This window comes from Oryzias latipes, chromosome 4 (genome assembly GCF_053564925.1).
Source record: "Oryzias latipes strain Hd-rR chromosome 4, Olatipes_Hd-rR_3.1".
NCBI classification, from domain to species: domain Eukaryota; kingdom Metazoa; phylum Chordata; class Actinopteri; order Beloniformes; family Adrianichthyidae; genus Oryzias; species Oryzias latipes.
Window position 1 is genome coordinate 35,639,907 of NC_136240.1, and position 56,450 is coordinate 35,696,356.

Genomic DNA, 56,450 nt, shown 5'->3' on the forward strand with positions numbered 1-56,450 from the left:
CTTCTAGGGATTCCAGGATCAGAGCCTTCTCACTACTTTGACACTGGCCACCAACTCAAACATTTCTATAGACCACACATGCTGTGAAATGAAACAAACCCATGGAGCAGTCTCTTTCCTTCTTTCAACAAATGTGGCCTACTGAGGCGGTTTAATCAAACAACACTGCTGTTTGTGTGGCCAAAAGAATCTGACAAAGCTTCATCGGGTATCAGTGTTAAGTGAAAACCACACGGGCTGCTGTGACCCTGTTCCTCACCTTCAGGTCTTTGGTGTGTCTGTCAATCAGCATCTGAACATTGAGACTCCTCTTTCTGCGCAGCACTAGCTATCACTTGCTGCTCAGCAGCCAACGTCATCTCTGCCCGCAGCTCCAGCAGAGCCTTGCTGAGAGCCTGGGAAAAAAAACACGGATGGAAGAGATGCTGCCAGTGAAAGATATGATTCATTTAATGGTCGCACCTCATTTTGCAGTCAATACATCATCTGGGAGTTCCACAGGGACTGCTTCCTGGCTCCCACACATTTGTGATTAACATTATGTTTGCACAAAACTGGAAAATGTCCAAAAAACTCTAACATGCACTTAAAATGTGCTAGAGCAGGTTTTGAAGGGAATGTTAGTGTAAGCAGGGTCAACCTGCCAGCTGATCAGACGTGACATGCATACTTTCAGCTATTTGTTCTGGGAGGAAAAAAAACATTGAAATTAGACTTGAACAATCAGAAGACAGAAAATAAAAACCTTGAGCTGTTTCTCCTTCTGGGTAAGTTGTGCCTTCAGGTTTTTCATGGTGTTGCTGGGGGAACGGGCGTTGGCCTCCTTTTGTGCTTCCAGCTCTGTACGGATGTTGTTCATCACCTTCTCCATCTGAGCCATCTGGCTCTGATGATCCTGAGTCTGATCAGTCAAAGCTTTCATCTGGGCAGTATAATGTTCCTCCAGTCTGCAACAAATCCGCTTTTGTTAGCTTCATTGCAGCCTGGTAATATTAAGCAACGATTACTTTAGCTGTCTGCTACAAACTGCACATCATTTTTTATTTAAGGTCAAGCCTCAGACCAGATTTACAAGGATCTGTTTACCAAGTATAAATGAGCTTCCTATTGGTTAAGTAAATAAAGGTAAAGATTTGGAACTCAATTCAGCTTGAAATGTACTTTAAGACAGTTCATCGTTTTATTTCTTTAGCTAGATTGTGAAGGTAAAAGGCATTTCTTCACTTTGAGACATATAAAGGAGATTATTTAGGTGTTGCATGTGTCCTTATTGCATTTGGGTGCATTTAAAAACATATGCCACCATATGCTTGTTAATATAATAGACTTTGCCACCATTAAAAAGCAGGAAATGACTATATTATCGCTGGATGCTGAAAAAGCTTTTGACAGAGTAAACTGGAAGTTCCTTATTGCTGCCCTCCATAAGTTTGGTTTTGGAGAATCATTCATCAATTGGATCAAAATATTATATCACAACCCCAATGCATCAGTTAGAACTAATAAACAGACCTCCAACAGTTTTTTTCTTGGAAGAGGAACCAGACAGGGTTGCCCACTCTCTCCTTCTCTTTTTGCTATATTTATTGAGCCTCTAGCTGCAGCAATAAGACAGAATGAGAGCATTAAAGGAATAAAAACCAAACACAGCCATCATAAAATTAGTCTCTATGCAGATGACATATTACTGTTTTTAAGTAATTTATATTCTGTAAATGAAACGGCAACAATCATTAATGAATTCTCCTCTATATCAGACTATTCCATTAGTTGGAATAAGTCTGTTTTATTACCACTGAACAGTAATGCGGAGCAAAGACTCACAATACCAGTTAAATCAGGAAATATCAAATATCTAGGTATCAATTTTCCCCCCAAACTATCAGAACTGGTGCAGCTAAACTACACCCCATTACGGAAAAGCATACAGGACGATCTAACACGCTGGACCAACCTTGCTCTGTCCCTTATGGGCAAGGTAGCCACGGTTAAAATGAAAATCTTACCCAAAGTTAATTATCTCTTCTCAACCAATGATTCCCACACAACCGCCATTAAAATGGTTCAAAACATTAGACTCATCCATATCAAGCTTTTTATGGAACAATAAACCTGTCTAAAAACTTTAAAATCTGCAAAAAGCTGTGGAGGATTAGAATTACCTAACTTCCACAATTACTTTCTTGCAAATAGATTACAATACATCTTAAAATGGTTAAAAAATAATCCAGAAACCAACTCATGGTTAGACTTGGAACAGGCGTTATGTGGAAAGATCAACCTGTCAGATCTACCATTTATTAGCCAAACAGTCAATAAACAGGATTGTTTCAAAAGCATTAATGTAAATGCCACTTTAACAGCCTGGTAGGAATTTCTCAAAATATCAAAATCAACTCAACTATCAACTATCAATTCAACCATGCAAAATGACACCCATCTGGAACAACCCAGACATTCTTATAAACAAAAAAATGATATACTTCCCAACTTGGCAAGCAGGGGGCATAAAACAACTAGAACACATAATTATTGATAGAAGATTCATAACTCCCCAGGAACTTCAAGACAAACATGGAATAAATAACTTCTTGGAATATCAGCAACTTAAATCAATTACAGTAAACCCTTGTTTATCGCGGGGGTTACGTTCCAAAAAGACCCCGTGATAGGCAAAATCCGTGAAGTAGAAACCTCTATTTTTTTAACAATTATTATACGATTAAATACTCTATTATACATTGAAAAGAAAGAACAAACCATTTTACAGGCTCAAGCATTTGTTTCACAAATAAAAGTACTGTAGAAACGTTTTTTCAACAAATAAGTTCTGTACTGTACTGTCAAATAATAATTTTAATCATTGATGTGAACAGAAGGCTTCAAATCGGAGATTAGCCCCGCCCACCGCGACCCGAGTAATTGGATTAAACGGGAGGATATTTTAAATGATTATGAAAAAAATACTAAGTACAGTTGGACAAATAGTGAGTCAGGTGTATCTCACTTCTCTACAGTCTGAGCCGCTGCATCCTGACTCCTCTGCAGTGTTTTCTTCTGAAGCCCGTGGTGCAGCTGTGTTTGTTCGGGAGAAGAAGGCAGTTGTTGTCGCTCTTTTTTCTTCTTTGAAAAAACATCCTTATACACCGACATGCCACCATCAAGAGAATTTGCACGTACACAATATAAATTTGACAAGCTTTTTTACGTACGTGTACATTTAATTATTAAACTGCAACGTTATTGACGCACAGGTAGAGAAGAAGCAGAGTGACTTTTTTAGCCAATCAGAATGCAGAACACAATGCACGATGCAAATCCGTGAAGTAGCGAAACCGTGAAAAGTAAACCGTGTTATAGCGAGGGATCACTGTATTACTAAAAAGTTTAAATACAGAGACAATGATTTAAACCACCAGATGTGGTTACCACTCTGATTAATTTCTCAATGAATAAAACTTTCTCCAAAATATACAAACTTTTATGTAATTTAGATAACAATATTTCACTTCCAACAACAAAATGGGATGCGGATTTGAGCATCAGCACAGATGGAAGCTTCTGGTCAGAACTTTGTCTAAACACCTTTAAACTGACAAAAAGTCCAAATCTGCAGCTAATCCACTTCAAAACTCTTCACAGAATTTACTACACTGGACAGAGGATGTTCAAGATGGGTCTCAGCAACTCAGACATTTGTCAGCACTGTGACAGTAATCTACCCGACAATTACATGCATGCACTGTGGTTCTGCACGCCTGTCCAGGCTCTCTGGCAGCAGGTATGTGCCGATCACCGTCACTTCACCGTCACTTTGTGTGCTTGGTGACATGAGTGCCATCGATGTAGAAGGAGGATCATTTTCATAACTCTTTGTATTGCTAAAAAAACTATTTTAATGAATTGGAAAAACAAGAAGAATATAAATATAAGTCAACACGGAAATCTGCTGCTTGATCATATCAGCTTGGAAAAAATGTCAGCCCAAAGTTTAAGTAACTTTGAAAGAAATCAGAAAGCCTTTATTGTCATTGTAACACAAGAAACGTGTGACAACGAAATTTCTGGTGCTCTCCAGCTGCTTAAACAATAAAATAGATAATCTTCTAAAGAACAATAAAATTGAGTTTAACTGAAAATATACATATGTACAAAGCTACATAACTATTCTAAATTGCATTATATTGCACTGGGAATTGTTAATATTGCACATTGGCTTCAGATATTGCACGAGTTACAGTTTTTGTGGGATTCACATTTATTTAGGAGGTTGACTGCTCTGGGAAAAAAACTGTTCTTTAGTCTATTTGTGCGAGCCTTGTGGGATCTGTACCGTCGGCCTGACGGTAGCAGTTGGAACAGGTGGTGGTTGGGATGGTGGGAGTCCTTGATGATTTGCCTGGCTCTGCTCGTGTAGCGAGAGCTAGCAATGTCCTCTAGGCTGGGCAGGGGGGAGCCGGTGATTTTCTGGGCCGTGTTGATCACCCTCTGCAGCGCCTTCCTGTCTGCGGCCGAGCATCCTGCATACCATGCTGTGATGCAGTACGTGAGGATGCTCTCGATGGTGGCTCTGTAGAAGGTCACCAGCAGCTTCTTGTCCAGGTTGTTCCTCCTGAGTATTCTCAGAAAGTGGAGACGCTGCTGGGCCTTCCCTACTGCCGCAGTGGTGTTTGCAGTCCAGGAGAGGTCCTCTGTGATCAGCACACCTAGGTAGCGGATGGAATGAACCCTGTCCACGCTGACCCCAAGAATTCGGTCTCTCTGGTCTCCCATAGCTAACTCCATGACTTAGGGGGTGGGGGGCCTGGTCGTCGCTGCTCCTTGCCCTTCTGCCGTGGTTCGGGGTGGGGGTCGGGGCCTCCGGTGCCTGGCGGGGGGTGGTGGGGGCTCCGTTAGTCAGGGGGTCGGGTCCGGTGCCTGGGTGGGGCGGGCTGGGGCGCTGCGTGTTCCTCTGGGCTTGGGTGTGGGGGTACGTGGTGGGGGGGTGGGGGGTGGTCTGGCTTGGCTCGGGGGGGTGGTCCCTTTGCCTGTGCTGGGGGGGGTTGGCGGGGGGCCCTGCTCGGAGGGGGGGGCCCAGCGGCGCTGGATGGGCTGCCCATCTGCACCTGGGGCTGGGATCAGCCCTTCCCTGGCTCTGGGACGGGACGGGACAACCCTCTCGGGGCCCCCGGTCGCTCTGGGTGTCATCCGCTTCGGCTGTGGGGTCTGGGGTGGGGTGGGGGGCTTGTCGGCCCTGTCCTGTGGGGGGGGCATTCTGGGGGGGAGGGGGGGCCCACTATTGGTACGGGACGGGGGGGCTGACGGGTCGGGGTCTCCGCTGAGGCAATCGGTGGTTGCCCCGGCCGGTTGGCTGCCTCGGTCCCGTCAAGGCCTGACCAGAGCTCTTCTAGGGCCGGCATTTGGGGGTGGGGGCCTGGGCTTGCTCCGGGGGGGGGGGGGGGGGGGACGCTTTCTGGCTCCTCTCTCTCTGTGTGGGGTGGGTGGTGCCGGGCCTGGGGTGTCGGCGCCTCTGGGGGTGGGGCCCCTGGGCTGGGTGGGCCTGGCCCCTTTGCTGGCGGGGGGGCTGGGGGGCGGCTGTTTGACCACCGGGGGACGGTCTACCAGCTGTCCCCAACTTACCCCCTTCCTCATATTACCTTATATTAGGGTGAGGGGGTGGGGGGTCTAGCCTGCGATGTGCCTTGGGGGGGGGGGGGGCTACTTGGCAGTGGCCCCCCTCCTATGGTTGCCGTATGGAGTGGGCCCCCCCCTCTTTCGGTTTTATTTGCACCTTAGACATGTAGGGTCCTTGGTAGGGGGGGTGCTTGGACATCACTGCCAGCAAGCAGCAGATGTCCTCCTAGCACCCTACCCGCCAATTTTAACCGCACCTTAGACATTTAGGGCCCCTTGGTGGGGAGGGTGAGGGGACATCACTGTGAGTAATCAGGAGATGTCCCCTTAGTGCCCTACTCGCCAATTTTAACTGCACCCCCCTTAGTACACACACCCCTCCCCCTTCAATATATACATTCCAACATAAACACACACACATGCACACACACACACCCTCTCAAACACACATACACGCACACACATTTTGCAAGGAAGGTGGGACCTGGGTCCATCTGTCCCCTACCCCTCCCCTGGTGGGGGGTGCGGGCCCCTTGGCAGCGGCGGCCGTGTCCCCCTGTGCCTGCTTCCTGGGCCCGGCGGTGCTCTCTCCGCGCGGTGGGGGTTCACATTACATCTGAGCCGGGGGTGTTCGTGTCCCTGGGGGGTGGGTCCTGGTCCTTGCCCCTGAGCGCTGGGCCCCGCCAAACTTTCAACAGTGGCCGAGCCTGGTCGGGCCATATTTACAACACCCCTTGTTGGCCCCCTTTTTTTCCCCGGGGTCCCCCCCCCTCCTGGGCGGGGACGGCGGGCCCCTGCCTTGCACCTCCCTGGAGCAACCGTGGGCCGGGTGGGTGGCTGCCTGGAGTGCGGAGCGGGTCTCCCTTGGGGGGTCCTGGCTCGTACCTGGGGTTGGGGCAGGGGGATGCCCGGAACTCCTGGGTGGTGATGGGGTGCTCGTCTGGGGCTGTGGGTGTCCTTCTCCGGTGGGGCCCTGCGTTGGGCTCTCCCGGCGCGGCGGGGGGGCTGCTCTCCTGGTTGGGCTGGAGCGGCGCTCTCTTTCCCTCCGCGCCTCCCTGCTCTCTGGCTCTGGGGCCTCGCGGCGGTCCTGCTGGCCCCGGCCTGGGTGGCGGTCTTGGTCGCCCGGGGGGCGTTTTTCCCTGCCTGTTCTCGTGTGGCGTTTGGGGGGGGATTCCGGCTGCTGCTGCTGCTGCTGCGGGGGTCTTGGGGTGGGGATGGCTGGGCACTCTCCCTCCTTCTTTTCACGTTCCACCATCCATTTTAGAAGAACACAAACACTCACCTGAGCACAGGTGTTAGCTCACCTTTGCACTAATAGTTTGCATGATTGAATGAATGAAAGATTTCACACTAGTTGGTTTTAAGGCCTAAGTATGCGTGTGTGAACACTATCTGTTTTGTGTACATGTCGACATGTGGACATTTTTGCAGCTAACAGGTGTGTTGATAACATTTGAGTGTGTGTGGACAGGCCCCGCCCTTTTTGTACTACATTTGAACCTTACCGTAATGATAAACAACCAGTAAACCTGTCTGCTCTATGCTGCTTCATGGTCTTATCCCCCCTACCCTCCCACTATCACTCTCCTACCCCCCTCTCTCTCTAACATCCCTCCCTCTTCTTCCCTTCTTTCCTTTTCCGTCCGGTCCAACACCCGAAATTTTCAAACATGGTTGAAATTAATAAAGTTTGGCCTCAATTACAAAAGGGGTTTATTCAGACATACCTCTGGAAGATTAATAACCCCTCTTGTTAAAGTAAAATATGTCCAACACAAGAGGCCCTCAGCTCTCATCTGTCTGCCCAGCTGTTGGACAGGACAAGTTAGAAGAAAAAAAACAAAACAAAACATATGCCACCGAAGCATTTAGATGCACGTTCTTAAAAAAAAAAGTCATATTTATGCAGCATTATTGAGTCCTGCTACATGGCATTTGCAATGTTTACGACTCTGTTCCTTTCTGCCTCAAGTGTTTGTGTCCTACATCCCACCGTACTACTGAAGTTCAGCAAACCATCTTTAATCGGATTTCCTTTTATCCCTTTTGGAAACTAATTTACTATTCCGTAAGCAAGCTGCCAAGAAGCGCCTTGCACTTGGCTTCTGCACCATAGCTGTGACGTTTGCAGCACGTTGGAAATGCAAACCCAATCTGCGACACGATGCTGTCTGCTTGAGCCTGCTAAGAAGGGGGGGAAAAGCTAAATATTCAAGCATTGAATCATAGCACACATGTTAAGAGGGCAGCTTGGCTGAATCAACTTGAGGGTCAGCAATCACAAAATGCAAAGCGATGTTCTGGCCCTAACATCTGCACTGCTTCGGTTAGCATCCAGTTTTCATAGTTAGATGTCCTTAAAATCTGCTGACTCATACAAATTTTAAATCTATATGGATTCTTCTTGTTTAAGTTATTTTTCAAAAACACAAAGAAGCAGTTAGAGAAATTGCATTTGCGCCCTTTTTTTCCCCATTATTACACCACAAAGCCCAGCTGCATTTTAAATCAAAGAGTTGTATCGCATTCATCTTAAAGAAGAAAGTTATTAAATACGTTTATTAAGATTTATAGTTATTTTAAATCCATAGCTGTCCAACATTCTGCAACTGTTTTAAAATTACTTTCAGCAAATGTCAGAAAAAAAGGATTTTGGTCCATCTTTCTTGCCCTGCATAGTTTAAACGCTGAGCGGCGTAGAGGCATCAAGCAAACCACGTTCTTCTTAAAAGACTGAAAAAGATGAATCCAAAACCTTTATCATCAGTGACCATGAGTTAGAAAACTGTAAAACATGTTTATGCTTTGGACCGTTGCATGTTCTCAGCTCTGCACAAACCTGTTCATTTTGTCAGAATTATTTTTGAATAATAAACAGAGGTTTTTAATGACTTCTGGGTTTTAACAAGAACAAAATGTGTAGAGGTAGCAGGCCTCATCCTATTGCCCCCCTATAAACTCACAAATGTGCTATTTTGCATTATTTCAGCCCCCTTAATGAGGAGCCAAAACTCTGACAATATGGTAACAATCCATTCTATCCTTTTTTGTTAAATACTATTTTGAATATTTTGCTGTGCTCAACACTGGTTGTGAGATGTTACACTCTCTTAAACTTTATCTGCGTGGGGATTTCTGCTGGGAGAGGTCAGGTTAGCTCAGATGTGTGGCATTTAATGGGAAAATATTGAAAACTCCTCCTTGTTTTTGCAGTTGGTGCACATCAGATATGAAAGGCAGTCAACATGTCAAACATGACTTCATGTGGGACTTTTGAACCCAGAAAGGTAAAGCAGCTGAACCATCTCACAGCGGTTCCTGCTGCAGTGCAAACTCTCTTTACAAGAGTTACATCCATTTGAAAGAATTTTAGGACAGGCAACAATTTCAATGTCATTCTTTAAATCTCTACGTTCAGAAACCAAATTAAACATTTCTGCTTTAATATAGACATTTGCAGTAAAGCATGATAAAAAGAACAAATAAACAGTAGAAGGAATCTACTGACTTTGCTGTGTCATCCTTGTGTTTCCTAGCTTGTGTCTCCATGGTGATTCCTTGTTTCTCCAGCTCAGCAGACGCCTTTTTCAGCTTCTCTGTGATGGAGCCCAGAGAAATTTCCTGTTCCGTCACAGTCTGCTCCAACTCAGCCAGCCGCTCCAGGTGCTGAGAGGTCGGCAGCCTGATGGTCGGCTTCTTCATCAACTCCTGAACAAAGACAAAGAGAAGCAGTCCCCTGACTTTTCTGATTTCAGACTTGTATTTGGAAAATGGGATGTCAGTCACCATGGCTGTCTGTTTGAAACGATCCAGGGAGGCGTCTGTATTTAGGTCCAACTTCTGATGCAACATCCTCAACTCGTCCTGATGTCTTTTTATCATTTCGTCCTGATCCTAATTTCCACATGAGTAAGGAACAGAGAGACAATGAGAAGTGAATTCAAAAATAAAATGGAAACCGCTCCGCTGAGGAAATTAAGAAAATTCCAGAATTATGTCTGAGTAACATTAACCCTCCTGTTATGTTTATTTGTGAGGAACAGAGATGATGTTCCTGGGTCAATTTGACCCGGTGCATGTATTATTAATTAAAAATGCCTGAAGCCCAAAAAATCCTAACAAGCAGTGCATATTTCATTACTAACTCCATTACCAATTATTCTTTCAAAAACTTAGTGAAATGGTGTTCCGTACCTTTCACAGGAAGTGGTTCAATTATTAGCTAATTCACTCGTTTTGCTTAAAAATATACATGCTCTAACTTTTTTTTTATTTTTCACTACTGTATTACTTTTGAAAGACTAACCTATAAAATACAATAGTTTTACATAACATTGAAACATTATCTTGACATTTTGTTTTACATACATGTATTGTAAACCAGAAAAAAACAAAATCACGAACAACAGACAAGCTGTCACGGTTCCCCCGGCTGCTACCCCTCCCCTCCCTGCTCCTTCATTGGAACCAGCTGACCTGCATCATCTCATCACCTGGCAGACCTTCTTAAGGAGATCCATCCCAGCATACTACGCCAGTCCGTTGTTACTCACTCCGGTGATCACGCCTGGCCTCTAGCTAAGTAACTCTCGCTCTAGTTATCCAGGCTTGTACTTACCCTTGTCTCGTTGCCTTCAGGTCATCTCTCCATCGGTCACGCTGGTTCCTCGCTCCACGCTGATTACGCCGTCCTCGGCGTCCACGCCTCGCCTCAAGCTGGTTACGCTGTCCTCAGCGTCCACGCCTCGCCTCAAGCTGGTTACGCTGTCCTCAGCGTCCACGCCTCGCCTCAAGCTGGTTACGCTGTCCTCAGCGTCCACGCCTCGCCTCAAGCCGGTCACGCCGTCCTCGGCGCTCCACCACGTCACAGACTGTGAACGCCGTCCTCGGCGCTCCACCTCGCCACCGGCTGTCCCGCATCGTCCTTGGTGCTCTCCCCCGCTCCCAGCAGTTTCCAGCGTCCACGACGTCCACTTACTTTCCCTTATTAAACATCCTGATTATACATCGCCTCCTGAGTTTCTTCCGGGTTCCAGCATCTGGGTCTCCCTAGTAGTCCGACCATGACAGAACGGACTGGCCATTACCCAGACCCAGCTGACCCGGAAGGACTCCGCTTGGCCGTCACCCACCAAGGCATCGCTCTGGGACGGCAAGCTGAATCCCTCAACCAGATGGCCGCCGCCCAGCAGGACCTTTTCCGTCGCTTGGACGGTATTTCTCAGGCTCTGATGGATTTAACCTCCCGAGGACCTACTAACGCCACAGCCAGCAACACGGGTTCCGCCACCGGAAGCCCGGGCCCCGCTACAGACAATACAGCTCTCGAAAACATCCGGCTCCTTCCTGAGCCTTTCCTGGGTGACGTAGGAGCCTGCGGGGGTTTCCTCCTGCAATGTCGTTTGATCTTCCAGCAGGCACCTCGGCACTATCATGCAGACCACAGCAAAATCACCCTTATAGTGAACTCTCTCCGGGGTAAAGCGCTCCAAAGGGCACAGGCTTACCTGACTGCTAATCCCATCTCTCAAATCCCTTTTGACCGCTTTTTAGGAGAGTTCCGGCTGGTTTTCGATCAACCCCGCAAGGAGGAGGAGGCCACCCGCCGACTGCTAGCCCTCAAACAACGCCACAAATCCGTGAGTGACCATCTAATAGACTTTCGGATTCTAGCCGTGGAGGCGGGTTGGTCGGATATAGCCCTTAAAGGGGTGTTCTACCAATCCCTTAATGATTCGATCAAAGATCATTTATGTTCGCAACCCGAGGCTAGATCTTTTGAAGAGCTCGTCACCGCGGCCTTGCGGTCTGACGTGCGTCTCCGTGAACGTCATGCCGCGCGCCCCCGCCAAGACAAGAGACCCTTCGCCAGTGTTTCTCCTCCACCCCCTGCTGCTAACTATGTTCATGTTATGTCTCACGATTCTGTCGGACGATCCGCAGAGGAACCGATGCAGATTGGACATTCTAAGCTCACTCCGGAGGAGCGGCAGAGACGAAGGGATGAGGGGGCGTGTTTCTATTGCGGCCAAACCGGTCACCTCGTTCATCAGTGTAAGCTTCGTTTAAACACCCGAACCCCCCATTAGATGACAGGCCGCGGGCGGGTCCATCTTCTCTCGCCACTGAGAGTTCTTTTTTATATATTCCTGTCAAGCTAAGTTTTTTGTCAAATACCTTCGAGGGTAAAGCTCTCATTGACTCTGGTTCAGAACAAAGTTTTATTGATGACCTCCTGGTTTCTGATCTCAACCTTCCCACAGAACTTTTGGATCTCCCTGTCAAGGCGGCTGGTTTAGGAGGTCAGGTCCTCACTCACATAACCCACCGTACTAAGGCCGTTCGTCTCATCACGTCTGGTAATCATCACGAACTCATTCAGTTTTACATTACCAAGACCCCCCAGTCTCCCATAATTCTAGGGTTTCCCTGGCTTCGCGCTCATAACCCCCAGTTCGATTGGGTTAATCTCCACGTTACCAACTGGAGCACTACCTGCATGGCTAATTGTCTTCGTTCCGCCATTCCCTCGGTTTCTCCTTGTTGTGATCCAGATCTTGAGGAGATCGATCTTTCTAAAATTCCTCCGTGCTATCACGATCTTAGGACTGTTTTCAGTAAGACCAGGGCTGGTTCTCTTCCTCCCCACAGGCCGTACGACTGTTCCATTGAACTAGTTAAAGGCGCTACGCTGCCTAAGAGGAGGCTATTTAATTTATCAGGCCCTGAGAAATTGTCCATGGAAAAATATATCCAGGAAGCCCTCTCGGCTGGTCATATTCGCCCCTCATCTTCTCCGGTCGGTGCCGGGTTCTTCTTCGTCCAGAAGAAGGACAAAACTTTGCGCCCTTGCATTGATTACCGCGACCTCAATCAAATTACTGTTAAGAATAAATATTCCCTTCCGCTCATTGATTCTGCTCTACATTCTGTTCAGGAGGCTCGAGTTTTTTCCAAGTTAGACCTCCGTAACGCTTATTATTTGGTTCGCATGAGAGAGGGGGACGAGTGGAAAACCGCCTTTAACACCCCACTCGGTCATTTCGAGTATTTGGTGATGCCTTTTGGGCTCACCAACGCCCCTGCTACCTTCCAGAATCTCGTTAATGACGTTCTTCGTGATTTTTTGAACCGCTTCGTCTTTGTGTACCTTGACGACATCCTTATTTATTCACGCGATCTGGATGAACACACCCACCATGTCCGTCAGGTTCTCTCACGGCTTTTAGAGAACCGACTGTATGTTAAAGCGGAAAAGTGCGAGTTTCACGTACCCACCATTTCATTTCTAGGTTTCATCATAGACTCCGGTAACATTCGCCCCGATCCGGCCAAGATCGCGGCCGTCACCAGCTGGGAACCTCCCACTTCCGGTAAACAACTTCAGAGGTTCCTCGGCTTCGCAAATTTCTACCGTCGCTTCATAAGGAACTATAGCAGCATTGCCGCTCCCTTGACTCAACTCACCTCCGTTACTAAACCTTTTATCTGGACCCCCGAAGCTCAATCCGCATTCACTACACTCAAGCACCTCTTTACTTCCGCTCCCATTCTGTCACAACCTGATCCTCTCCGGCAGTTCGTTGTCGAGGTCGACGCATCCGATTCTGGTGTGGGAGCGATTCTTTCCCAACGGGAGGTTAACTCAGGGAAACTGAAACCATGTGCGTTCTTCTCTAGGAAGCTCTCTACGGCGGAGAGAAACTATGACGTCGGAAACCGCGAACTCCTCGCCATTAAACTCGCCCTAGAGGAGTGGCGTCACTGGCTCGAGGGGGCTGAACATCCGTTCATCGTTTGGACGGATCATAAAAATCTCGCCTACCTGCGTACAGCTAAACGCCTTAATTCACGTCAGGCCCGTTGGTGCCTCTTTTTTGATAAATTTGATTTTACTAACACCTACAGGCCGGGTAGCAGGAATGTTAAACCTGACGCCCTCTCACATTTGTTTGGTTCAGGGGATGACCAGGACAGCTCTCCCATTATTCCCCCCACATGTATTGTGGGTAACTTGACATGGGACATTGAAAGCAGGGTCATCCAAGCTCAGGGAGAGGAACCTGACCATCCTCCAGCCCCCCCTGGAACTCTTTACGTCCCCTCCTCCCTCCGCTCGGATGTCCTGGTTTGGGGGCACACGTCTCGTATTGCTTGTCATGGCGGCATTCATAGAACCCTTAAGCTCGTGCAACGTCGATTTTTCTGGCCCTCCATTGCTCGGGACGTTAGGGAATTCGTTGCGGCCTGCGACGTCTGCGCCCGCTCTAAGTCTTCCAACTGCCTGCTGGTCTCCTCCATTCGCTACCCGTTCCGCAGCGGCCCTGGTCCCATCTCGCCATGGACTTCATCACTGGGTTGCCGGCCTCTCAAGATAACACCGTCATTCTTACAGTAGTCGACCGTTTTTCCAAGGCTGCCCATTTCATTCCCCTTCCCAAGCTGCCCACGGCCACCGAGATGGCTGACGTCTTGGTTCGAGAGGTATTCAGGCATCACGGCATCCCCAGTGATATTGTCTCCGACCGCGGGCCCCAGTTCATATCACAGGTCTGGCAGGCTTTCTGTTCTGCTCTGGGTGCCACGGTTAGCCTCACATCCGGTCATCATCCCCAATCCAATGGGCAGGCGGAGCGTGCAAACCAGGAGCTCGAGGCCGCTCTCCGTTGTTTGGCCGCTCAGAACCCCTCCAACTGGTCTTCATTCCTCGCATGGATCGAGTATGCCCACAACAGCCATCCGTCTTCTGCTACCGGTATGTCCCCTTGTTCCCCTCCCAGGAGCTGGACTTGGCGGTCCCGTCGGTCCAGCATCACCTGCGACGCGCCCAGCGTATTTGGACTCAGGCCAGGGCCGCCCTCTTGCGCACTAGAGAGAGGAACTGCATGATCGCTAATCGCCACAGGGTGGAGAGTCCCTCCTACCAACCGGGACAGAGGGTTTGGCTGTCTTCACGGGACATACCGCTCCAGGCCACCTCCCGCAAACTGGCTCCACGCTACATTGGACCGTACCCCATCGAGAGGGTCATAAACCCCTCCTGTGTACGACTGCGGCTCCCGGCGGCACTTAAGGTACACCCGACGTTTCATGTTTCACAGCTTAAGCCCGTCTGGGAGAGTCCTTTGTGCCCGCCATCCGCTTCCCCTCCGCCCGCCCGGGTCATCGACGGCGCCCCTGCCTACACCGCCAGCAGGGTGTTGGACGTCCGCCGCCAGGGGCGCGGTTTCCAGTTTCTGGTGGACTGGGAGGGTTACGGTCCGGAGGAGCGCTCGTGGATCTCCCGCTCCCTCATTCTGGACCGTTCCCTCATAGACGATTTCTTTCGGGACCACCCTGATCGTCGTCCGGGACCGCCTGGAGGCGGTCGTTGAGGGGGGGGTACTGTCACGGTTCCCCCGGCTGCTACCCCTCCCCTCCCTGCTCCTTCATTGGAACCAGCTGACCTGCATCATCTCATCACCTGGCAGACCTTCTTAAGGAGATCCATCCCAGCATACTACGCCAGTCCGTTGTTACTCACTCCGGTGATCACGCCTGGCCTCTAGCTAAGTAACTCTCGCTCTAGTTATCCAAGCTTGTACTTACCCTTGTCTCGTTGCCTTCAGGTCATCTCTCCATCGGTCACGCTGGTTCCTCGCTCCACGCTGATTACGCCGTCCTCGGCGTCCACGCCTCGCCTCAAGCTGGTTACGCTGTCCTCAGCGTCCACGCCTCGCCTCAAGCTGGTTACGCTGTCCTCAGCGTCCACGCCTCGCCTCAAGCCGGTCACGCCGTCCTCGGCGCTCCACCACGTCACAGACTGTGAACGCCGTCCTCGGCGCTCCACCTCGCCACCGGCTGTCCCGCATCGTCCTTGGTGCTCTCCCCCGCCGCTCCCAGCAGTTTCCAGCGTCCATGACGTCCACTTACTTTCCCTTATTAAACATCCTGATTATACATCGCCTCCTGAGTTTCTTCCGGGTTCCAGCATCTGGGTCTCCCTAGTAGTCCGACCATGACACAAGCAATCGCAATATGAAATTGTGTGTGTGTGTACATATACACAGCACAAGAGTGACCAGTCATTACACTGTGCTTTGTGCAAATTCATTTTGCACATTTCGCACAGGTCATGCTTGTCTAGACCTGGATCCTGTCTCCGGCTCGACTCGTGCCCCCGGCCGTCCCCCCAACTCCATCTGGATGAAGCTGTAGTTGTAGCGTTTGATAAACTAATTCCTCTTTATGAGTTCTGGTAATTGCCTGTCCGTCCTGGGGGAGGATCCCTCCTTCATGTGGGCACCCCTGAAGTTTCTTAGTTTTTTCCGGAATCCGTTTTTTTTTAGGAGTTTTTCCTTACCGCGAAGGGGGGGTCTAAGGGCAGGGATGTTAGTTTAGTTTAGTCTGTTTAGTTAGTTCAATTTATTTTTTCCTATTACCTATTCTATGTATTCATGATCCTTTTTATTTTATGTTTTACTTTTTCAATTACTGATACGAAGCCCATTGAGACAACAGTTGCTGTGAATCTGGGCTTTACAAATAAACTGGAATTGAATTGAGTTGCATTGAATTAGATTGAATGAATGAATTGACATGGCCACTGCCATCCTAGTGGGCCCTGGCACTGTCTTTATTATGTTTTCTGCAGACAGGTTTGTCTGACGCATATTTGGGGATGAAGACCAATGTACTTCACCATTCTTTGATATGAATGTCTTGCTTGGAGGAACAGGAATAGCAAATTTTCTCATCTGGTTCAAAATGAGAATCATTAGAATCAAAATTTAGCTCAAGATAGTCTTCTTCTGATCATGATCATTGATTACTTCCAGAGCCTCCTGGACTGTCATCGTTCTGCTTCTGCTGCTCATTTTCTAAAGGTCTGCCTGACAGAGTGTAATGTTGGAAGGACTCCCATGCAGAGAATCTTTTATATGTTTTGCCCTTCCCTTGTTGAGTGTCCACTGAATGTGGGTTGAGTTTTCCCGCGAGAAAATAAATGGTTCCTGTCAAAAGTCATAACAACTATGCACCTGTGTGTGTGTGTCTATGTGTGTGGGTGTGTGTGTGTGTGATTGGGTTGAAATATGTCTCACAGCTGCAAATAAAGGAAAACTAAAAATTATAAGACATCTTTGTACCTCCAGTTTGACTGCCGGGTCAAATTGACCCGAACATAATCTATGTGATATAAACATGCAGGGGGGGTTGCATATATGTGAGATGAACCATTTTCATAATATATGTTGATTACGCTAATTAAGGTAAGCAGAAGAAGTTTCATGCTGAAAAAATACTTTTAACTATTTTTCCTAGATGTTCAAAACTTTAAAACGGGTCAATTTGACCCGGAACATAACAGCAGGGTTAAAGTCTCACTCTGCTCCAGTGGTTTTTAAATTAGGATTAGGCCGTTTTTACCCCCCAAAAAACGTTTTTGAAACATAGTTTCTGCAGAGTGACAATAGTTTATCAGAAAAGCGTCTGAGTTCTGGGCATGACTGTTAGAGCAGAGTAACCCCGTCCCCAGTTCCTGAGATGCTTATGCAATCTTCTGCTAGCAATGCAAGTTTGAGGTTAATCTTCGTAACCCTTGTTCTATCCTAGGCACTTTAACATTGGGAGTTGGGTCATCTAGACCCACTAGACAGTGCTCTGAACGTTTTTTCTTCAATGATTTGTGAACCTCACTGGTGTCCATGGATTACATGAAATCTCTCCACCTTTATCCACCCTTGTCATGGTAGGTACATTAATGTAAGGGTGGGGTCATCTAAGACAGCACAAGGGTTAAGAATTTTCCTTCATCATCACAAAAGTGCCACGAGAACACGTCAAAAACACCTATACCCCGATTTTTATGGGACTTGGTCTTTAAATTCAATGAACTGATAAACTACAAATGATTTTAACACACAGGCCTGAAGGGCTGTATTTCAGACCAGAAACAAGATCTAAAATGAGAGTGAAAAGGAGAATTAAAAGGGAAAAAAATGTAAAGCTTTTTGTTTTTTTTATAGATACTCTTAAATAGGTTTTATGAAAACAGATTGAAAAGGAACAGACTTCTTTTAAAAATAATGTAATCACCTTATAATCTCTGTTGTCCCGTAGCTTTAATGCTGATTCTGAAAGGTGAGTGTAACCATGACTGCAAAAACTGTTAAAGAAAAGTTAATCTTTTGAGAAAAGTGGGATTAAGGAAAATGTGTAAAAATGCTTTTTAATGAAAGATTTGAGCAGATTTAAGGGTTTTCTCTCACAAAGAAAATGTTCTAAGAATCATTCAAGACATCTGGAGGGAAAATTAAAGGCAAAGCATCACCTTTTGTTTTAGTGGAAACTCTGTATTCCAGACAAAGGATTAAAAATATTGACCATGTATGCCCTTAACACTCAAACAGTCAGAGAGTGGGATGATGTAGGGTTCTACATCATTATAATTTACACTTGTGAAATGGCAGAACTGATGCATAACAGTGGGCTAGACTTTTCTGGAAATGCTTTGATTCCAAACACACCTGGGTGAAGGGAGAGCCGGCTCCTGCCAGACAGGCCTTCATGTAGGTTTGCTCATGTCTCAATCAAGGATGTATGGCCATGTTTCAGTAAAAATATTCATCCAGTACTGGTGCAGACAGTTCACATGTTTTGGAATTCCTTGTAACTTTTTATAGGCGTTATAAAGAAAACATTACAAAGCAGTAATGCAAATGCAGCATAGAATGAATATTAAATGCATTGAATTTAGTAAAATAAAAACATTAACTAACTTGAGTTTTCTCCATCTGCTGTCACATAAACCCAAAGGAGGTAAAAATAAAACCCCTCAATATTCCCTTAAAGTCCCAAACCGATCAAAATCATGTTTTTTGAGTTTCTGACATGTATGTGTGGCATTTTTCTTATAAAAGAGAAGAAATGTAATATTAAATCCTTTCATTTTTGCATTTCTGAGTATTTCTCCTTTTAAATTGCTGTCAATCAAACTATCGCAGAGATGCTTGATTTGAATAAATGAGCTTTTTTGATGTCACAACGGCCCAGGAGGGCTTGCAAATTGCACAAGCTCCCCGATCTGCCCTGTCCAGCGTGCACAAGCTCAGGTGTGGCTGTACAAAAGATTGGCACATCGCTGCGTTCCCCGCATGCCTTTTAAATGCATCCAAGGCTGGATTTTCTTGTTGACTGCACGTAATTAAAATTAAACTTAAAGTTAAAGTCCCAACAGTTGTCACGCTCCTGGGTGTGTGAAAAGTGTTTTGATCCATCCCCTGGAGGAGCGGTCAGCTGCAGAAACAGCTGCGCTCAAGAACCATTTGGTTTTTTAACCTTAATCGTAACCCTTAATCCTAAACTCAACCCTTCCTTTGGGTCCGCATGTATCTGGAAAACTACATGTAAATAGTCCCTTTCTTTCTTGTGTTTCATTTTATTTGCTGTGTAAGGTAATTCAACAATCTGCTTGAGCTAGCATCAAATCAGTTCTGAGCCACAGCCAGTGCTGCTTGTTGCTGCAATGTAGCCTAAATTATAATGTAATTCAAAGCATATTCATGATCTTATCAAACTTCTTCTTGGTGTGGTTCACACATTCATTTTGTCATCCCACATATTGCTCATAACAACGTGTTAATTTGAAATCAAAAAGATGTCACTTTTTACCATTTCTTTATTGCTAAAGAAAAAGTTTTGCGCCCCCCCCCCCCCCCCCCCCCCCCCCCGTGTCAAGTTCTTCACTCATGCAAGACACAGCTTGAAGAAAGGGGGGGATCAAGGGCGGGGCTACTCAGCTCAGCACCAATGGCCACGCCCATTTAGAGGAGATTTTAGAAACAGGCTTTAGAAAAACACAAAATATGGCTTTTTAAGACATTTAGGTTGTATGATTTTGGTTAAAAACTACATAACCATAATCATGAATAATTCCTTTTTTTCATTGTCATAGAGGGACTTTAAGGTTATTTCAGATCTCGTTTCATCTTGTGTCGTTGTACCTGTCTGGCTTTAGCCAGCTGGTTCTGGTACTTCCTGAGCAAGTCTTCCTTCTTTTCCAGTCGTCCCTGCAGGTCTGTGATGGTCTGTTGGGCCACCATGAAGGCATGCTGGGTATCTGACTGACCCTCTTCCTTTCTGGTAAGGTCTGCCGGCAGGCGGCCTCTGTCAGCAGTGGCTAGGAGACCAAGACGCAGCTCATTGATGACTTTGTCCCTGGATAAGATGTTCTGCTCTGCAGTCCGCAGAGCTGCTTCCTTTTCCTTCAACTTCTAAACATCAAAAAGTAGTTGAGTTTAAAAACCTGAATTGCAGAAAAAAATGACATGTTTCAGAAAGAATAGTAAATACTGTGCCTCATTTAATCTTTTGCAAGTGGCTTGAGTGTCCGAGATGACTTGCTTATCATTTTTTTGTCAGGAAAGTCTAGCTAATTGTTCTAAGAAACATTTATCATTATCAGTCTAAACATATCCAATCCAGTTTCACACTGAGATTTTAGGGATATGAATGATCATAAAATACTTTTTTCTCTGGTTTATTTGATTCTTATTCAAGACACTTTAATAGGAATGACTGTGTATTGACAATACAGACTACAGTGTTCCCCTGTTTATTAGGGCTGGGTTGATAAAATCGAATAATAAATCTAAATCGATCCAAGCTTAATAAATCAAGAATCGATCCATAAAAGTGACCTAACACATAACAGCAGTAAAGCCAAAAGCCACACACGATGCTATTGTATAATGGAATTTCCCATTGGACGGCTAATGCTAACGCTCGTTCAACCTAAACATACATTGCTGACTAAACAAACAGCTTTATATGCTCACAGGCATGAATTTTCCAAACTCCTTTATGGAAACATATTCTTTAAAGTAACCACTTGTGGTGGAAAGCACAGTTTTTTGCTCAAGCTTCACCAAGAGGCCAAACTGAAATGCCCTCCAGGAGAGGCAGAACATTGATTTTTGAGATTCAAGGTCGTTTAGAACCTTTACAATGTTAATGATCTGCGCATTTTTGTTGGAGCTTCTCCTTTTGAGAACCCATGTAATACTGTATCCAAATGGATTGAAAGAATCAAAACAATCTGATCGATCCAGGTGAATCCAATCAATTTTGGAAATGATTGGTGATACGCAGCCCTACTGTTTATTGCAGGGGATACGTTCCATAAATGTCTCTCGATGGGTGAAATCTGCAAAGTTGGATTATAGGCGTTTTGAGGCTGTCAAACTCTTCACTACACACTTTATACACTTTTCTCAGACAGACGTGAACATTTTCACACTTTTCTCTCTTGTTCTAACTCTCAGAGTTCAAACCTTTTCAGAAAAAAGTCTAGTAATATAGAAGGTAAATGAAGATTTGATTGTGATGAAGATTTATTCAACTCTGGCGACCTGAACCCATTCTGTACAAGGGACAGCTGCGAAACCACACAAAATGAAGCGTGATACAGCCAGGGAGCACTTCTGTATTGCAGCACTATATTTATTTATTTTGTAACAATATTGCTCTCTGGCGTCCCTTGTGATTTTTAATCAAGTGAAATTAACGTGAACTCCAAAAAGGTGAAAAACCACTGATTTAAGCAGCTGTAAGCGATGCTTTACCTCAACACTGCCGACGATCTCACTCTGGTGCTTCTCGTAGTCCTCCAGTTGGCGCTCCAACTCCACTTCCCGTTGGTCTCTTGCAAGCTGTTGCTCTTCGTTAAGCTTAATGTCGAAAAGTAAATCACTGTTAAAAAGCCTGCTTCTAAAACTCTTAACAGAATTTAACTCCACATATGCGCAATAATTCTTCTTCTGAAAAGGTTGGGACGCTGCAATATTCCTATTTATTTTTATTTCATACTTAGTACTTTTTTAAATCTAATTTTGTTCTCTTCTTAAATTTTGTCTTGCTCTATATTCACCCTGACCTGAGAGATGCCAAAGAAAAATTCCAATGTACTGTGTGTGCAAACGGCAATTAACCTTGAACCTTGAACTAAAGAGGTTCTTGGTAATGAAATAAAGCCAAAGTATTCTATATCTTAACAAAGTAGGTTTTAGCCAGTTTAAAATGTCTGGAGATTTTTATTTTCTCACTGTTTGCAGCTGAACAATTTCCTCTTCCAGTGAGCGGATGGTTTGGTCCTGCTCTCCCACAAGGTTCTTCAGGTACCTGATCTCCTCTTTCTGGAATACCAGCTCCCTTCCTTTTCTCAGTTCCTGCAGTCGAGCCTCCTCCATCCTTTTGTGCCACTCAGTTACCTGTGTAAATAGCATACTTGTTTAAAGAGTGAGCATAAGATAGGTCAATAGGCTCATATGTTTTTTCTACAAACCTTCTGTGCTCCTTTTGCATCCTTCAGAGTTGACATGAGCCCTTGCAGGCCTTGAAGTCTCAGTTCCAGTTCCTCGGCTCTTCCCTGGACCCTCCGCTTCTCCTCCTCAGCTTTCTTCGTCTCCTCCTGGGCCTTCACTCTATCCTCGTGGAGTCGCAGCATGGCTACAGAAAACTTCTCCTGCTTAGGAAGTGGCAGCGCTCCAGCAAACTGCCTTCGTAGTGACTGGATGGTCTGCCTCAGATGCCTCGAGCGATTCTTGGCCTCTTGGCGGGCGAGAAAAAGGAAGCGCTCGGCGGCGTCCAGACAGTGCTCAGCTCTTAGGATGTGGGCCTCCAGCTGCTGGATGCGGGTTGTGGAGGAATCCAGTTTTTCCAGAGCTGCCGACTCAATGAGCTGCAGAGCAACAATGTGCTGGTGGAGCTTTGCGATCAGAGCCTTCTCATCTGACTGTGACTGAGAAGATATTGTAGTTTAATAACTGCAATTCAAACAGTATTCTTTTGTCTGCTCCTGATTCTCAACGATTTTAAATAAGGAAATACCAAGAAATGCAATTTTAAGCTTAATTTTCTTGATATATGTCCTCAATCAACAGAAAAAATGCCAAAACAACATGTTAAAAACACCATTTTCATCTGAGAGGGTCTTTAACAGATGTGGTTTCTATTGGTCATTTGGTGTAGTAGAGCCCCAAGCAAAAAAACAACTTCACGTACCTGATAATCTAGTATTTGTGTCTTCAAAGTTTCTACTTCTTTATCTTTAGACTTGTGTTTGGCCTGTAAAGCAGCAACCTGAGTCAAAGCAACTTCTGACACCTCCTGAAGCCTGTCAAAAAGAATAAGACATGTTGAGTGCAACTTAAGCAATAACAGAAAACAATAGGTGTCTCTGATCGAATGATTTACAGACACAGGGGATTGTGTTGATCCAAAAGCACAGAAAAGCTTATTTTACTTTGAGAACATGGATCTATAATCAGTACTTCTGCACTAAGATCAGATTTTTACTTTTTACAAACAGGGAAAGAAATATGCTGAGAGGCTTTTATGTTCACGATTCCAAAACAAAGGTTGATTATAGCCCAAGAAAAACTCTCCAGCTTCTCCCATCAAAACCACAGCCAGGAGAACTTATCTAAAAAACCAGACTCAACAAACAACTCTAACTTTTAAAATGTATCACCAGATTAATGACTGGAACGCTTGCGTAGTTTTCAACACAGCTTGCTTTTCGTGATAAGAGCATATTGATCGATTTAATACCGAGATACTCGGACATACTTTGAAACTTCAGTCCGGAGCTCCACCTCAGCCTTTTCCAGCTCTGCGATCCTGGCCCTGTCAGCATCGCTCACAGCTTTGCCGATGCTTTGCGGCAACTCATCTCTTAGCTCTCGCTCAGTCTTTTGGGCCTCAGCATTCATCTTGGTCAACTAAACAAAACAAAGCAAAGAAAGGATTTGATAAAAGCCATTGTAGAATCAAGCTTTATCTAAGAAAACATCAAGAGCAAACACAGAAACAACAGTCCAGTTTCTAAGCTTTGTTAAGCTGTGTACCAAAACGCCCTTGGATGTGCAGTCAAGCAGTCACTTCCGATGAAAAGTCTGTGTAAAGTCAAACTGTGTTTAAAACCCTCGTGTATATTGTGTAGGCATAGCTACACGTTTCTACGACTGTGTTTGGGCTCCATGTGCTAAACGTGTGGCCATTGAACACGCGTTGAACTTTGACAAATCAGGGACTCAGACTTGGTAGTGACGTATGGAAGATGTCTCCTTGAATTTGTGGAAGTGCCAACCGTTTGGAAATTGATCATGGAGAAAATGGTAAGTGGCGTATACTAGAGTAGCGCTTTACTACCTTCTTAGACAGCCCAAAGCACTGCACAGCCTCAGTTCCATTCACTCACACACACACACCGGCAGCGGCTTCACTACACTGGCACCAGCTATTAACCCCCAGAAGCAATGTGGGGTTCAGTGTCTTGCCCAAGGACACTTTGACAAATGGGTGGGCACGGCAGGAACTGAAACTGTAATCTTCCGGTCATAGCTTGGCAGCTCTGGCTCTGCACCGCGGCCTACAAATGAATGATTGCATTTATGCCGGGCTGGAATTACATGACACCAAGTCTTTCATGAATTGGAATAGAGCTGTGAATAAAAAAGCCTGGAGAAAGATATGTGAAATTTACACTGTTTGGATAATTCACATTGAGCTTCTTCCAACTGTACATGGCAGACATGTCCTGGTAAACAGAAAAAACAAGAAATAAAGGAAGAAGCCCCTCCCTGAGCACGTTTCAGAACTCTCATTTAGTGCATTCTTGAACATGCATCATGTGCCCTGTGTGTCTGTGGCATTAGTCACAAACCAACGTGTTGACATAGAAATCTGATCCCATAGGTTCTGGATGATGCATAACAACAATACTGAAATTATTTTACAAACAAAGATAGATATTTTAGGCTACAATGCAAGAATTTAGCTCCCTAAACATTTTTACGTCTCCTTTTTAAGTTTCCTACCTCTGCAAATTTGGACTCCAGCTCCAAGTTGCGCTCCTCCACGTGCTTCAGGGAGTTCCTCACATGCTCGTACATTTTGTGGGCATGCTCAGCTCTCTGCCTCTCATTCAGCTCCTTCATCTCTAAAGTGGTGATCCTTCTCGCAGCAGAGACCATTTCATTGTTGATTGTTGCCTTGCCTTCTTTATCTAGGCCTGTTTCTGCACCTGGAGACAGTGAAATTACAACAAAAACCATGTGCAGGCCAGAATCCATAAATCTCCATTTGTTCGATTTTGTGTTGTAAAATGTCAAAGCCATTAAACTTTCTTGGTAATTTAATCTGATTCAGATGTGACTGTTGTACCCTGCAGAAGTCATTGCTTTTCTTAAAGTATAATTTGATATAATCCTCTTCAAATATGATGACTTCTTACGGTTTGCCCTTAACTCAGAGACAGGACTGTCATATCAATACTCACCACAACACAAATCTCAAAATGGGTCACTAGAAAGCCAAATTGACTTGAGCTATCTGGATTATCATTTACTGTGACAGAGGAGTGGATGCATGCTGGATGATGGAGTAAATCAAACCTGACAAAAAAACGCAAACTGCAGGACTTTCCGGGAAGCCTGTGCTCCGAGTTACATCCCAGCAGATCCTTTGTTGATAAAAGTGAAGCCTTGAGAAGACCGAACTTCTGCCTGAGAGCTCCAGTCTCTTCACCAGTTTGTTTATGGCAGAGATTAAAATGAGAAAAACACATGAGGTTCACTCTTGTTTACCAACTGTGTTGACTTTCTCCCATGCTTGCTCCAGGGTATTGAGTTTCTCCTTTGTGATCTCCAGTTCTTTAATCATGGCACTGATTTGTTCTTGCAGGGAATCATTTTCACTCTGAACACACACAACAGACATAACCTTACTCGCTTGCATATAATGGGGGTTCAGAAAATAACAAACACTCCACAGACATATACAAGTAGAAGGGGAGGTCAAATACTTACCTGCAAATGCTGGAGGTTGGTAGATCTCTGTATGAGGCAGCTGTCCCTCTGCAGTACGTCTCTGTATTTGATGGTTAGCTCTGTATACTGTCTGTTCGCCCTCTCCAGTTCTGACAGGGGCACGCTATCGTCCAAGGCCTTCTGCAGAGCTGCTATCTGATATGCAGCCGTTTCCTTCAGATGAAAACGAGAGACACACAATCCCAAAGCACAGTGATCATTTACCATTTGTGGAGACTCCCACTCATCCAGGTCATTGTAAACACAGGCATCTCCGCGACAGAGGCTGGTCCACCTCAAGGCCAAAGCACCCAGACACAAACAGAGCAACATCGCATATGCAGTTCAGTACAGTAAGGAATGTTCGCACTCATTTTGTGGAGAAACCAAACAACCACTCTACCAACACTTGGCTCTACATCAGAAGCCCTGCTCATTGGGACAGGATTCAGGAGCCCATTTGCATTTAAAAAGACAAAGGTCACTCCTTTGAGGATGGTAAGTGATGTGCACATTTTGGACAAAGAGGATCATTGGTTTGAGACACAGCTCTCAATCAACAGAAAGGAAGGATTATGCAATCATCTTTTTTCTACTTACAATGCAGCTCTTTCAATAATCCCAAGTCGACTTCCCACTCATCTACACATGTAATCATAGGACTCAGAAAACAAAGAAGGGCTTCTGGGTGATTACAATGACTCTGAAGGTGAATCCTTGGGACTGCACCAGTCCACATCTAGTGGACTGGTGCAGTCCCAAGGATGCATGTCAGTCTGGTTTTAGGACAAATCACAGTACTGAGACGGCCCTTTTAAAAATTTTAAATGATCTCAGACATAATTATGACTCGCAGAAACTTTCTGTTCTGGTGCTGCTGGATCTGAGTGCCGCCTTTGATACAGTGGATCACCAGATTTTAATTGACAGACTTAGGAGTCGGGTCGGCCTCTCAGGAACTGCTCTTAACCGGTTTCGCTCCTATCTCACAGATAGACACTTTTTTGTAAGTATGGATACTCGTTCCTCAGGAGTCCATGAAATAGGTTGTGGGGTTCCCCAGGGTTCAATCTTGGGTCCAATACTTTTTAACTTGTATATGTTGCCTCTTGGGGATGTCATCAGGAGACACGGCGTTGACTTTCACAGCTATGCTGATGATACACAGCTTTACATCGCCGTGTCTCCTGATGACCTTGAACCTGTCAACACTCTTTTAAACTGCATTTTAGAAATAAAGCTGTGGATGGCAGAAAACTTCTTGCAGCTCAACCAGGACAAAACTGAAGTTTTAATCATTGGTCCTGAAGACAAGAGAGAGATGATTTTACCCGAACTTAGGACTTTTAAATCTTCTCAATGTGTGAGAAACCTGGGCGTTCTTTTTGACTCTGAGCTGAATTTTACTCCTCACATCAGAAACATTGTGAAAATAGGATTTTATCATCTCAAAAACATTGCCAGAGTCCGCCCGTTCCTCTCTCTTGCCAGCACAGAGATGCTAATGCATGCTTTTATTTTTAGTCGTTTAGATTATTGTAATGCCCTGCTCTCTGGTTTTATTGAAAAAGTCGATCTCAAATCTACAACTTCTACAGAACTCAGCGGCACGAGTTCTGACGAGAACCAATTCAATTCAATTGAGTTTTATTTGTATAGCCCAAAATCACAACAACAGTCGTCTCGATGGGCTTCGAAGTAAAACATGAAATCGAAAGGATCACGAATACAAAGAGTTCAATAGAAAAATACTAAAATGAACTAACAAACTGACTAAGCTATACTGGCATCCCTGCCCTTAGACCCCCCTTCGCGGTAAGGAAAAACTCCCAAAAAAAACGGATTCCGGAAAAAACGAAGAAACCTCAGGGGTGCCCACATGAAGGAGGGATCCTCCCCCAGGACGGACAGGCGATTTACCAGAACTCTTAGAGAAGAATTAACTTATCTAAATCTACAACTACATATATAAAAGTCCAGCAGACGAGCTTCATCCAGCCGTGGTTGTGGGGACAGTCAAAGGCGCGAGTCGAACCGGAGACAGGAACCACAGCCAGGTGTAGGAGCAGGAGCAGAGACGAGGTACTCGGTCAGGTACAGAGCAGAGACGAGCCAGAGATGAGCCAGAGGCAGGATCCACAGCCAGGTGTAGGAGCAGGAGCAAAGGCGAGGTAAACGGTCAGGAACTGGAGCACGGATGAGCCAACTGGAGTCTGGAAGCACTCCCACTCCCCAAGGAGGGGAGAGGGAAAGACGGACAATACATGAATCACTGTACCAAACAGAAGCATGGAGAACTAAATGATAAATTACGATCAAGAATAGAGGAGAGGAAGGATAGAAGTAAAAACAGGAAAGAGGACAGAACCCCAGTGCACCATAGTTACCCCAGCTTCAACTTCTAGCAGCCTTTTAAAAGAAATAGTTATTAAGTTTAATTTAAACAAATTAACATTAAGTTAAATAATCTCTGAATACTAATTAGTCTGACAATAAGCCTGTCCAAAGAGGAATGTTTTCAGTCTAACTTTGAATGTAGAAACTGAGTCGGCCTCTCTTCCATGAACTGGGAGTTTATTCCATAAGACAGGGGCTTGGTGACTAAACGCTCTACCTCCAACCGTACTTTTACTAATTCTAGGAACCACAAGCAGTCCTGCATTTAGTGAGTGAAGTGTTCTCATTGGTTGGTAAGGGACTATGAGGTCCTTAATATAGGACGGGGCCATTCCATGTAAGGCCTTATAGGTTAACAGGAGGATCTTGAACTTGATTCTGGAATCAACTGGGAGCCAATGGAGTGAAACCAACACAGGAGTGATGTGATCTCTTCTGCTAGTTCCAGCTAACAATCTTGCTGCTGCGTTCTGAACAAGCTGGACACTTCTTAAGGAACTCTTAGGACACGCTGCTAACAAGGAGTTACAGTAATCCAGCCTCGACGTAACAAATGCATGGATGAGTTTTTCAGCATCACTCTTAGAAAGTATATTTCTGATCTTAGCAATATTCCGCAGGTGAAAAAAGGCAGTTCTGCACGCCTGAGATATGTGAGCCTTTAATGATAAATCCTGGTCAAATAAAACCCCAAGGTTTCTAACTGTGGAATTGGGGGCTATACTTATGCCATCCAGGGAGACTATCTGAGCAGACAGAGCATCTCTGAGGTTTTTAGGACCAAGTATAATGACCTCAGTTTTTTCTGGGTTCAAGAGGAGGTAATTAATTGTCATCCAGGTCTTGATGTCACTGATGCAGGCATTCAGTTTCTCTATATGGTCATTCTGGTCAGGCTTCATGGATAAATACAACTGCGTATCGTCGGCATAACAATGAAAATTAATGCTGTGTTTCCTGATTATGTTTCCTAGGGGTAACATATAAAGCGTAAACAGGATCGGTCCCAAGACTGAGCCCTGTGGGACTCCATGGTTGACTCGAGTGCACTGAGAGGAATGGCCATTTACATTAACGAACTGATACCTATCAGACAGATAGGATTTAAACCACTGGAGAGCAGATCCTCTGATCCCTATGTCCTGCTCTAATCTATGGAGTAAAATACTGTGGTCGATAGTGTCAAAGGCTGCACTGAGATCTAACAGGACCAGAATAGAAAGTAGTCCCTTTTCTGAGGCCAATAACAAGTCATTAGAGACTCTAACTAGTGCAGTTTCCGTACTGTGGTGAGGTCTAAACCCCGACTGAAAGTCTTCAAAGTGGCTGTTGTCCTGTAGGTGGCAGTAAAGCTGCTTAACTACAACTCTTTCTAGGATTTTAGAAATAAAGGGCAGGTTTGATATCGGTCTATAGTTGGCCAAGATGCTAGGATCCAAACTGGGCTTTTTCAGAAGAGGTTTAACAACTGCATATTTAAAAGACTGTGGCACGTAACCCGTTTCCAGAGAGGCATTTATCATTGTTAATATGGGATCATTAATTAGGGGAAAAGTTTCTTTAAAAAGTCTAGTGGGAATTGGGTCTAACAGACACGTTGAGGATTTGGAGGACGTAATAATTGATGTTATTTCCGCTTGATCCACAGCAGTGAAGCAGTCTAATGTTACAGAGGTTTCTATGGATGCCTCCATTTCTACCGCTTCAGCCTGTTCTGGGCTGATAGTAGGAATAACTTGATTTAACTTATGTCTAATATTTGAGATTTTACCATCAAAAAATGTAAGAAAATCATCAGAGCTGAGAGAAACAGGAACATGTGGTTCTACTGAGCTCTGACTGCGAGTTAATTTAGCTATAGTGCTAAAAAGAAATCTTGGATTGTTTCCATTCTCTGATATTAAGGTTGAATAGTACTGGCTTCTAGCTCTACGCAGAGCTTTTTTATAATTTAATAGGCTATGTTTCCAGATATTCAGAGACTGCTCTGAACCGGAGCGGCGCCATTCTCTTTCCAACTTACGGGTTTCTTGTTTAAGAGAACGAGTTTCAGCGTTAAACCACGGTGCTACTCGGTTTTGTCTGACGAACTTAGGTTTTAGGGGGGCAACAACATCGAGTGTACTCCTGAGGGCTTGTAAGGCATCATTAACAAAGTGGTCATTTATACTAGGACTGATACTATACCAGAGGGCGGGAACACATTACACCGGTTTTAAAATCGCTGCATTGGCTCTCTGTGCGTTTCAGGATTGATTTTAAAGTTCTTTTAATGGTTTATAAATGTTTTTATGGTCTTGGGCCCTCTTATTTAAATGATATTATTTTAAAATACGAACCCTCGCGGACCCTGAGGTCCTCTGGCACTGGCCTCTTAGTTGTCCCTAAGGTGAGGACCAAGACACATGGTGAGGCTTCGTTCTGCCATTATGGTCCTCGCCTGTGAAACAGCCTGCCGGAGAACCTCAGGGCCACAGAGACTGTAGAGGTTTTTAAGAAGAGGCTCAAGAACCACCTTTTTAATTTAGCTTTTATATGACTTTGATCATTTCCTATGTCTTTTTTATTTTTTATCTATGTATTTATTAATTTATTTATTTATTTACATATTTATTTATTTATTTATTTATCTATTTATTTATTTATTTTCTTGTAAGGACTATTATTATCTTTGTTTCTAATATGCAATTATTTTTATTGTTATTTTACCAATGATACTTAGGTTATGTTTTAATCACTGACGTTTTTTATTTTTTAATTACTAACATTCTTATATCTTATTTTATTTTTTATCTTTTTCTATTTTTATTGTTGTTATTTTATGATCATTTTTATTTTTTATTCTGATGTTTTTTACTCCAGTGTTTCTTCTGGGGGATCCATCGTTCTTGGGCACCACCAGCTTGACCTGTAGGGCGTGCCGTTGCTGTGGTGCCCGTTCTGGTTGGGCGGGCTGGGGTCCCACTCTGTGGTCTAATAGCCATGGATGGGGCCCTGGGCTGCCCTGTGTTGGGCGGGCGCTGCGGTAATGGCCCCTGTGGTCCGACTGGGCCATGGAATGAATGGATCCCCATGATATCGTTTCCTCACAGCAGTACCAAGCCAGACCTTCTTCAACTGCAGTTATTTGTTTCTGTTCACTGTTCTACTGGGGTAACTGGGTGGGTGGGGATGGGGGCGGGGGGTGGTGAGGGAGGGGTACCTTCTTTGTGGGATTGTCCTTTGTTTTCTGTTTTGAACAACTTTCATTTTTTATGACTGTTTTATCTGTTTTTATGTTAAGCGCTTTGTGTTTTTAACCAAAATGAAAGGCGCTATATAAATAAATAAAGTCTGAGTTTGAGTTTAGATGAAGCTTCTTGGACAAGAAATGTAAAGTCTTCAAGAAAAAAGAGAAGTCCAGTTGGCTTTTTGAGAAGAAAACCCGCCTCAGGGTCAAATAACCAAACCAAAGGGCATTGGGAACTGATGACCTGAGCCTACCTGATGCAAACGCCACCACTTATATGGACCTTAAAGAAATTGCGAGAGGTCATAAGATCCTGTTACATGTTGCTGCATGATGAAGGAGTGAGTCATCCTGGAAGAGTCCAACCATCTGTTACCTGTGCTTGGTACTGTTGTTCGCCGCCTGTTTGCTTTGGCAGACAGCATTTGTCAAAACATTCAACTCTGAAGGCAGGAGGGGTTATGAAGGGTGAAATGTTGTGGCTCGTCTGAATCATGAGGGGAGAAACAAACAGCATAATGGGTATAATTGTGTATATAGAGCAAGAGCTTGTGTGTTTACAACAACACAAGGATATAACCCCTTCTAGTGTAACTTTACAAAAGAACACAAGATCTCCAACTATACTTTTTTTTTTTCAACATAAAAGTACAACTTAATCTAAAAAATAGACAGAGATGTAAAATATAAATTCTAATATAACTTGAGCCCCTTTAAAAATAAACCATGTTTCCAAGTTTTGCTGCTTACAGTGCTGCAGCTCGGTCATTTCGTTATATTATTTGAGAAAGAGAAAGAATAACTGGCATAACATAATTACAAAAGCAGCTCAAAAGAGCAGATCTTGCGCTGCTTTCTTTAGCGTGTCTGCAACGCATGTCCACTTGCTAAAGGAAGTGATAAATTTGATTGTCAGATTTCACTAAGATGGAATAGGATCCAAACGCATGAGTGACCAACGGGAACGCAGCAGAAGCGCAGCTGCATCATCAATCTGGGAATAAAAAACGAGCCCCAGTAAGTCACAGCAGCAGCGGCTGTCCTCTTAAATTAACACCAGGCAAAGTTCACCACGTTCACAACTAGATCTGAAAAACAGACGTGCTGTACAACAGACCAAGCCGGGGAAATGACTGCAGCGGTGTGATGGCAGAATACCCTGCCACACCCACAAACAACATGGCGGTAACCTCCCTTCAGCATTGCACACTTTCTTTTTAATTTCATTATTACAGAATCTTTATTCTTAAATAAATGCACACATTTCTTTGAGTTAAAATATACATTTATTTATTTTCAATCATTTCTAGCACATGTACACTTGTTTAGTTTACTTATTTTGGTTTGTTTAATTGATGTCACCTGTTCTGAGTTGCCAGTGCTGAGGGGGCTACTGGTCGCTACGGGTGTGGCTGAGGTTCTGCTCCTGGAGCTGTGCTGTGAGGACTGGCAAAGGAGGAGCTCAAGTCTTCACAGCCTTTAAATACTCCAGCCAGGCAATTGGGCAGGCGCCATCTACAGAAGCCTCCAGGGGAGAAACTAATGGACTTATTTAATGTTTATTTGCTTTGCTTCTGTTGGTCATTATTCATTTTGTTCAGCTTTTGATGTTTTTCTCTTTCACTAGGAGACTAAGTGTTGTGTTTAGTCTTGTCTTTATATTCTTTGTTAAATGTCTTTTGTAGTCATGTTAGTTCCCCCCCCCCATGTTTCTCAAGTGGTCTGATCAGCCACTATATATGTTCCCCTGTTGTGTCTTTGGTTAGGTCAGTTTGTTTCTGTTACGTGGTCTGTTCAGTTGGTTAAGTTAAAGTTATTGCCTGAGTTAATTATGTTTCTGTTGACCTCTTTTAAGGGCCCAGTTTGTTCATCTTTTTACATTTTTTGAGAAAAATTAAAACTTTCATTTTTGATAAACTTCTGTTGTCCTCATTGGCCGCTCGATCCCTCACAAGCGGCAACAGCTCATGGACAGTAAACAGCACCGGAGTAATCCAATAAAAAAAAACATGCCTGTTGTTCACAATAAAGCTCAGAGACTACATTTTGTTAGAGAACGTGAAAAGAAAACTGATCAATATTGGGAGCACATGCTGGGATTAGATCACCGTTCAGCCTCAGATGGGGGGCAGCACATGTAAGGCTTTTTTTAAAGACCACCACAGTGTAGCAGCAAGCTCAGAGTCGGATAATGGGTGGACGAACAGGAAAGGCACTGGTGGGGGGGGGTTGTTTGAGATGGCACCGTAGATACCTGTGAATCTCTCTGTGCCGCAACCTGACAGGAGCCCGTACCGTCTCCAGACGTTTAGAAGAAAAAGAGAATTCCAAGCCTGCTGCCAAAATAGTTTCTGATGAAAAAAAAAACCTCTCTTCGCTTCAATCCAAGAAATACTACTTACATCTTGGATCTAAATGGTGGGGAAAGTCAAACAACACCCCGCTATTACTGATCAGCTTCACACAGAGGGGAAGAGATGAAAGCAGATGATCAAAGAGCTCACCGATGACAGGTTTAGTTTACTTTGGTATGGTTTCACAATATATAAAGGTTTAAATTACCCACGAACAAGATATCAAAGTTAAAAAGATACAGAACTGTGGATAGCAACGGAATAATTCCAACCTTTTTAGGAAACCCCACTCTGTTTGGACGAGGGATAATCTAATGATGGCTACCTTGTATCGCTGCAGGTGGCCGATCCTCTGAATGACGGACACCCGCATGTGGCTGCTCTCCTCCTTCAGTTTGCTGTTCTCCTTGCGGAGGTGCTGTTGTTGTTCCAGCAGGGTGGTGTAGCGGCGAGTCAGCTTCATCTCATTCACCGTCAGCACTGTCACCTTACGAAAAGCTTCGCTCAGCTGCCTCCGGATGTCCTCTGGTTCTTTCTCAAGAGTGTTTAGCAGATCCTGATGAGTGGAATGAGCGAGTGCTGACAAAATAGCTTTCTCTGGGATACAGAAACCATCTGGGTGTGTGTGCGTCTCTGCTCATTTCTGTGTATCTCAGCTGATCTCCCTGTTAACCAAACTCTTGGATTTTAGATGTTTGTAAAGAGTTGTACTCACTTTAAATTGCTGGATTTTAATGCTGTCCACCTGCTTTTGTTCCTCCAGCTTGGTCTTCATTTCTGTGAGTGTTTCTTTCTCTTTTTGCCACTCTGCCTTCTCACTATAAATTCAAAACACAGTGTGTTTCTTTCACGGCTGAATTTGAAAACCCATTCTAGTTAACCGACCTTAGATGCTCCTTATAGAGAAGTCCCTGCTGATGGCTCACTACAGCAAACTTTTCTTTGTACTCCTCCAACGTTACAGTGAGTTTCTTGTTTAATTCCTCCTTGTTCCCGAGCTCCTAAACATTCCAGTGACAACATCAAGTCATTCCATGCTAGGGATACAACAATCGACTTGCCCCGTAATCAGGTACAAATCTAGACTTTTTTGGTCACGCTTTTAGTTTGGTTCGATATTTTTGTGCATGACAAAACAACAAGAAATAGGAAAAATTCTTTTTGAATTTGCTAATAAGTAGGGGTGTGTATTGGCAAGACTCTAGATATACGATATGTATCGCAATACATCAAAATATTACCCCTGAAAAAATTTTTAATATTTTTTTAAAGAGTTTGACCTAGAAAAAAACTTGACCTGAATATTAATACACCTTTCATTGTAATAAAATGGTAAAATTCCTTTTATTTAATGATCCCAACCTTAAGCACTGCAAATGTATCTTACACACAAATTGCTTTGACCCAAACAAATTCATAGTGCTTATCTTTTGGTATGGTTTATCTTTCTTAAAGGGAACAGTCAACATTGTTTGATTTACACAACAAAATAATTTTCACTATAAATATAACAAACAACTGCAAGGCTGACTGAATATTTAACACAAGCTGGTTCTCGCGAGATCTTGTGGTTGTTTGGTGTGGAGCTGCTCAGAGAGGCTCAGTGTGCGGTGCTGCCAACTATCGGTCAGAGGTTTAAGTGAAAAACACTGAAGGACGCTCATAAACAATTAAAGAGATATCGCCCTGAAAGAATTCTAGATTGATACATGTATCGCCAAATGAAATATCGCGATATATTGCGATCCAGTAAGCAAACCTTTCAGTTTGCTCATACTAATCCAAGTGTAATGTAATAAAACAATAAATAATAAATCCTTCTTAAGTTTACCACAACCTGTTTTTGACCCTTTTAATATTAGTAAGCAGTAGGAGTACAACGATTCACTTTCCCCATGATTCTGTTCAACGATGTAGCGTGTTTGGGTTTTAAACCGACAGTGTGGCATCCTAGTGTGTGCCTCTGTAAGTCTGAAGCTTCCTGGGAGAGCGGCGCTGACCTGAAGCAATCGAACGGCGTATACATTTAGGGAGCTGATGACCTCAGTGCTGCTGGGACTCAGGCCCTCAGGAAGGGTCAGAGGTCGAGGGACAACTCCACTGCTGCCGGACTTCCTGTGCTGCTCCAGTTCACGTTTCAGCTGGCTCACCTGACACAAATACACAGATGATGACAACACCAAACAAGCTCTTTCAACCAGCTTTAATGCCAACACCCTAAGTTTCACTGAAAGGGTGACTTTTTTAAAAAAAAATAATCAGAATTCCAATGAGCCAAACAACAGGGGCCTCAAAAGTAGCCGGCACCCGACGAAAATTCATGTTAACTTTGAGAAATATTGCATTCTCGTTTACGTCATGGATTTTGGTGGTCACTGAAAAGGTCTTCCTACACCGCTCTGTGATTGGTTGATCCTTAAGCAAGGCTGCAAGCGTCCGTGACATGAGCCATCAGCCTCACAGAGAAAGATCATCTTCATGTTGCCAGAAATACGGCTAAAAAGGCCTGAAAAACGGCCTCGGCTGGCAGGTTCTGACAGCAAGGTACTTTCTAAACACCTTAAGTCCAAAGAGCTTTCTTCCCTCTAGCGGTTTTTGATGTGGTGACATTAAAAATCTTTTTTCATCTGCTCGTGATTCACAGTGATTCGAATAAAGAAATACTCAGAAATGCAATTGAAGCCAATTTTCTTGACATGTGTCCTCCATCATCAGAATAATAAACAAAAACATGACTTCCGGTTATGGCGGCCATGTGAAAAGTCGTGTTTTCTGCCGCTCTGCAGCTCGTGCTATACCAAGAACTTTACTTGCTGCTATCCAAAACTAAATTACAAGAGGAATGAAGGAATAATGCCTAAAAAACCTAAAACTGGAAAAGAAACAACTGAAAATTCTAAGCAACCCAAGTTAACGGAGTTTCGTCTTCGAGGGGAAGCGCAGAAGGCTAACGCTGCCACTGTCCAAATGGCGGAGACGCGCGAGGAGGAAAGCAGCAAGGTGGATAAAATACTGTCTGTTGTGACCTCCATGAAGACAGACTTTTCTACAAGATTTGACAAACTTTTATTGGCAGTCGAAGACAAAACAGGAACTGAATGATTGCGCTGAACGAGTGACACAAACGGAGGTGCGCATTTCCAACACGGAGTACGACATCAGCGTTTTGCAGGCCAAGGTGAGCGCACTGGAAGCCAAAGGAAAGGTTCTGGAGGACAAAGTCTTAGATTTGGAATCAAGATCAAGGCGGAACAATTTAAGACTTGTCAATTTGCCAGAAGGAGCTGAAGGACAGGACCCGTGCCTGTTCTTGGAAAAGTGGCTTCCAGAGGCGCTCGGCACCGAAATGCTTCAGACTCCGCTGACCATAGAAAGAGCGCACCGAATCGGACCGCGGAGAGACGGCAACGCTCCACCTCGCACTCTCATCATGAGATTCCTTAACTATAAGGATAAGCTGGCTGTTGTCTCTGCGGCGCGGGCCAAAAAGGATCTTCGCTACAAGGAGCAGCGGATCCGATTCTACCCGGAACTCGCTGCGGGAGTGCACCAGCTTCAGAAAAAGTTCGACTCGGTTCGAGAGGATCTGCGCAGATTGGGGATAAAGCACGGAGTGATCCACCCAGCAAAGTTACTGGTGACCTACGAGGGGAAGACGCACGCCTTTAAAACACAGACAGAGGCTCGAGAGTTTCTCAAGAAGATCCAGAACTCCGAGTGAAAGTGATTCTGATCTGACATACTATTCTCTCAACAGTTGTGAGAAACAGGTAACGGGACGGGAAAATTGGCATTCCAATATGGAAACATCTGAGTGACTTTTTTTCTTCTTCCTTTAATTTTTCTTTTTCTTAATTAATAATATTTTTTGAAACAATTTCTACAACTGTATACATTAAGTGAAAATTAGCAGCGTAGAAAAATTATTTTTGGTCAAGGCACGACCAGCAGTGGCGTTAATGTTCGATTTGAGTGACATGGGCAGACTGCTCCTCCCAGAGAGAGGATCAGGTACGTGCCATGGCGGGAGACACAATGTGGGGGGAGGGAAACCCATTCAGTTGGGTAAATGGGGTAACGGGTGTTCAAGTTTGGTGTTTTGGATATGTTCTCTTATATCCAGGTTAGTTAGGCTTCTCTTTAAAAAATGTTCATTGTATTATGTGAAAGTTTCACAGCAGCTGAAAAGAAATACAGATCTCTTTTTTTTTTTCAAGAGACAATTTACTCTAAATGCAAATAAATACTTTGATCTGTCCAAATTAATGCAAGGAGTAGATCTAAACTTTGTAACATGGAATTGCAGGGGATTGCAATGTTTCAAAAAGGTCAAAAAAGTAATAAACAAAATAAAAGATATGGGGTCCAAAATAGTCTTTCTTCAGGAGACCCATCTTCTAGAGGAAGACGAAAAAATTATTAGAAGAAGGTGGCGAGGGAGCGTATTTGCTTCAGCATTTTCTTCCAGAGCAAAAGGAGTGATGACTCTTATTCATGAATCTGTACCATTCCATGTCAGAAATGTGATTAAAGACAAGAGGGGTAGATATTTAATAATACAAGGATCATTATTGTTGGAAACATTAAATTTGGTTAATATTTACGGTCCTAATTCTGATGATTTTAAGTTTTACGAAGACCTGTTCCTTACACTTTCAGCGCTGCCCGGGCAATTTATAATAGCTGGGGACTTTAACTGTACCTTAAATCCAAGCCAGGATAGATCCACAGGAACCGACCAAACTCATAACAACTGTAGACTGAGTATTCTGAGATCAATGAAAGAACTAAAACTGCTAGATATTTGGAGGGAATTAAATCAGCAAACCAAGGCCTATTCATGCTATTCTGCAACATTTCAAACCTACTCACGTATAGATTATTTCCTAATTTCTTCTGAATTGATGTCCAAAATCCAAAAATGTACATATGACAATATTGTAATTTCGGACCATGCTCCATGTTGCCTAGTATACAGGGATGAAAAAATATCCAGCGACCCTCCTAGATGGCGATTCCAACACAAATGGCTGCAGGACGGAGAGTTTGTTAAATACATAGGAAAACAAATAGATGACTTTTTCTACTTCAACACAGATCAAACTTCAGCCTGCATTAGATGGGATGCCTTTAAGGCATTTCTTAGAGGAAAAATAATTAGTTACACAAGCTATAAAAATAAGAAAGACAAACAAAATTTTGCACAACTAGAGAACAAAATAAAACACACACAACAAAAAATTTATGAAAATGGGGATCTGGAAGCAAAAAAAGAGTTATTACTCCTAAGAGCAGAATATGACAAACAGTCCAGTAACAGGGCTGCATCAAGCCTTTTAAGGTTAAAACAAACATTTTATGAACAAGGTGACAAGGCTGGAAAATTATTGGCATGGCAAATAAAACAACTGGAAACTAAAACCTCTATCACATGTATCACAAAAAATGAACAAAACTTAGTCAATCCAAAAGATATCAACGACGCCTTTAGAGAGTATTACCAGAAACTGTATGACGCTCAAGGGAACTGCAATCCTACTGACATTAATAGTTTCCTAAATAGGCTGAATATTCCAGTTATCTCAAATGAGAATAAGATCCATTTGAATTTAAAGTTTAATAACATAGAAGTCGCACAAACTATTGAAAACATGAAATCAGGAAAAAGTCCAGGTCCAGATGGTATTCCGATTGAAATATATAAAAAATTTAAGGATAAATTGCTAACACCCCTACTGGAAATGTTTACTGAGGCATTTGAAAAAGAATGTCTTCCACTCTCCATGAATCAAGCCCTTATCACATTACTGCCAAAACCAGGTAAACCACCTAACAAATGCGAGAATATGAGGCCTATTAGTTTACTGAATTCTGATCTTAAAATTATTTGCAAATTGTTAGCAAGGCGTCTCCAAAACGTTCTGCCACATATAATAAATAGAGATCAGAATGGCTTTGTTGCTAGAAGACTAGGATCTCATAATGTGAGAAGAGTTTTAAATATCATTCTTCATAAAAAAGAAAACAGAGATACTGCTCTCCTGTCATTAGATGCAGAAAAAGCATTTGATAGGGTTGAGTGGCCCTATCTTTTCAGTATCTTGGAAAGATTTGGATGCGGATCCAACTTTATAAAATGGATCAAGATTTTGTATAAAGACCCGACAGCGGAAGTTTTAACAAATAGAAATTTCTCTAAGCCAATTAAAATTAAGAGAGGATGTCGGCAAGGATGTCCTCTCTCTCCTTTGCTTTTACTTTAGCAATAGAACCATTTGCAGCAGCGATTCGTGCACATACACAGATAACTGGAATCACAATAGGACCCACTGAACACAAAATGTCTTTGTTTGCAGACGATGTCATTTTATATTTGAGTAACCTTACTTCATCAATCCCAGCAGTGCTGGAAGTGATTCAAATATTTGGAAGTATTTCAGGATATAAAGTGAATAATGCAAAATCCTCAATTTTAATGCTAAATTCTATGGAAAGGCAAAACCCCACTTCCAAAACATCTCACTTTAAAGTAGTTGAACATTTTGAATACTTAGGAGTGGTAATTGTACCAAAGCTGGATCAAGTTGTCCAACGTAACTATGATTACTTAAAAGAAAAAATCAAAGATTCAATAGACAGATGGATGAAGCTGCCCATAACTATAATGGGAAGAATAAATATCCTAAAAATGAACGTATTGCCAAAACTGCTATACTTGTTCCAAAATATCCCTCTGGCACCCCCTCTAGAATTATTTGCTTGGTTAAAGAAAATCACAGTAGCCTTTATATGGAACAACAGAAAACCTAAACTCCGTCTTACTTTACTATACTTACCATTTGATGGAGGGGGGCTAAAATGCCCTAATTTTAAGCATTACTTCTGGGCTACACATCTGCGCTCCATTATGTTTTACTTCTCTAATGAGAATAATCCACATTGGGTGGAAATGGAGTCCCACAATTTAAAAATACCTTTACCGTCGTTCTTATACTCCGATAAAATAAGAAAGTTACAAAGACAAATCAAAAATCCTTTCTTGAAACACATGATAAAGGTCTGGTTTGAGGTCAAAAACTATTTAAAAGAAGTAAATTCTTTATCACAATTCAGCCCAATCTGGGGTCACCAGTGTTTTGTACCAGGAAGAATGGATACAACGTTTAAAACGTGGGCATCCAAAGGACTTAGAACAATTAGAGATTTGTACCCCTCACAGTCTGATACCTTTATGTCCTTTGAGGAGCTAAAATCTATGTACGACCTGGATAAAAAACACTACTTTAAATATCTTCAGTTAAGAAGCTTTGTGAATGCAAACCAAAAGAGTCTTAACAAAATTCCTCTTTCACAGCTGGAAACCCAGATGATGAAAAACAAATTAAGAAAAGGCATAATTTCGGACCTCTATAACTTATTGACATCTAATACATCAGAGAAATCAAATGGTAAATTAAAATCATGGAATGATGACTTATCACTCAATATTAATGAAAATGATTGGACAAGGGGATGTTGTAAGATTCATTCCATGTCTATTAACAGTCGACTGAGAATACTACAATTTAAATGGTTAATGCGTTTATATACGACACCAGTGCAACTAAATAAATATAATAAGAACATACCAGATGTTTGTGCAAAATGTGGCTTTAAAGGCACATTGAAGCATTGCATGTGGGAATGTCACCAAATACAAATCTTTTTGGAAGAAGTTAAAATTACAATAGAAAAAATAATCTCAAAACAACTTACATTGAGCCCTACCCTATTTCTTTTGACTATATATCCAGTGAAACATAATTTTAGTAATACAGAGAGTACATTTATTGATATCAGTTTCTTAACGGCTAAAAGGTGTATTGCACAGGCTTGGAAAAACATGAGCAGACCTAGCATAAATCAGTGGCTAAAACAAATGTTGTATTGCCTTCCTTTGGAAAGAATAATGTATATCCATAAAAGCAAACAACACCTATTTGAGGAAATTTGGGGACCCTTTATTAATTATATTCAAAAATTAGAACTAATAGATGATTCAACAGATTTTTGATCTCAACCGCACGGAATTTTGCAACCTCAGTTTAAAAGCTTTTGAAAAGGAGAGCTGTGATGGTATAATGTAAGAGAAGCAATGTTCGTTGTTAAGTTTTGTTTTATGTAATTATAATTTTTATTTGTTTGAGTGCAGATATTTGTTTTGAGTGAAATGTCATACAATACAGTTTAGTTTTTTTTTTTTTTTTTTTTTTTATTTTATTTCCTTTTTGCTTTTTGTCTTTTTATAAGGAAAACGTAACTTGTATTATTGAAGTTGCTGTGTTGTCATGACTAATTCTTTAAATAAAAAGTTGTGAGAAAAAAAATAAACAAAAACATGGTAAAAACACAGTTTTCTTTGGAGTGGGTCTTGGAGTGCAGGACAAAGTTTTCCCCTCTCAGTCCAACAAACATGTTGCTGGCGGTGTTTAAAGACACATGTTTCTCATTAGTCATTTAACATTATTTGCAACACACACGTGTATCCGCTGTGTCAACATGTGTCCAAAATAAGTACAGTACAGAACTAACAGTTTGTGAAAACCTCCAACCCTGAGGATTATTGCGTCCATCTTCTCACTAGTCTTCATCCAGTAAACACTGTCAGCTCAGCAATTTTCCGGAAAACGATTTCCACATGTAAAATTACTCTGATGTGTTTCACAAAAGACATAATTGCTAAAGAGTTAAAAATCAAATTAACTTAACAACTGCTTTGATTGCCATCCACAGCAGTTTACTTTTGTACAAACCGAAAAGGAAGCACTTTAAGGTTAGAAAGTCAGTGAATAGAATTCACCTCAAACACACAGGCAACACGTGAAAATACCTTTTCTTCGGCTCTCATGAGCCGACTGTAGCTGTTGGTTGCCTCTTCCCGAGCCGCCTTCAGTTCCTGTCTCAGTTCTTCATTTCTTCCAATCAGTTCATGTATTTGGGACTTGAGGTCTGAATCCGACCGCCCTGTTTCACCGCTGACATCTACAGTCTGATAAAAACAGGGTAGAATTCAATGTAATGACGATGCAAAAACAGGCAAAGTTAGTGTGTAAAATAAGGTAGACCCATTGAGTGTATAGGACAGTGTTTTTTGTATTGTGCCACGGCACACTTTAACCTTGACAAAAATCCCGCGGCACACCAGCATTCAAAATAAAAAAAGCAGAAATTCATGGTCTGTATTGATCGACAGCCCCCCCCGCGCGCGAAATCTCACATGGATTTTTGTGATAATTGTGGCAGAAAAGCAGGAAGTTGCAGCTGTTTTTCCTAAGAGATGAAATAAAAGTTAAATTACAAAAATTTAGAAACTTTTTCTTTTTTGCGGTTTCAAGACGTTTCACAAGGACGACTCATTGTGCGCTGTCCCTTTAAGCCAATGCATCATGGGAGATGTAGTGTGAAAACTGCCGAAAAAGGGCAGAAAGACTAGCGTCTCTGAGCTTCATTGTTTTGTTCTCTTGTTCCACGGTCTGATACCGGATTCTGTGGAAAGCTACACCGCTAAAGAAGAGCTTTAGCTGGTATTTTTGTTAGAACTGAGCGACTTTATCAGCAGAATTAAGAAGGAAGTGAAGACTTTGAGCACTTCTGATTGGTCAGACTGATGACATGTGATTAAGCCTTCAAGAATGATTGGTGGAGTCAGTAAAGGGCGGGACTTTTCCTTACACAGTTATAGCTGCAGCTAAATCGCGTCATTCTTATCAAAATGTCTTTAATATAATTAAATAAACACAAAGAAAAAAGTATTTTATGATCTTTTATATTCCTAACTACTCAGTGTTTTATCAGGACCTGTTTGGATGAACAGAGAGCTGAAATCCTGGAGATGGAAAATGTTTTTAGATCAGTGAATGAGGGCAATTTCCCACGGCGCACTTGACCATCTCCCGCGGCACACTGGTTGAAAAACACTGGTCTAGGAGAACTGGACAGTGAGTGTGATGTCACCCATAAAAAAAAGGTTTAATTCCAGCTTCAACCAAATGAAATCCATTCAGCCGCCATTTTTTCATGATATGGATGTTGCCATGTTGGAACCAGAAATAGTCAGTAAGCAGTGACTGGTTCGAGTCGATCTGAATGAAATTGCATTTCTGAGTATTTCTTCATTCAAATTATTTCTTCCTTCTCCTGCTTGTCGGAAGTCCTCACCCCTACCACCTGAAAGTGTGCTACATGAAATAAGAGCAAAAGAAAAGAAACAAAGTCCCACTTTCTGTCACACACCTAGGTGACACCTAAGTGTGTGACAGAAAGAAGTTCTCCACATTTGACCCATCCCCTGGGGGAGCGGTGAGTTGCAGACGAGCCGCGCTCGGGAGGCAGCAGCATTAAGGGTCTTGCCCAAGGGCCCTCACTGGGTGATGTTGATTGCTTGCCACTGATATGGTAATTGTCCCATTACCATTTACCAAAAACGGGTATTTTAAAAAATATAATGACTGAGTATTAGCTGTTTATTTCTCTATAGAAGTCTATAGGATGTTGGCGTCTTGGAACCAGCAGATGCTTTCTGTTTCTTTTTGGAACCTGAGGATGGGGATTCAATTTTTTTTTTCAATTCAATTTTATTTGTATAGCCCAAAATCACAACAACAGTCGTCTCGATGGGCTTCGAAGTAAAACATGAACTCAAAAGGATCACGAATACAAAGAGTTCAATAGGAAAATACTAAAATGAACTAACAAACTGACTAAGCTATACTGGCAAAAAACAGATTCCGGAAAATACGAAGAAACCTCAGGGGTGCCCACATGAAAGAGGGATCCTCCCCCAGGACGGACAGGCGATTTACCAGAACTCTTAGAGAAGAATTAACTTATCTAAATCTACAACTACATATATAAAGTCCAGCAGACTTTAGGGGTGGAGGGGTGGGAATTCGGAAAGAGCCAGTGTCCCTATTCTGAATTAAATATTTTTGTGCGCTTTCTTCTGTTTAAAAAGCTTTTCTTTATGTAACTCGATTGACTTTTTAATTTTAAAAATTCATTTAAGGAGAAAACTCAGATGTTCAAAAACCCAAACACTAAAATGTCTGTTCACATTCACATAGTACTAGTAATTACTATGGAATGCTGTCAATGCTGGCATAAATGAGAAAACAGAATTTTCTTCTTCCAAACAGAAAAATAGATGAAATTCACAAGTATGAAAAACATAAAAAATAAATAATACGAAGTAATTGTTAAAAAAAATGCATCTCACCCCTCAGCCTCAGTAAATAGTGAAGGGAAGTGGTTCTACTCCGAGCTGGTGGTGTGACCTTTCAGTGGTCTGAAACGGGAATTGCTCACTGACTGACAAGTCTTCCAGCTCACATCAACACCAACAAAGGCTACGTTCACACTGCAGGGCTTAATGCTCAATTCGGATTTTTTGAAAAAATCCGAATTGTTTGCTAGACCGTTCACATTTCCAAGTAAATCCGAACTTTTGTGATCTCCAGTGTGACCGTGACAAGACCCAAACGAGACCCGCATGCGCAGAAGCCAGAAGAATACTCAACGGTGAACGACGTCACTTGTTGTTTGCGGAGCCAACGTTAACAATGGATGTCAACAACAGTGTTGTCAAAAGCGGAGCTCTTTTTGTAATATTAAATTTATTTTCACGAAGGAGCAGCACAATTACAATCTTCTCATTTTAAGAAGGCATTGGAGTCGGGATCGTCTGTACCCACTGTAGTGGAAGAGGAATGTGTATGTGTTGGGGCCGGGCGCCCGCGTGTGTGCAAGCGCGTGCCGCGATAGAGAATAGGGGGGGGCAGTGTGGGCGCATTCATGTTGTGTGTTACGGAGGACGGTAATAAAAGAAGGTTTCCCCCAGAATAAATGCTATGGACTCTTTATTAACCCGTTCTAGAGAATCTAAGGATCAGAACAGGGAGGAGGAGGAGGATCGCCTGGGTCCCCCGCGCTTCTGAGCACGGTTGGAAAGGGGAGAAAGAAAAAAAAGTTATCGCGGTAAAGGTTCAACACCACGCTCTGCCATTTAGCTGGAATTTTTTTCAAAAACCGCCCAGTTGCGATCAGAGCCCTGGAGTTTGGCTTGAAAAGAGCGATCAGCCCAAATATTAATCCAATCAGTGACCTCCCTTCCCTTCCACTGACTGATCTCAGCAGCATCGTCCACCATGGTTGATGTTTACGTTCTCGTTCCCGCCTACTTCAACGCAAAATGATGACGTTTGTTGCGTGTCGATGACGTACAGTTCGGAATCAAGTCGGCTGGCCGGTCAGACGGCGGTCGCAATTGAAAAGAACGGCTACAATTCGGAATCAGGACGGCAAACCCACGGGGCCTGGGTCGCAATTGAAAAGATCGGATCTGTGTCATTCAGACTGTCATGAAAAGATCGGAATTGGGCCGCTTAGGGGCAAAAAATTCGGAATTGGGTCGTTTCAGCCTGCAGTGTGAACGTAGCCATTGTGTGAAGCTTGTGTTTCAGTGTTTTCACTCAGTAATGAGATTAAACACCAAAACAGAGGATGTTCTTTTCATGAAATGCTTCCTGTAAACTATCACAGGACGGAGGATCTCAGAATTGTTCTTATTAATTCTTTGGATGAAAGACAGATGTTGAAAATGAATATATTTAGTTTAAGCCAAATTGAAATAGTCCTAGTACAGTACCGCTTATTCACGTTTCACTATTTGTGGTTTCACGTATTCCCAGATGTTTTTTTCGGTCACGTGACTCCTAAAATTCATCAGAAAAGCTTAGTCAACTGCTTGTGTGAAACTTTTCCATCTGAGGAAGGTGCTGCAAAATTTCTGAGGAAGGGTGGTGGAGATGAAGAGCACGCTGGCCCGTTGGCCTCCAACAGCTGGTTCTACCGCTTCTTAAATCACTATAGCTGAAGTTTGTGCCTCTGCACAGAGAAATGGCATCAACTGACTCAGAAGCGGACGGAAAATATCCTGAAACGCTGAGGAATATAATCATGGAGAATAATTATCATCCGGATGAAGGAAGGGGATGAAACTGGCCTCTTCTGGAAGACATGCTGCTGCCAGACTGTGGCGTCGTGCCTGACACTAAAATCCCACTGCAGGACCTCTCGCCCTTAACTGCTCCTGGTTTTAGGGCCCAGAGTGACACTCCTAATGTACGTTTTAAAGTACCCAACGTCTATTGCTCTGAATTTAAAAAAATAAAATAAAATCTTTATGTTGAGCAGTGTTTTTTAATAAATGTTTTACAAAGCATCAGAAATGTTTCAGAAGGGTTTGTAATGAGTACAAATCAGACACTGACAATCTTCGGCGTAGGGGTGGGGGGGCTCTCCTGTTTGCAGATTAATGTTATTCATGAGTGTATATAGTCCCTAACCCCTGCAAATATGGGGGGGGGGGGGGGGGGTACTGTAATGTTATTATTCATGGCTGGCTCTAGTTTAATTATTGCATTCTTCAGCATTTTTTTACTTAGCAGATTGAACAGAGTGCAATTTTCGTCTACTAAATGTAAAGGCCCACTCCGATGAAAAGGGTGTTTTTGGTGTTTACGTTTTTTTTTTTTTACTTTTGTTTTATCCCACAATGGGGAAACTGTTCTCCACATTTGACCCATCCCCTGGGCGACAGCTGGCTAGGGAGGGCTGGGATCGATGGGGTTGTTAAGATGACCTGCTTTACCGCCTGAGCTAAACTGCCGCCATTATAAAATGTTCTTTTCTGATTATGGAGGACATATATTAGCACAATTAAGCTTAAAATTGCATTTCTGAGTATTTAGTTATTTGTTATGACACAGTAGAAGACGAAAAAATACAGTTGGAAAAAGCTTTTATTAATGATGTAGAAGCTATAATAGGCGGGCCAAAGTCACCCTGCTCTGCTCCATTCTGATGCATCCACTGTCAGACTAATAGATCCAAATAGATTTTCCTCATCTGAGCTGGAATCTGGATCTAAACTGCACGGCTGAATCACTCCAATAGTGCTCACCATTTTTGTTGCACTGGTAATGTTAGCTGCAGTGCGTTTAAGCTAGCGGGAGAGTATGTAAACAGAGAGCTCTCAGCAACTGGGAAGGGAAGGGGGGCGGGCCTGCTCTGTGCCAACAGACCCGCTCTCACCTAAGAGGTAAGTTTCAGATAAACTACAGCAGCTCTGCAGAAACTATGTCCTAGAAAACGACATGTTTGTTTTATTTTGGCTAAAAAAGACACATTTATAATTAAAAGACCACTGTAAATGCTTTGTCAACAGATCAAAAGATAGTTGGAGAAGGACTTTAAAGGTACTTAAGTTTGAACCATGGTTACGATGTTTTGGAAACAAAAATGATAGCAGCTTTTAAAAGAAGACAAAGAAGTGATGCTGCTCAGTGCCAAAAGAGCAGAGATAAGATTGGTGGGTGAGTAAGGCATAATGGTACATAATGGTATGACAATAACCGTATCACCGCACGGTGTTTTATTTTTATTTTTTAAGGTTCAGCATATGGTGCGTGAGGTAACTATAATAAACACATTAAACACATTAATCTTTGCTGATAATTTACTTTTTCTGCTGGTCCTGTGTTCAGACTTCAAGGGTTTCTGGAGGAAACTTTTTATAACTGTTCTCTTTCACTCCGTAGCACCAAACATCAACGCGCACTGTTAGATTTCGATGAATATCACTAAATGTTTTGTTTAGGAACTATTTTGTGCAGCGCAAAGTTACGTGTCTGTATAAATAAAGACGGAGCCTCCTGCTCCTTCATGGGTGTCAGGCTTCAAGGCTACCGGAAAGGTGACAAAGTATCTGCAGTCTCATTTATTAAATAAGGGGTAATGGGCGACCAAGTGTGCATTATCACTTTTTAATGCACGCTGTGGAAGCCTGACTTCGGACGGTTCCGCGAAGTGCTTTAACACTAGAACGCCCAGGATTTTTCACTCCCCCTGCAGCGTCCAGAGCACAGCCAAATGGCTGGGTGGCTTGAAATGACTTATTCAACAGCCTTCAATTAGCCACCTTTCATTTGTAAATGCAGCAGCAACTACCCGATCATCTGGATGAAGACATGTCCTAGCTAACCACATTCTTTACTCAGATCAAGGTGGGGGAGGTTTTTCTGCTTCAAAAGAGCCTCCAAGCTCTGACAAACTTTGACTCCCAGTTTGTCATCTGAAAAACCAAGATGCCTTATTTTTACTACCCTGAGCAGACATTGAAAATGATCCTGGAGCAAGTCAACCCATTTGACTCTGAGGGAGAAGAGATAGTCCTTTAGCTGGACTCAGACTGATATTTCTTTTGATAAGATTTCATGAACATCTTGTTCTCATTTGCTGATTCTAGCAGTTGTCTATCCATTTATTTTCTGTGCCTGCTCATCCTGGTCAGGATCACAGGGGTCTGCTGGAGCACATCCCAGCTAGTCACAAGCAACTGGGGAGGGGTACACCCTGGATGGGTCACCAGTCCATTGCAGGGCCACATAGATAAATAACCAGGCACACTCACATACACACCTATGAAAAATTTAGTCATTTAATTTAACCACATGTTTCTTGGACTGGGGAGGCAAAGGAGGCCTATTTGACATGTTTTGGAATTTATAGTTTCAACTAGAATAAAAAAACAAAACAAAAAAATTAAAATAAATAACAAAATATATCTTTACATTGCTGAAGGTTTTCATTGCTCAGATCTCAGAAATCAGATCACAGATGAGGAGATTTCATTGCCATCAGAAAAGAGAGGACGACAGAGAGGAGACACACTGTGCCAACAGAAAAAGCAAAAGATGGCACGATGTGGCATGAAGAACAGGTTGGGAGGCCTCTCCATCACAGCCCAATTGAATGTTACACTGCTGAGGAAGAGCCAACTGCTTTGGTCAGAAGTACGGTGTCGACTCGCTTACAGAGTTTCCTGTGTTTCCTCACTCTGAACATGCTTCAGACTATTCGTGACTGTGTTGTTCAGCATGAACATCAGACAGAAGATGACAGCTGGTTCATAGCCCTCCCTGAACGAATGGGGTTCATTGCCATCCTCCTTGTGAGGGGGGGATAAAACTTCCATCCATGCAAAACGCAAGATGCAAGATGGTTGGCGAAAATGGGAAATCCACTAATCTAAAATAACTATGGTCAGAAACCACTTTAAAGATATCATGCGGCATTTACACTTTGATGTCAAGGGCACGCGCATGGAACAAGTTGGGACTGACAGGTTTCCTGCAATCTCCAATGTTTGTGGGTTTGTTGTTGCCAACTGCATCAAACTTTCAACCCAGGCAAAATTCACTGGGAGCTTCCGGAATCAGTAAAAAACCTTGCACAGGTACATGCGGGAGCTGAGAAGGCGAAAAAGGAATACCGTGTTTGGTGACAAGCTCCCATATCTGGCAAAGGGAAACGGGCAATATGCCAGGTGAATAGTCAGTACAAGAACAATAATGACAGAGTGCGCTTTGTTGATTGCTACAAGTATACCATGTGGAAAATGCAGAAAGGAGATTTTGGGGCAGTACCAAGTATGCTTGACCAGTAGTGGGTTGAAGATATGACTTTGACCACATGATTTCTTTGCTTGAACATTTCAGTATTATGTCGGTAAAGAAGTGTAACTTGTGCATGAACGATAAATATCAGCCAAAAAAGAAAAACCAAACTGTGGTGACCTCTTACTAGAAGTGACAGAGGTGAGGGGAAATAGTGAAAACTTGCGCAGCCACTTGGCTCGTCCTTTTTGCATGCCAAAAGAACAACCTAATGGCTGTGCTTGTGACGGGGAACCAAGGAGGAACCCAGGTGCAGGAAAGACACACAACTAAATAACTCGAAAGGGCTTTTAATGCCAAGAGCAAAGCTAGAGAAGCCAGCAAACCACAACGCTGCGACAATGACAGAGGGTTCAGAGCAACTTAAGAAGGGCACAAATCAGGAGCATATGAGAACCAGCTGTGAACACCTGAGAGCAGGGAGGGGAGGAGGGGCCTCCAGGAGGAGTGCAGCTGAGCAGCAGGAGGCTTTCCTTGACAGAACCCCCGTCCCTAAGTCCGGCTACCAGACGGACCCCGACGAGGCTGATCTGGATGGAGGCGATGGAAGCGAGCGATCATCGTGGGGTCGCAAAATGTGGCGTGCAGGCACCCACTGGCGATCTGCCGGACCGTAACCCTTCCAGTCGATCAGATACTGGATGCCACGTCCTACCCTCCTGGAGGCGAGGATCTCCTGGACAGTGTAGACCGGACCACCGCCTACCATCCGTGGAGCAGGACTGGGAGTGGGATCTGGCTGCAGGGGAGAGTCCCGAACAGGTTTTAGCTTACTAACGTGGAACACCGGATGCACCTTCATGGAGCGAGGCAGGTCCAGTCTCACGGCCACAGGGTTGATGATACGAGAGATGGTAAAAGGACCGATGAATCTGGGCTGCATCTTCCCTTCAGCGGGATATCCGACGTGGACAGCCACACCTTGTCTCCCACCCTGTAGTCTGGAGCAAAAGACCGTCGCCGGTTAGCCACCATAGCGAGACGTTCCTGGTTCCGTAGGAGCTTCAGCCGGAACCTGCTCCAGGTGCGACGACATCGTCTCACAAACGCCGCTGGCCCCGAGGAGGTCGCCAATTGCTCCTGGTGTGGGAACAAGGGAGGCTGAAAGCCATAGGCTGCCTGAAAGGGAGAGTACCCAGTAGAGTTGACCAGGGAGTTATGGGCGTACTCAATCCATGGGAGCTGCGAAGACCAGGTCTTGGGGTTCTTTCCACACATGGCTCGCAGCGATGTCTCCAGATCCTGATTATACCTCTCTACCTGGCCGTTAGTCTGAGGATGGAAACCAGAACTCAGACTGACCTTGATCCCGAGGAGGTTGCAAAACTCCCTCCAGAAGGCTGCAATGAATTGTGGGCCCCGGTCCGACGTGATGCTCAGAGGAAGGCCATGAAGGCGAAACAAGTGCTGTGAAACCAGGGTGGCTAGTTCTTTGGCTGAAGGAAGTCTCTGTAGGGGTATGGCATGGGCTAACTTAGAAAAACGGTCAATTATAGTGAGGATAACCGCTTTACCTCGAGAAACTGGTAATCCGGTGATGAAGTCCATAGCAACATGGGACCAAGGTCTAGACGGCACAGGTAGAGGGTGGAGTAGACCGGCAGGGGGAGTCCTGGGGGTCTTGACACTAGCACAAACACGACAGGCTGACACAAAAGCACGTATGTCAGAAGACATCGAGGGCCACCAGAACCGCTGGGCAATGAGGAAACCAGTCCTTGTAACCCCTGGATGACAGGCCAGTCTGGAAGAGTGCCCCCACTTCAATACCATGGTTCGAAGAGACGATGGCACAAAGAGTCGGCCTTCCGGGCAGCCGGCGGGGATAGTGGCAGGATCTGGAAGGGAAGCCTGTACCTGTCGCTCCAGAGACCAGCGGGTGGCTCCGAGCACCATGCGGGATGGGAGCACAGGCGTGTCTTCAGCAGGTCTCTCCTCCTCCTCCAGTTGGTACTGACGGGAGAGTGCGTCCGGTTTGGTATTCTTACTTCCCGGTCGATAGGAGAGGGTGAAATCAAACCTGTCGAAGAACAGAGTCCACCTAGCCTGGCGGAGAGTGAGGCGCTTGGCAGACCGGATGTACTCAAGATTTTTGTGGTCAGTCCAAACTAGAAACGGCTGCTCAGCCCCCTCCAGCCAGTGGCGCCACTCCTCCAGGGCCACTTTCACAGCTAGAAGTTCTCTGTTCCCTATATAGTAGTTTCTCTCCGCAGGAGTGAGCTTGCGGGAGAAATACGCGCAGGGATGAACTTTGTTATCGGACGCTCTCTGTGACAACACAGCCCCCACACCAGACTCAGAAGCATCCACCTCCACAATGAATTGCTTGGAGGGATCAGGCTGAGTCAGTATAGGGGCCGTAGAGAAGCGTCTCTTCAGTTCACTAAAAGCCCTCTCAGCTTCTTCGTTCCAAACAAAACGCACCTTATCAGACGTAATCCTATGAAGGGGTGCAGCAATGCCACTGAAACCTCTGATAAAACGCCTGTAAAAATTGGCGAACCCCAAGAAGCGCTGAAGTTGCTTCTTACCAGAGGGAACCGGCCACTCCAGGACGGCCTGAACCTTAGAGTCGTCCATCTGGACCTGCCCAGGAGAGACCACATACCCCAAGAACCGAGTCCGCGTAGTGTGGAGTTCGCATTTTTCGGCCTTGCAGTAGAGGTGGTTCTCTAGGAGGCGCTGGAGGACGGCTCTGACGTGCTGCACATGAGAATCTAGGTCAGGTGAAAAAAACAAAATATCATCCAGATAAACTAACACAAATTTGTTCAACATGTCCTTCAAAACATCATTGATCAAAGATTGAAATACTGCAGGAGCATTAGTAAGTCCAAAAGGCATAACTAAATATTCAAATTGTCCACTAGGAGTGTTAAACGCCGTCTTCCACTCATCACCCTCTCTCACCCGGACCAGGTGATATGCGTTCCTGAGGTCCAACCTAGAAAACATACGTGCCCCACTCAGCAGGTCAAATGCAGTGTGCAGCAGGGGTAAGGGGTAGGTGTTACGTACGGTGATCTTATTCAAACCCCTGTAGTCAATACAGGGTCGCAGACCCCCGTCTCGCTTCCCCACAAAGAAAAAACCCGCCACAGCAGGCGAGGAAGAGGTCGAATGAGCCCCGCCTGTAAACTCTCCCGCAGGTACGAGTCCATAGCCTCTCGTTCAGGCGGTGATAGGGGGTATATATGCCCCTTAGGGGGTTGGGTCCCCGGCAGAAGATCGATGGCACAGTCATAAGGGTGATGGGGGGGTAGAGATTTGGCCCGTACCTTACAAAACACAGAACTTAAATCGTGATAAACAGACGGAACCTTACAGAGATCTGGAGGGTCTGGAGACTGTTGAACTTCAACAGCTTTACGAACTGAGGCAGAGGAGAGGCAATTAAGCAAACAAAAGGGACTCCAAGACAAAAACCGCCCCGAAGCCCAGTCGATGAGTCACAACCTCTTTACACATGCAATGTTCAGGAAGCCCCCTTTGAAATTTCAAAGGAACCACACACAGTAAACCTGAAGGAAACCTTCAATGAAATAAAGATAAGATAAAAGCCTAGGAGAAATGAGAACCACAAAAAATAAATTCCTTCAATATATATATACATATACATATATATATATATACATATATATATATATATATATACATATATATATATATATATATATATATATATACATATATATATATACATATATATATATATATATATATATATATATATATATATATATATATACAATTCTTTGTATTTATGATCCTTTTTGATTCTATGTTTACCTTACAATTACCGGTTCACTGAGACGACTGTTGGTGTGAATTTGGGCCATACAAATAACATTGAATTGAATCTAAGTGATAAAATTACGTCCCTTCAGTTAACATTTTAGGAAGGTTTTTTAACTGTCCTGCACTAAAAGAGAAAGACTTTTTGTTCTGTGACATTTGAAAGAGCAAACTGAAGATAGAACAGCTCTGTTCAGGTGTTCAAAAACCTCCTTTATCTAGATCATTCTGTAAAGATGTTGTGGATTAAAGCCCGAGGCAGTCATGCAAGTCATAGCAAAGCAAGTATCAAAAGTTAAAAACGTGCAAAATTATGCTACATTAGGAAAGATTTTTGAATCAATTTTTGGAGCAAGTGAAGTAATATCATTAAAAGTCAATCAATTTAACAATTTTCAATAAGTGATTAATCATTTGTTTTACTTTTTTATTTATTTATTTTGTATTTTTATTTTTTTTATAATAAAGTAATGCTGTAAGGGAAAAATAAAAAGGGTCCATTATCTGTTGATTGTCCATGGTTGGTATTTCTTCTTCTGATTAACAGCCGATCTTCTGGGTTTAAAACAGTTTCTAGTTCTCTTCCATGTTATGTCTGCAGACATTAGATTCAGGTCCATATCCTTCTTCAGCTGATATCAGCTGCGGTGAAAGTTGAGGTCAAGTTGTCTGCAGGTCAGAACTCTGCTGTTATTCAGGTGACGTCAGACGTATGGAGAAAGTGAGGAATCCAGGCGTCATATTTCTTGAAATTATTTGGCTCTTTGGTTTATTACTTCATGTTGTTTCAGACGACCGTGATAAGACACTTCTCAAAATCCTTCATGGTGTTCACAACCAGAACCTTGGCCCGGTCCTCTGGACCGAGCGGTTTGACGTAAATCCTGCAGCCTTTAACCCAAGTGTTCTCAATCTGCTTACGTTTCCTGAGAAGCCGTGCATGTTTGGCGATTTCAGCATTCCTTCTGGTCAGATGGTCGGTCAGATAAGCAGCAGATCTCTTCAGATTTCTTCTTTGATTCATCAGAGCTAGCTTGTGTTTGTGATTCACAAACCTGATGAGGATCGCTGGTTTATCCGTCTCCTTTCTCCTGGGGAGCAGGTGGCAGGTCTCTATGGTATTGAGATCCAGGGAAATCCCTTTAGATGTGAGAAATGAATGTATTTGCTGTTCCAGAGTCTCTTCACCGATTTCCATATTAGCACTGCTAGCTACGCTAGCATTAGCAGTGCTAGCTCCTGCTGTCAGCTTCGCTCCGGTTTTGATTGGTACTCCAGTGAGAATGACATTATTCATCCTTACTTGCTGTTCCACATCGTCCAGTCTTTTCTCCAGAATCTCGACCCGGTTTTCTCGCTGCTCGTTTTGAGCCCGAAATCTTCGGAACTCTTCCATCATTTCCCAAAGTGGCGTTAGCTTAGCGGTCACTTGTTCCATAAAACTTTTCAGCGTTTCTTGAATAATGTCAAGAGTCTTTTTGAGGTCTTCGTATTCCTGGGTTTTCTTCGTGGGCATGGTCAGCTCTCTTATTTGGAGAAAATCAACTTTTTAAGTAATTTGAAAACAGTTGTATTCGCAGAGAGGCACGCCACGCGTCCTGCTGTGTAACCCGGAACCGGAAGTCCACGGTTGCATTTCGGGTTAAAGTTTTGTTAATCGGCACCTGACTCTGCGACGTTGTTCTCCTGTGTTGGCTGTGGGAGATTTGACCTAGTGCATTCGAACCAGCCACGGCAGAATCAAGTTCAAGCAGCTACTTTCATTGAAAAGTCTTTGCAAATGCATGTCAACCTGAATTCTGGGCTTCTGCGCTCAGATCTCCCGTTCATGCGTCGCTGAGCACGTTTATGAATCCGCCAGTCGCGGGCTGCCTCCAAAGGCTGAATGCGCCTTTCTGAAACCGCTATATCCACGGCTGGTGTGAATGGAGCATCTGAACCCTTTTTGGTTTATGCACATCCATACAAGAACGTATGTACTACATAATGTAGCTTCTGCAATGAGTTTTTTCTCCTTAGTCCTACTTCATACATTGATTCATGGATGTTCTTTGTCCCAGACTACCTAGATATCTTGGTATTTGAAGAATATTATTTCATGAATCTGGTTTACACAATCATGTTTTTTTTCTTGCATTAGCAAAATGTGGTGTCCCTGCTGTGACTGAAGCTGTAAAGGTTGTTGACAGCTTTGGGACAGAGTTGGATGATGATGTGTTTCAGGATGTAGTTAAGGATCCTTCTGTTTGAGTGTTAACCATCAAATATGCCACTGCTTTGTGTGAATTTTGTTTTCAATTTTCTTGGATAAAATAACTTGTTTGATGTCCTCTTTTTGTCTGATGTTCTTCTGTCAATGTTCAGATTCTGTTCCTATGGTACAATCTTCTGAGCGGTCTGAACCATCATACTTTGATTCATCTGATTCTCAAGACACTGTCATCCTTTCAGAGTCCATCCAGTAAATGGCTAAGGCTGAACTCAAGAGGCCAAGCATGTGTTTTTTCCTGGAAAGCTCAGGACTTTACTTCAACCCTTTTTTTTTTAAACTTGTCCTGTCCAACAGCTGGGCAGACAGATGAGAGCTGAGGGCCTCTTGTGTTGGACATATTTTACTTTAACAAGAGGGGTTATTAATCTTCAGACAAACCAAAGGTATGTC

At 43.6% G+C, this 56,450-nt stretch overlaps 1 protein-coding gene across 2 annotated transcripts; it reads right to left on the bottom strand.

The window, feature by feature from the left end:
- Positions 1 to 259: 259 nt before the first annotated feature.
- LOC105357932 (centrosomal protein of 290 kDa) lies at positions 260 to 52,643 on the bottom strand. 2 transcript variants are annotated; one of them, XM_078946402.1, is made up of 20 exons: positions 52,525 to 52,643; positions 42,310 to 42,468; positions 35,441 to 35,590; positions 34,326 to 34,441; positions 34,156 to 34,258; positions 33,766 to 33,996; positions 31,463 to 31,573; positions 25,461 to 25,634; positions 25,239 to 25,350; positions 24,471 to 24,676; positions 23,221 to 23,372; positions 22,654 to 22,765; positions 21,935 to 22,390; positions 21,696 to 21,860; positions 21,216 to 21,320; positions 19,596 to 19,865; positions 9,400 to 9,507; positions 9,122 to 9,321; positions 746 to 947; positions 260 to 395 (listed from the first exon to the last, which is right to left on the bottom strand). In XM_078946402.1, the coding sequence occupies exons 1-20, from the start codon at positions 52,597 to 52,599 to the stop codon at positions 282 to 284; spliced, it is 3,321 nt and encodes a 1,106-aa protein (XP_078802528.1). In that variant the 5' UTR covers positions 52,600 to 52,643; the 3' UTR covers positions 260 to 281. The 2 variants fall into 2 exon arrangements, with proteins under 2 accessions (XP_078802528.1, XP_078802527.1); XM_078946401.1 differs by having other exon boundaries at positions 9,122 to 9,507; positions 52,525 to 52,642.
- Positions 52,644 to 56,450: the final 3,807 nt, after the last annotated feature.

Bases quoted from the DNA above. Each gene is read 5' to 3' on its own strand.
- LOC105357932 (XM_078946401.1), bottom strand. From the start codon at position 52,599: ATGTGGTCTCTCCTGGGCAGGTCCAGATGGACGACTCTAAGGTTCAGG. The intron at 35,591-42,309 runs GTATTTTCACGT...TATTTGTGTCAG, and splicing joins TCATGAGAGCCGAAGAAAAG to GTGAGCCAGCTGAAACGTGA. The intron at 19,866-21,215 runs GTAAAGCATCGC...TTTGATGTTTAG, and splicing joins AGATCGTCGGCAGTGTTGAG to AAGTTGAAGGAAAAGGAAGC.